General features: G+C 35.7%; 4 protein-coding genes across 4 annotated transcripts; 1 reads left to right on the top strand and 3 right to left on the bottom strand.

The window, feature by feature from the left end:
• Positions 1 to 14,194: 14,194 nt before the first annotated feature.
• On the bottom strand, positions 14,195 to 15,538 carry LOC104221726 (aspartic proteinase CDR1-like). The gene has a single exon (XM_009772846.2). The coding sequence runs from the start codon at positions 15,536 to 15,538 to the stop codon at positions 14,195 to 14,197; it is 1,344 nt and encodes a 447-aa protein (XP_009771148.1).
• Positions 15,539 to 23,721: 8,183 nt separating this feature from the next.
• On the bottom strand, positions 23,722 to 25,253 carry LOC104221728 (aspartic proteinase CDR1-like). The gene has a single exon (XM_009772847.2). The coding sequence runs from the start codon at positions 25,239 to 25,241 to the stop codon at positions 23,889 to 23,891; it is 1,353 nt and encodes a 450-aa protein (XP_009771149.1). The 5' UTR covers positions 25,242 to 25,253; the 3' UTR covers positions 23,722 to 23,888.
• A 6,268-nt stretch (positions 25,254 to 31,521) lies between these two features.
• Positions 31,522 to 32,877, top strand: LOC104221729 (aspartic proteinase CDR1-like). The gene has a single exon (XM_009772848.2). The coding sequence runs from the start codon at positions 31,522 to 31,524 to the stop codon at positions 32,875 to 32,877; it is 1,356 nt and encodes a 451-aa protein (XP_009771150.1).
• Positions 32,878 to 41,704: 8,827 nt separating this feature from the next.
• Positions 41,705 to 49,303, bottom strand: LOC104221731 (pectin acetylesterase 8-like). Its single transcript, XM_070163329.1, has 13 exons — positions 48,842 to 49,303; positions 44,536 to 44,665; positions 44,347 to 44,429; positions 44,147 to 44,276; positions 43,974 to 44,044; positions 43,791 to 43,877; positions 43,324 to 43,448; positions 43,177 to 43,237; positions 43,027 to 43,083; positions 42,627 to 42,704; positions 42,418 to 42,508; positions 42,038 to 42,186; positions 41,705 to 41,918 (listed from the first exon to the last, which is right to left on the bottom strand). The coding sequence occupies exons 1-13, from the start codon at positions 49,301 to 49,303 to the stop codon at positions 41,820 to 41,822; spliced, it is 1,623 nt and encodes a 540-aa protein (XP_070019430.1). The 3' UTR covers positions 41,705 to 41,819.
• Between the last annotated feature and the right edge of the window lie 22,786 nt (positions 49,304 to 72,089).

The raw sequence follows: 72,089 nt of genomic DNA, 5'->3' as shown, positions 1-72,089 counted from the left end.
TAATTTTCTATTCCAAATAGAAAACATCAATTTGTTCACAATATTAATTATATTCTCTGTGCTAGCAAAGAATATAATAATATTTCATTTGGACTAACAACTAAATGCATTTGACTAATTAAATTTCTTAATTTAATTATCAAATAATAAGTTAATTAATCCTTTAGCAAAGATCAGAACACTCGTTAGTGTGCGACCCCATAGGTTCAATACTAAGCCGGTATTAAATTGACCACATCAATATACTAATCAAGGGTGGCGTCTAGCAACACTCATTAACAACCGGATAATATGAAGTATACAATTTACTCTCAAGAACCAGTAGAAGAATAATGTAGTAATTCCTTCTGTCCTTATAGCTCTGGATCACCCTAGGATATGGTTCAACTGTCAAATCCTAATAGGCGACCAACTATGTGTTCACGTCAAATATAATCGACCATTGAATGACCTAAGAAACTCATTTCTTCTTTCATTCAATTGCCCTGGCCAAGGTCTTAATTTGGTCGTTTATATTTCATGACAACATGGAGCTTAAACTCATTACCAAGAGTTGACAGATTCCATCTTGATCAATCACTAATCCTACAAGCATTTAATCATACCCAATATCCTTTCAACTATCGCCCTAGGGCCATAGGTGTCTAGTATCAAAGCACAATAAATAACTTGTCAATTACTATGACGATCTCAGGTCAAAGGAAACGGTTACATCACATTCTTCAAGAGAATATCCTATTGACAGTTTATGGTAATTCTAACCATTAGGAATTATCCAATGAGTCGGTTCAATGATCATATCTCTATATGCATCATCTATCTATGTAATTTAGTTAATGAGATCAACTAATCTTTATCCCATAAAGACGATCACATAAATATTGATCTAATCGGATTACTAATGTCCAAATTAATAATCCTACGATCAAGAACAAATTTAGATTAAATTATAAGAAACTTCACTCTCATTATCATGATCTCCATCACAATGTCAAGTCTCAAAATTTAATCAAGGACCTTATCAAATTAATCAAGCAATTAATAACAATGATAAAAGAATATCAAATGCCATATATATTTTATAAAAATATGTTCAAAACATCAAATGTGATATTGGATCTAGGGCATATCTACTATATCCCTAACAATCTCCCACTTGCACTAGAGCAAATCGCTCTTGTACTTCATTCCCAATTTTCGCTTGTGCATGTCAAACTCCTTTGCGCCAAGAGCTTTAGTGAATGGGTCTGCAACATTTTCTTTTCCATCAACCTTTTGAATCTCGACGTCTCCACGTTCAATGATCTCTCTTATCAAGTGATACCTTTGCAGAACGTGTTTAGACTTTTGGTGTGATCTTGGTTCTTTTCCTTGAGCAATGGCTCCAGTATTGTCACACAACAGTGGAACCGCACCTTCTATTGAAGGAACCACACCAAGTTCAGTTAAGAACTTTTTCATCCATACAACTTCCTTAACAACTTCACTAGCTGCTATATATTCTACTTCAGTCACTGAATCAACTACTGTAGCTTATTTGGAACATTTCCAACTCACTGCACCACCATTTAAGGTGAATACATAACCAGAAATAGATTTGCTATCATCTCTATCTGAAGAGAAACTTGCATCAGTATAACCTTCAAGTTTCAACTCAGAATCTCCATAGATGAGGAATTGGTCTTTAGTCCTTCTTAAGTACTTAAGAATGGTCTTCACCACCTTCCAATGTTCCTCACCAGGATTTGCCTGATAGCGGCTAGTCACTTCAAGTGCATAAGCCACATCAGGACGTGTACATGTCATGGTATACATGATAGCTCCCACTGCACTAGCGTATGGGATCCTACTCATGCGTTCTCTCTCTTCAGGTGTATTAGGACAATCTTCCCTACTGAGAGTAATTCCAGTGCCTATCGGTAGATAGCCTCTTTTGGAATTATCTATATTGTACCTCTTTAAGATGATATCAATGTACAAAGACTGGGAAAGTCCAAACAGGTTCCTAGATCTATCTCTATAGATCTTTATTCCTAATATATAAGCTGCTTCTCCCAAGTCTTTCATGTAGAACTGTTCAGTTAGCCAAATCATGGTACTTTGCAATGACGGTATGCCATTCTCTATGAGCAATATATCATCAACATACAACACTAAGAATATAATTGTGCTCCCACTAACCTTTTTGTACACACAAGGTTCTTCTTCACATCTAACAAAATTGAACTTTTCAATTGTCTTGTTAAATCGAATATTCCAACTTCGAGAAGCTTGCTTTAGTCCATAAATAGATCTTTGTAGCTTACAAATTTTATTATGATCAGACGAAGATGTGAAACCTTCAGGTTGTGTCATGTACACTTCCTCTTCTAGCTCACCATTAAGGAAAGCTGTTTTCACATCCATTTGCCATATTTCATAATCATAGTATGCTGCTATAGCAAGCAAAATCCGAATTGATTTGAGCATTGCCACGGGAGAGAAAGTCTCGTCATAGTCGATTCCTTCTTTCTAACGATATCCCTTGGCAACAAGACGGGCTTTGTAGGTCTCCACCTTTCCGTCTGCTCCAATCTTTTTCTTAAAAACCCATTTACAACCTATAGGTTTTATATCTTTTGAAGGTTCAACTAAAGTCCATACTTTATTTTCCTTCATGGATTCTATTTCGGATTCCATGGCCTTTTGCCACTTCTCATAATCAGAACTTTGTATAGCCTCTTCATAGGTCTTAGGGTCATCATTATTATGATCAACCTCATTTGATACATCATCTTGTACTAATAAATTTAATCTAGTTGGTACATAACGTTCTCGTGTAGACCTTCTAAGAGTAACTTGTACAACATCTTCACCTTGTGCTGGATTTGGTTGTTGTTCAATTTGGTTTAGAACTGGTTCATTAACCTGTTCTTGAACTTCAGTTAGTTCTTGAACTTCAACCGTTGAAGATGGCAACTTCAAAACATCCAATAAAGGTTCTTCAACTTGGGTCTCATGATCTTTATATTGTGTTGATTCATTAGTTTCTTGAACTTCATCAAGTTCTATTTCTCCATTATAATTTCCTTCTAAAAGAAATTCTCTTTCCAAAAAGGTTGCTCCTCTGGCCACAAACACTTTATGGTCAGAAGGGTGATAGAAATAATATCCCATTGTTTCCTTGGGATACCCAATGAACCTACACTTATCTGATCTTGAGTCAAGTTTATCAGACTATAGTCTCTTAACATAAGCTGGACAACCCCAAACTTTAATATGTTTAAGGTTAGGCTTACATCCTTTCCATATCTCATATGGTGTTGTAGAGACTGACTTAGTGGGAACTTTATTAAGTAAGTATGTTGCTGCTTCCAAAGCATATCCCCATAAATTTATTGGAAGATCAGTGAACCCCATCATAGATCTCACCATATCTAAAAAGGTTCGATTTCTCCTTTCAGACACACCATTGTGTTGTGATGTTCCTAGAGGTGTCCACTGTGAGAGAATCCCATTCTCTCTGAGATATCTGGTAAAATCTTCACTAAGATATTCTCCACCTCTATCAGACCTTAGTACTTTGATACTTTTACCAGTCTGCTTCTCAACTTCACTACGGAACCTTTTGAACATTTCAAAAGATTCAGACTTGTGTTTCATAAGATACACAAATCCATATCTTGACATATCATCAGTGAAGGTGATGAAGTAAGAATATCCACCTCTAGCTTGAATTTTCATGGGCCCACAAACATCTGTATGAATTAGTCCCAATAATTCAGAAGCTCTTTCTCCACTTCCAGTAAATGGAGATTTGGTCATTTTTCCTTTGAGACAAGATTCACAAGTTGGATATGATTCAAAATTATATTTGTCAAGGTACCCTTCCTTGTACAACTTGTTAATTCTTTTCTCTCCAATATGACCAAGCCTACAATGCCAAAAGTATGCATGATTTACTTGATCATCTCTTTTCCTCTTAAGACTTGAAACATGCATAATCAAATTAGCATTCACATTAGGTAAGACATAAACGTCATGTTGGAGATAGCCATTCACATATAAATTATCACTATAATAAATAGAGCAAATACCATTGCCTATATTAATGCGAAAACCACGTTTGTCTAACATAGAGGATGAAATTATGTTCGAAACAAATTTAGGAACGTAATAACAATCATCCAACATAAGTACTTTGCCCGTAGGCATTATTAAAGAAATTGATCCTACAGCTACGGCCGCAACTTTTGCACCATTTCCAACTTGTAGATTAACTTCTCCTTTCTTTAGCCTTCTACTTATCTTAAACCCTTGTAACATATTACAGATGTTATAACCACTGCCAGTATCTAATACCCACAGTGAAGAATTAGTAGTAGCTAAAGAAACCTTGAAAATATTTTTCATTAATGTCTCACCTTGTTTCTTGTCCTTTAGAGTTGCAAAATACTCCTTGCAGTTTCTCTTCCAATGCTCTTTCTTCTTACAGTGAAAACATTCAGTATCATATACTGACTGCAAGATCATATCTTCAGAAAGCTCTTTACCAAGCTTGTACCCCAACTTCTCATGTTCTTCTGTAAGAACAATCATATAATTGACAAGGGGTCCAACTGGAGAGTTTTCAATGTCCAATTGTGTATCAACCATCTTCTTAAGATATTCAATGATTGCAATTGGATCCATATTCTGATGTTTTCTCTGGAGTTCAGAACTCATAGAAGCGAGAATGATGTGTTTAATAGCAAGGCATTCTTCCAAGTATTTCTGATAAACCTTGGTGCCTTGAACATCATTCTCTGGTGGGATTATCTTTGCAGGCTTATCGATCACATCAATGAGCTTTTTATGCATGAGAACAATTCTCAAATTTCTATACCAGTCATCAAAGTTTGGTCCTACCAACTTGTTGGTCTCAAGTATTTCGTGCAGTGATATAACAGACATATTGAGAAATCTAAAATATAGAAAAGAAAATGCAATAATATAAGAACATATTTGCATATATCATAAAGACATGGACTTTTATCTAAATGATATTTTCACTAATTATTTTAAACTATTTACCCTCATTATAGTTTACAAAATCTTTATTTCTATTAGTGGAGTAAAGAAATCCTTTAACAATGTATGAGCCCCTTAGAAGTCAAGTCGTTTCTCACATATATTTTAAAGGTAGGTACTCTTACCAATTGTATCCCCATACAATTTCCTTAAATAACTCTATGTCAAATAGCCTCCTGGTAGTCAGGTCGATTCTATTGGCATAGTTGAGTTCAACCATCATGATAGCAAAGAACTTATTAAATTTTATACTCCCCCGGGTGGTCTAGGCGTTTAGTGTAAAATTGAATAATTCTTTCAATCCATACATCTAATGCAATAAATAATTTTAACATTTTCTCGAACTATAAGTCTCCTGGTAGTCAGGCCGCTCCTTATAAACAAGAAATAAGTAAAATTATTTACCTTGATGGATAGCTCTTATAATAAAATATCTTATATTTTATTATTTAAGAACTCAAATTTTAGTAAGAGGGAATTGTTACTAAAATAATTTTTTAATAACATGAAGATCAAATCTTTTATAGCATGTGAATTTAGTTCAAGTTGTCTACATGCTTAGTCCTAAATTGATTTACATCACATGTAATAAATAATTCAAAATTATGTAATGAACAAGCACGTGACATAAAAATAAAATTCAACATTCTTCTAACATGTTTAATCTATATATCACATATATCACAAAAAAGTAATTCATGCCAGAATATCATTATTAATTAACATATCATGAACTAATAACAATAAAATCATATAACCTATTATAGATTCCCGTCGTATCTAATACAAAATTTCAAATTCAAGTTATGAACTATCTCAATAGTTATATGAATACATATTTTATCCACAATAAAATAATATCAATATTCAAACGATTTGACTATTGCACAAGACACATATATTATGGTTTGAACTCTTCAAATATAATCTTACAATACTTCGTAAATAAATTTTAGACACAATAAACCACTGCTCCGATACCACTGAAGGATTGCGTATAGGTGTTCGTAACACGCAGCGGAAGACAATAACAATCCTAGGCAGATCTTTTCATGTTTAAAATTTATTTACATATCAGTAGATCGGATCTAAGACGTACCTGGTGAAGAAAGTCTTGTTTCAAATTCTTCGATAGTGCGAAGACTCTATGTGTATCCACTCCGAGACTGATCCTTGCTATCAACTCTTTGATCGATGAAACCCGCGAACAAATTGAACAAAATATTGTGTTGAAATTTTTCTCAAAAATCTCAACTCAAATTAGAAGAACAAGAAACACTTTTCTTGCAGTTGTATTTTCTCTCTTGGCTTTGTATTGCACTCTCACTTTCACAAAGTGGGTTTTCTTCTCATGGAAAAATTATTCGGCAAATTTTCTCCATCACCCTTTATATAGCATCACCTACAAACTCTTTTCCTATTTGGTTGAGGTAATGATTTACTTAGGGTAAAAGTTTTTTCCAAAATAAACTTTATGGGATTTTGTATGAAAATTCGCAATCCCATTCTCAACGGGTAACGTGACTGCCGAGAATCATGGACTTTCCATGAAGTCCAATTCCAAACATTGGAATTTTCCTATTGTAAACAAGAAATCACGCTTGAGTTGTCAGACGTCCTTTTTATGGACTTTAATTTCCATGTTTAATGAAATCGTAGGAAAACCTTTATGGAATTTCATGTCCAATTCAAAATTGGATTGTAAGAATAAATTAATATTAAATATATAACCTTTATATATAAATAATAATTACGAGTATCAAATATATATCACATATATATTTCAACCAAGAGATATAATTTAATTTTCTATTCCAAATAGAAAACATCAATTTGTTCACAATATTAATTATATTCTCTGTGCTAGCAAAGAATATAATAATATTTTATTTGGACTAACAACTAAATGTATTTGACTAATTAAATTCCTTAATTTAATTATCACATAATAAGTTAATTAATCCTTTAGCAAAGATCAGAACACTCGTTAGTGTGCGACCCCATAGGTTCAATACTAAGCCGGTATTAAATTGACCACATCAATATACTAATCAAGGGTGGCGTCTAGCAACACTCCTTAACAACCGGATAATATGAAGTATACAATTTACTCTCAAGAACCAGTAGAAGAATAATGTAGTAATTCCTTCTGTCCTTATAGCTCTGGATCACCCTAGGATATGGTTCAACTGTCAAATCCTAATAGGCGACCAACTATGTGTTCATGTCAAATATAATCGACCATTGAATGACCTAAGAAACTCTTTTCTTCTTTCATTCAATTGCCCTGGCCAAGGTCTTAATTTGGTCGTTTATATTTCATGACAACATGGGGCTTAAACTCATTACCAAGAGTTGACAGATTCCATCTTGATCAATCACTAATCCTACAAGCATTTAATCATACCCAATATCCTTTCAACTATCGCCCTAGGGCCATAGGTGTCTAGTATCAAAGCACAATAAATAACTTGTCAATTACTATGACGATCTCAGGTCAAAGGAAACGGTTACATCACATTCTTCAAGAGAATATCCTATTGACAGTTTATGGTAATTCTAACCATTAGGAATTATCCAATGAGTCGGTTCAATGATCATATCTCTATATGCATCATCTATCTATGTAATTTAGTTAATGAGATCAACTAATCTTTATCCCATAAAGACGATCACATAAATATTGATCTTATCGGATTACTAATGTCCAGATTAATAATCCTACGATCAAGAACAAATTTAGATTAAATTATAAGAAACTTTACTCTCATTATCATGATCTCCATCACAATGTCAAGTCTCAAAATGTAATCAAGGACCTTATCAAATTAATCAAGCAATTAATAACAATGATAAAAGAATATCAAATGCCATATATATTTTATAAAAATATGTTCAAAACATCAAATGTAATATTGGATCTAGGGCATATCTACTATATCCCTAACAGTCTTACCCTATTAATAAAAATAACTCACAAAAGATAAACACTGACCGATAGATTCAACTTATTCATTTGATATCTTCTTCAATAAAAAATTGATACGTACTCTCCGATCATTTAGTCATGAAAGGGAAGTGCGTGGGCTTCTATAAATTCAATTTTGTGAGCTAGCCCTATGCTTCTCAATTGTTGGAAGACCGATCTCTTAGCTAATTTTCTCGTTAATATCCATGGCAAGGATATGAAGCAAATTCATAGAAATTTATACATACAATATACAGTCTTTTCAGTTTCCCACTATCATCATACATAATACACAATAAATTTGTTGATGTTTAAGGTAATTTAATTGTGAAAGATGTGGAAGAAACGTTAGAAGCTCACAATACTGTTATTCACAATTGATACGTTATAAATTAATAATGGCACTCTCTTTATATCCATAACTGAAATCTCCTCATAACCTGAAACCTCATTTCTTTTTCTTATTTCACTTTTGTCATTTTTTATTTTATTAATAAATAAATAAGTAAGAGGGAAAGAGTCCAAAAATAGGAGATAAAAGATAAATATGAATGGAGGCCATAGAGAGGTGCCACATCACCTTATCTATGCCTACATTTATATTATATATAGATATAGATTATTTATTTTTAAATAAAAGAGGAAGAATATTAGCTACCCGAACCAAGAAGGGAAGCTTTGGAGGAACAATAAAATTATCTCCGTATAACCTATAAGTCAAGGGTTCGAGTCGTGGAAGCAACCATTAATGCTTGCATTATGGTAGGCTATCTTCATCACGCTCTTTAAGGTGCGGCCCTACGGACTCTGAGGGAACGGAGAATAACTTGTGCACCAAGCTGCCATTTGAGCTAGCTGAGCGAAATTCATTACATTTATAACTCGTCGCCCCATCCACACTCCAAAGCCTTTACTATAAACCCTAAGCGCTTTGTGCAATCAGTAGGCAAGAAGGGAAATATGTTGGCCACAAGATCATATCCAATTAAGAAATTCATCTGTGCCAAGTTCCAAAAATAGCGAAATCCTCATTTGGCACCATTGTAAAACAAACCAAACCTTCATCCACTTGCATAAATATGTTCATTGGCGACAACTCTACATCGGCATTAGTAAAATGAACAACTATTTTAGAAGCATCATTAATCGTGTCATTCTCATACTCGTAACATACCTTAAACAACTCAAATGGATCGTCCTTCCTAGTAGCATTGATCGAAGGCACTAACGTTGATTCCAAATTTGAGTAAAAATTGTTAGGAAGATACGTCAACATTGAACCAGAATCAATTATAATGGTTCTTTGATCATAATTTAGTTTACTATAGAAGAAAAAAACTATATTTATAATATTAAAGAGAATCTATTCAAATTCATATTTGAAAAAAGGATTATCAATTATACTTGACTGATAAACCAACTAATCCACTCTCCTTTTTTTGGTCTAATTACATACAAGTCTATAGAATATAGAAAGGTGGGATGCCCGTGACGTGTATGTGTTGAATGAACCGAATCCTCATTGAATTTGATTTTTCCATTAGATGGGGCTCGCACATGTTCTGCAGTACCCCCGTGAATACTCCTCCGGTATGAAAAGTTCTTAATGTTAATTGAGTATCCAGTTCTCCAATCGATTGAAACGCAATAATAACTACAACTTCCTTCTTGGTCGTGAATATCTGAACTGATTGTTTGCTATTCAAGAATTTGATTTAGTATGGATCGTACAAGGATGGTAGTTGGAGTCGACGGCTCTGATCCCAGGGTTCCTTCATCTGAGATCTCTAGGAAGAGGATCAAGTTGGCCAAACAGCTTAGTGCAACATTGCATTCTCCGGATAATTCAAGTTGAAGCAATTGAATGTCGAACTCGGGCCTATATGACATGACCGGTCAATAGATCCACCTTTGTCAATGTGAATAAGTGATTGTCTGGTAATGAGTAAGGAATATCCATCTTTTTGCTAAACAAGATGGATTGAACTCATAATTCATTAGATTTTTTTTCATAGGCGACCGAACGGTCGCCCCCTAATTACTAGACCAACCTGCTATAATAATTCCATAAACACCTAGCGAAGATATGACAAATAAATAAAGTATCCTTATGTTCGGATCAATTAAGAAAAAAAAATGGGTCCGGATCTCCTGCGGGAATGATTTGGAAGATTCAAAACCAAAAATAGTGGTATTTGACACCAAGCACTACACTTGAATTTATTGTATTTGTTGCTAAAATATCGGTATTAAACCCGAAACTCCCGGTATGTGGCCAGTGGCCCAAAGAAACGAAAGAATCAGCTACCAATTTTGGTCCATAACGGGTACACTTGACCTCTATCACGCACAAAAAAGAATCTAACTCAAAGAAATCGGTCATAAAGCTTTTGTGGGTCAATAAGCTCTCGAAAACTTGAATATCGAGAAGTTCTTCGAACCAATCATATACTTTATTGAGATAGGCAGAACTCCCACTCTGATAACCGTATATGAGACTTTCATCTCGTACAGCTCAAGCAAAAACACCCAAATACTTGTTGCAACAGGTATGGAATAGTCTGATCCCATCTTCTCTGGAAAATTCAAAAGCTCTTCTTTGTGGCGATAATACCAAAATATCAAGTTGGCACAGTCGTCTTTATCTTTATTTTGATACTTATGGTAGGGGTGGACATCGGTCGGTTTGGTTCGGTTGTGAATATTATCGATTTGGCATATCAATTATTGGTCTTTAAATATGCTAAACCAATAACTGAAATGATAAGTTATCGGTTATCGGGTATTGGTTAGTCGGGTATCGATCCTTATTGGTTTACCAGATAAGATAAAAAAATTCCAAAAAAAATTCATATTTATAGAAATCGTGATCATACTATTAAGAGAATGGAACTGAATTTTTGTCTTACACCTTGTTTGGATGGTTGTTACCCATTGTATCGTATCGTATTGTTACTTTAAATACAATATTTGTTTTGATTGTTACTTTAATTGTATTGTATCGTATCGTTAAATCCGTAGTTACATAACGGCGAAATGTGCCACTTTATGTAACGACCGATTTGGTGTGGTCGCGTCGTTACCTTGTCTTTTTCTCTCAATCTCATCTTTTATTATTATTAAATTATTTTATTTTATCATTTACCCTACCTTTTTATATAGTATTTTATCATGTATCATAATTTCTCTTTATAATATTGCAAGTTTATTCTTCATATTGCTGGTGATAGCATGAAACGATGGCAAACGACACAATCTATCCAAACATTGTATTTATCAAATGATACAGTACAATACAATACAATACGATACAATACATTATGAAACAATGCGTAACAACCATCCAAACAAGCTGTTAAGAAAAGAGGGATTAAATTTCTACTTTAAAAAAATAAAACTTTCTTTGCATTTGAAAATCTTAATGAATGATCTGAATTTTCAAAGTTATACATTAGTAGGAGTAAGGAATAAGACATTCAACAATATAATCTTACTAACTATCTCATTGCGAGCAGGCATAATTCACATGAAAATAATAAAATCCTAATCTTATAAATACTAAAGAATCAGTACAACAAAAGAAACAAATAGAAAAACTAAAAATTTGAACAATTAATTCTTTTAAAATTTAGAACTAAAAATCTTAGTTGAAGAATTAAGATGAGAAATTCAGAAAAGTTTAAAACTTACTCTAAGGATAAAGGTCTTAAGATGAAGAGTAACTACCGAAAGATATTGAGAGAACGATAGAATGAAGCGATAAGGTGGCTTTATATACTTAGTGGGTAAAATTATAATTTCGTTAAAGCTTATTGGGCTATCGGTTAAACCGTTAATAAAATTAGGCAAACCGAAACCCGAACTGATAACCCAATAGTCAAATAACATTAAACCGTTATTGTATTATTTATCCAATAACCCGATATCGATAACCCAATAGCATTTTATTGATTCGGGCTATCGGTTATACCCGATATATGCCCATCCCTAACTTATAGGCCTCTTGAATTCTCTTTTTCCCTATTTCTTTCTAGAATTTGTTTTTGTGGAATATTGAATAGCATACATCTTTTTTTTTTTTTTTTGTATCAAGAGAGTTGAAACGATGCTTGGGCCAGGCACGACAACACTGTCACCAAAATTTATGTAACTAGTCTCATTGGAATAAATAGTTGATAATTTCAATAGGATTAAACAATAAGAGAATTTCTCATTGACTAATTGATTTATCTGATTGACAATAAAAGAATTTTTCGTTGACTAATTGATTCATCTAGTTAACAATTGACACTTCTCCACCACCTATTTAAGTCAATCACTCTAAAAGTATAGTTATCGAACGATGTGTCATTATTGATAGATTGTAAAAAAGGCGAAAGAAGAGAATCACGATGGAAGAGACAAGAGTGAAGCCATTTCCCATTTCAACTAAGTAGAGGATGGGAAGATGTGAGACCGGCCAAAGGTGGTTCTATATAGCTCTTACGCTTTTACAACGCATACTATTTTATTATAAACTTTGTGAAATCGTTCTTTACTCACCTTTTCAAATGAAAGGCTACATTCGATTCTGACAACGGGTAAAGCTACTGCCCAACCCTACCTTTATGCAGGAATTGACCAAATAAGGAAGATTGTGACCCCCAACGAAAAAGGAAAGTAAAGTCAGGTTCAGCAATCGACGTAACTGGTTCAAATACCAGAAGCTAGGTCATAGAAAGTAGATTAGATTCGACAATCTTAAGTAGTGGAGTCGGCCCTTAGCCGAGATACGATACTGTCAGCTAATCACTAGCTTTTGCTAGAATAATATCGTAAAATCGGAGAGGAAGAAGAATGCCATCATAGAGGGATCAACATGTAAACTTGAAGGGCTAGGGAATTCCTTTAGCTCAATAAACCAAAGAAGGATGGAAGAAAACTAAAAAGACTAATGTAGGGATCAGAGTGAAAGCTTTAGTATATCTCCATGGCTGGGGATTTGGAGAGTTGATTTTGGAGAAGGTTGAGAAATGATTAAGAGTAGCCTTTATAGTACATTTTATAGGTAAAAGAATTAGATTGATGGAATTAATTAGTACTACAATATTACTCGGGGCAGATCCACATTGCGACCTATGGGTTCACGTGAACCAAGTAGTTTTTGTTCAAACAGTATAAATTTGTTCAAAAAATTCACTAAAAATCTATAAATATTTGAATGTGAACCCAATTACTATTGAAAATTTATTTGAAATTGTTGCAGGAAGCCATAAATATTATATACTGGATCCTCCATATCTAAAAATTACTTTTATGTCATTAGTTACTCCTTTTTGTATTTTTCACATTTTGCCATGAGAATCAACACACTAGCAAGAGTGAAAATAGCACAGACTAGTCAGTTTTCGGACATGTAATTGAAAAATAGCCAACATTTGTAAAGTCATTGAAAAATAGCCACTATTTTACTGCAACACGGAAAGTTCCAGCATAATATATTGGAGATTGGTGCACCCGTATATGAACTTCCAGCATATTATGCTGGAACTTAAACACACAGAAAATTCCAGCATAATATACTGGAGATTGGAGCACCTGTGTATGGACTTCCAGCATATTATGCTGGACCAGTATACTATACTGGAACTCCAGTATATTATGTTGGAAGCCCAGTATATTATACTGGAACTCCAATATATTATGTTGGAAGTCCAGTATATTATACTGGAATATTTTTTGAATTTTAAACAATGTTTTCGTTCAAATATCTTTACATAAAAAGTAACTAAATTTCGGTTACTTTTGAAACTGTGACTATTTTTCAATTACTACGGGTAAATCTAGCTATTTTTGAATTTCTCCTCTAGCAAGAAGTCCAAACCAACCCAACCCATCCAAATTTGAATGAGTTGGATTGATCATATATTATTTGACTAATTTCTTCACTCATATATAATAAGATTTAAACAAGAAAAATATAAACAAAATATGGAGACAAAAAATAAGTGCTCATTGAACACATTCTCAATCTTTTAAGCACATATAAGTTTCCAAGAATTGACAATACCTGTAGTATTGCTAACAACATTAAAAGACCAGCAAACAAAGGGGGAATAAAAGAATACTAGCTAACCAAGCCAAATTCATTACATGTATAACTTGTCACCCCCTATCCACAGCTTTTACTGTAAACCCTTAATGCTTAGTACAATCAGTAGGCAAAAAGGAAACTTTTTTAGCCACAAGATCATATCCAATTAAGAAATTCCTCTGTGCCAAGTTCCCAAAAATAGCAATATCCACCTCTGGCAATATTGTAAAACAAACCAAACCTTCAGCCACTTGTGTAAATGTGTTTATTGGCGACAACTCTACATCTGCATTCGTAAAATGTGCGACAAGTTTGGGAGCATCGATAGTGCCATTCTTAGACTCGTAACATACCTTAAAAAGTCCTGATGGATCGTCCTTCCTAGTAGCATTTATCGAAGCCACCAATTGTTTTTCCAAATCAGAGTAAAACTCGAAAGGGAGAAGCGTAAGTGTCGTACCTGAATCAATTATAATGTTACCTTGATCGTTGGAACTGAGTTTAGAAGAATATTTGAATGGCAAAGTCTTATTCCCAACGGTGATACCTTCTAAAGTTAGAAAGTAGAATGTTTCTGTCTCTTCGCTTTTTATCAAGGGAGTTGAAACGACGCCAGGACCAGTTACAATAGCACTGTCGCCAAAGTTGATGTGACTAGTTGCATTGGAATTAGTTGATGATGATTCCAATGGAATTAAACAGTAAGAGAATTTCCCTTTGATTTCTTGATTCATTTGGTTGACAATTGAGACAGTGCCACCACCTAAGCCAATAATGCCAGAAGTGGTGTTTGGGAATGTGCCACCATTGTCATGTCCACAACCAAAGATGATATTAGGAATTGAGACATTTTGACTAGAATTAGAAGCAAATGTGAAAGTTTCACTAGAAAGATCACCACTAGTTTCAGAATGGTCACCATAAGTCACTTCATAACCACATATGTTATTTTTACATGCAGAAGATCCTACTTCTTGACATATTTTTTCTTTGCAACCAATTGTTTTGTAAGAAGAGCTATTTTTGGGATTAAAAATAGGTGCCATTTGCTTGAAACATTCAACACAAGGCTCACATTGTATCCATGTTAAGTCACTACCAGTGTCAGCAATGGCAAGGGTATCTATTGCTGGAGTTCCGATAGAGATTTTCATAAGGTATTCACTTGGGATTGGGACAATAGTCGATTGGATTGTATTAATGGAGTTTTTCTTGAAGAAAGAAGCTCGAGAAAATGACCGTTGGAAGGCGTTTTGGAGACGGTCATATGGAGCGTTTGACGGATTGTACAACGGTGAAAGAGGAGAATCACGATGGATGAGATCAAGAGTGAAACCATTTGCACTATGGCTGCCTATGGATTTATTGCACGAAACCAAAGAAAGATGAAACAAAGCTAAAAAGACCAATGTAGGAACAAGATTGAAAGATTTAGTATTAATCTTCATGGCTAGATATTTGGAGAGTTGACAAGATTTTGGATAATAATGAGAAATGATGGGGAGGAGACATTGTTGGTAGCATTTTATAGGTAAAATTTTGTATGTTAAGATTAATATGGAAAGTCAAAAAAATGGAAAGTGGGAGTGTATTGGTGGGGCAGTGGAAAAGGTGAGTTCTTGATACAATTATTAAATACAAGATTATGAAATGCAACATTTTGGAAAGTTGAGTTTCACTTTCCATAAATGAAATGGATATATAATTATAAAATTGAAGGAACTACTATATCTAAGAAGATTCGTGTGATATACTCCTTTTTATTCCTTTTATATTTTCCAGTAAGAATGTGTATAATATAATACACTGACTTTTTTTTGGTAAGAGGGAGAAATTCGCAGCCGTTACTATCTCTGCCACATTCTTTGTCCTTTGGATGAGCACTTTGTACACACTGGTTAAACCTCCCCATATGTAATAGCCTGCAAATCACATAGGGGATGTAAATCGCACTAGGCAAAAACCTGTACGCCAAGCTCAACCCAAAAGGCATTGAGGGGGGATTCGATCCCAGAAAAACTGGGCAACCCCGAAGGGTATAATACACTGACTTTCTAGACATTAATTATTTAACTTTCTTTGGAAATACAACTAGATACTCATAAAAAAAATGTATGATTTTAGAAAGCTTTCTCCAGATTTGATTTTATAACAATAACTTCTTTTATAATTTGCTATATTACTCTTACATTATTTTGATTTTTAGCAAAAAATAATTTAACTTATTAACCTTTAATGAAAAATAATAATAATTAAACAAATTTTCCCTTTCTTCCTCTTCTTTCCAAGAAAATACATTCAAGTTTGTCCAAGAAGTCTAACCCTTTTTCGAATGATACTTTCTTCTTCAGTAGTCTTTCAAGTCTTGGTCATCTCTTCTCTTCCTTTCCTTCTTGATTATAGCATTGAAGTCTTCACTATTTGTTACTGAAAAATCTCCACACACTAATTTCAATGCCGTTATTCCCAACAATGGCGTATAGAGAATTTTTCTTAAGCGAATTCAGAAAGAAAAAAACAGTATTATTTTTATATTTATACCAATATTTTTATTTTGCTTATTAAATTTATACACATATCTAATTAATTTTTTTGACGAAGAGGTGTCACGGCGAAAAGTAGTGCCCCTGATGTTATCATTTTTCTCAAACACCTCTTGCGTAACACTCCTAGCCGTGCAGCCTTCCTCGGATCTTGCATGAATGCGAGATACTGTATGTATCGGGCTGTCCATTTTTACCTCTTGCGCAACACTCCATTCTTCCGACGGATGCTTTCGTCAAAATAGTACGGGCTAGCCAGTTTTCGGACTGGTCATTCAAAAATAGCCAACGTGTGACAAGTCATTAAAAAATAGCCACTATTTTGCTGCAACAGAGACCGGTCCAACATAATATACTGGAGTTCGGTACACGTGTGTATGAACTTCCAGCATATTATGCTGCACCGGTATACTTTACTGTGCCAGTATAATACTGGAGTTCCAGTATATTTTGCTGGATCTCCAGTATACTGGAGTTTGGAGTTTCAGTATACTTTGCTGGAACTCCAGTATATTATACTGGATTTCCAGCAAAGTATGTTGGAACCCAGTATATTATATTAGAGTTCGAGTATATTATACTGGAATTCCAGTATATTATGCTGGAGTATTTTCCGTATTTTGAATAGTGTTTTCGTTCAGATTTATTTTTACATGAAAAGTGGCTAAATTTCGATGACTTGTGGCTATTTTTGAATAACCACTCGTAAATCTGGCTATTTTTGAATTTCTCCCGATGATTTCCGGAGTAAATTGTCAATATACTGGGGGTTTTGACTAAAACGGGCGTTGGAAATCCGAGTAATTCCAGCAATGATTGCGCTACATACTGTGCTGGTGAATATATCCAATTTCACCAATTTATAGTATCAAAGATGCCATAAATATTCTATTCCATAGGCTTAATTTTCAAATTGGTACAAAGCGAAACATGTATTTGTGATCTCATAAATAAAGAAGACTATAAATTGAATGATACCGATAAGGTATCAAATTGCGATAGACAGTGAAATGAAGGAAGAAGAAGAAGGAACAGAGAAGGGAAATAGAGGAAAAGAGGAGAGAGAGATCAGAGAGAGAAGAGAGATGGGAAATCAGTATTTTCTATTCAGAATAATCTTCCATCTATTACAATTCACGACTTATACAAATGGGAATTAAAATGAAGTTGAAAACAAGCTGAAAAATAGAGAATTGCAACTAACTACTTTTCACGCCAACTAACTTTCAAATAATCCTACTCAACTAACTTCCATATAATCCTACTCAACCGCCAAGTCAGCTGCCACGTTGGACGTTGCTGCAATGCGTGTATCAATACCCCCTTGTTGAAGATCACCCTTATCCTCAAGGGTGAAATCTGGGAAATAAGTACGAAAGGCAGAAGCCAATTCCCAGGTGGCATAAGAAGCATCTAAGTTGGATCATTTGACAAGGCACTGAGCAACAACCTTGTTTCCCCTTTTGATCAAACGACGAGCAAGAATAGCCTCAAGAACTGGACAAAGATGGTTGGAAAGGTCAAGGACAGGTGGATGAATAATTTCGGAAGGAAGAGAATGGCAGAGTTTGAGCTGGGAAATGTGAAAGGTGGGATGGATAAGAACCTCAGGAGGTAACAAGAGATTATAGGCAACAACACCATTCTTTTCAACAATGGAATAGGGGCCAAAGTAACGAGAGGTGAGCTTGTGATAAGTAGAACCAGCTAAGGAGGACTGTCGATAAGGTTGTAACTTAACAAATACCCAATCCCCAATATTGAAGCTCTTATCAGATCGATGAGCATCAGCTTGAGCTTTCATTCGTTGCTGAGCCCTATGCAAATGAAACTTGGCCATTTGAAGTTTGAATTCTCTTGCGAGTAAGACGTCCTCAACAGAAGAAGACTCAATATCACCAGGAAGGAAGGATAGGTGTAAGGGGGGAGGATAGCCATGTAAAAGTTCAAAGGGAGAGGTTTTAATGGAGGAGTGTGGAGTGGAGTTGTACCACCATTCAGCTAAGGGTAAGAAGGAAGACCAATCTGTAGGGGAGTCAGTGCAAAAACACCTCAAATAAGTTTCAAGGCACCTATTGAGCACCTCACTCTGACTATCCGTTTGAGGATGGTAAGCAGTAGAAGTCTGCAAGGTAATGCCTTGAGTTGTAAGGAACTCTTTCCAAAAGGAGATGATAAAGATGTGGTCTCGATCACTGGTAATTGAAGCAGGGAACCCATGTAGTTTAAAAATGTTATCCAAAAAGATAGGAACCAAGGTTTGGGCAGTGTATGGGTGAGTGAGAGCAATGAAGTGACCATACTTGGTTAAACGATCAACTATGACCCAAATGACTGTCTTAACTTTGGACTTTGGAAGACCCTCAATAAGTCCATGGTAATGTCAGTCCAAGGTAAGGGAGGAATAGGAAGAGGTTTAAGAAGGCCAGGAGAGGCTGATGCATCATACTTGTTCCTTTGGAAGGTAGTATAATTAAGAATAAAGTTTGCACTGTCTTTTATGATGCCCTTCCAATAAAAATAAGTGAGCACCTTCCTGGTGGTGGCATCTAACCCAGAGTGGCCACCCGTGGGGGTTGAATACCATAAGATAAGCAACTTAGTTCTCAAAGCAACATTATTACCAATCACCAACTTCCCCTTTCTTCTAAGTTGATGGTTAATCCAGGTGAAATGTTTCTGAGGGGCCTGTTGTAAGGACAAAATTAGGGAGCTTAGCTCAGGATCAGAAGACCAGATGGCTGTGATTTCTTCCCACAATTCAGTGGAAACAGAAGAAACCAACAATGACATTAGTTCAGCACCTTGAACCCTTGATAAGGAATCAACAACTATATTCTCCCTGCCCTTCTTATATTAGATTTCAAAATCAAAGGGTAAAAGCTTGGCTATCCAATTGATTTGAGAATCTGTATGAGTTTTCTACTCAAGTAGATATTTCAAAGCATTCTGGTCAGTTCGTATAATGAAATGCTATCCCATGAGGTAATGAGACCACTTGCTTACAGCAAAAACAAGTGCCAGAAGTTCCCTCTTATAAACAGAAAGAGCAGCATGTCTAGGGGCCAAACCTTTGCTGATAAAGGCCACAGGATGACCTTCCTGCATAAGAACATCCCCAATACCCATGCCACTAGCATCAGTTTCAACCAAAAATGGGGTAGAATAGTTGGTCAAGGCTAGGACAGGAGCAGTGGTTAATGCCTTCTTAAGAGCAATGAATGTCTGCTCAGCGCTGGAGGACCATTTGAAGCTATCCTTCTTGAGTAATTCAGTGAGATGTTGGCTAATAAGACCATAATTCTTGATAAACTTCCTATAATACCCAGCAAGACCAAGAAAACCTCTGAGTTACTTCAGAGTAGTAGGCACAGGCCATTGTTGAACAACCAAGATTTTCTTTGGATCAGTTGAAACACCTGCAACAGAGATAAAATGACCCAAGTATTCCACTTTTGCCACTCCAAAAACACATTTAGAGTGTTTAGCTAATAGAATGTTAGATTTCATGACTTCAAATACTTGTTGGAGATGTTGTACATGATCCTGCAGGTGCATACTATAAACCAAAATATCATCAAAGAAGACCAATACAAACTTTCTTAGAAACTGTTGGAACAAATGATTCATAAGATATTGAAATGTAGAAGGGGCATTTGTCAAACCAAATGGTATAACAATGTATTCATAATGGCCTGAGTGAGTCTTGAAAGCAATTTTTGGAATGTCCTCAGGTACCATCCTAATCTGATGGTATTCTGACCTTAGATCAATTTTAGAAAAGACCGTAGCTCCAGTAAGTTCATCTAAAAGGTCATCAATGATATGAATAGGAAATTTGTCCTTAATTGTGCATTGATTTAGCTCCCTATAATCAACACACAACCTCCATGATCCATCCTTCTTCCCCACTAGAACCATTGATGAAGAAAAAGGGCTATTGCTATATTGGATAACACCTTGTTGTAACTTTTCCAACACAAGTTTCTCAATAATATATTTCTTCATAGAAGAGTATCTGTAGGGTCTGATGTTAATTGGTTTAGTCCCTTCTTGTAGAGGAATTCTATGATCAAAAACTCCCCTCTGAGGAGGCAAAGCTGTGGGTTCTCTAAAGAGCATTTGATACTGTCCAAGCAGCTCCGGAAGGGTATCTGGCAGAGGCTCATCAACAGGCAAGTGAAGAGCATTAAGGTGGTTGTTACACTCTCTCACAGTCATAGGAGAAACCACTTGCAACATAAAGAATTGGACCTCTTCACTGCAGCTCTTATTGATAGCCTTAGAGCTTGAAAGCTTGCAGTTTTTAGTGACTCCCATCAACACATGATGTTTGCCTTGGTAGTTAAAGGACATAGTAAGCTCAATGTAATCCATAGTAACAGGACCCAATGTTTTCATCCATAGGCCCCCCAAAACCAAGTCATACTTCCCAACAGGGAAGGCAATCAAATCTGATGTATATGTAGTTCCCTGTAACATCCATTGGAAATCCCTTACTATACCAGAAGTAGCCTCCATTGTATTGTTGCCCAAACTGATATAGCCCAGCTTAGTTGGGGAAATATGACACCCCAACCTTTGTGCAGACTCAACATCAATGAAATTATGGGTACTTCCACCAGCTAACAGTATATGAATAGGTCTTTTATTATTATAACCAATGACATGGATAGTTTGAGCCCCCTTAAGACTACTTAGAGCACATAAGGAGATCAAGGGAGGGTCTCCATTTGGCACAGTCCATTCCTCAGTTAGTGAAGTCCCTTCCGACTTAACAGGATCCTACTCTATCACACCCTCAGGATATTCTAGATCCATAATGAACATCTTCTTAGGTAAGGATCACCTACGTCCAGGTGTATACTTATCATTACAGAAATAACATAACCCCTGAGCCCCTTTGGCCTACATCTCAGCTGGTGAAATCATTCTCCTATTTTTGGAGTTGGAAGTATTGGAAGGAGGCAGGATTTGTTGGTAGGTAAGGACTGTTGGATAGGACTTTTGGCAGGGTGCAATTCATAAGAAGGTTTTCTGTTGGTATATGGATAGGGTACAAGAAGATGTTTCATGGTGCGAGCATTAGTTGCTAAGGTAGCTTTAGCAAGTCTGGCTATAGGTTTTTGAGAGTGTTTTGGGTTCATGCATCATAATAGGATTAACTAGCTCCTCCTTCAATCCCCCTAAGAAGCAGGATATAGCTTGATCTACTGATAAACTACACTGTAAAACAAACCTATCAAAAGTAAATTGAAATTCCCTCACTGAACCAGTTTGTTTCAGTTGCTTCAACTCAAGCATGAGATCAACAAACTCATCCCCAAATGTTTCAACCAACACAACCAAGTATTCCTCCCATTCAGGTAAACCATATTACCTCTACATTTTAAAAAAGCTTGATGTCAAGCCAAAGCTTCATCATCTAGATTCATCGCCACTAACCTTACTCGTTCATTAAGGGGGGGTATTATCCATAGCAAAATACCGTTCAATTCGATACAACCAATTTTTTTAAGTTTTCACCATTAAAACGAGGAAATACCAGATTGTGATTGCGATTATTAGCAACATATTGAGGATTTGGGCCTAAAATGCCCTGACCTGGTGCAGCAGTGTGAATTCGATCTATGGAAGTGGAGCTACCATCCTTCGCTTGCTGATACAAATGCGTTCCTTCGAATGAGCTTCTAAGAGCACTAACCAACTGAACGAGCTCAATTTGCCCGCGGTCCATGTCTTCCTTAAGCTTCTGATGCATCTGATCCATGTAAGCTCATAGATCCAATTGCTGAGCTGCTAAATCCTCATATTGTTCCTAAAGATTAGCGGCTGGAACACCTTGAATCTCATCTATAGCTCGTCGTGGTCCCATCGGAATCGATTAGCTTTGATACCAATTGATACCAATAAGGTATCAAGTTGCGATAGACAGTGAAATGAAGGAAGAAGAAGAAGGAACAAAGAAGGGAATTAGAGGAAAAGAGGAGAGAGAGAGAGAGAGAGACCAGAGAGAGAAGAGAGATGGGAAATCAGTATTTTCTATTCAGAATAATCTTCCATCTATTACAATTCACTACTTATACAAATGGGAATTAAAATGAAGTTGAAAACAAGCTGAAAAATAGAGAATTGCAACTAACTACTTTTCACGACAACTAACTTTCAAATAATCCTACTCAGCTAACTTCCATATAATCCTACTCAACCGCCAAGTCAGCTGCCACGTTGGACGTTGCTGCAATGTGTGTATCATTGAATTATAATCGTTACTATGATTGCTAGACATACACTCAAGGCTATGTATCACTAAAATTCAAATCCAAGTAGCTTTGGACAAAACAATGCACATATCTATCTGCGGTGGTTTTGTAAGCGGTATCAATATTTTAAAAGTGAACAAATGGAAAAAATGTTGTAACGGCAAGTGGTTTCATTTTTATATTTATACTCAGTATTTTAATTTTATTTATTATTTATACATAATTACAAAAAAAAAAAATCAATGAAGCGGTATCACGTAATATCACTTGAAACAAGGTCACTTGAAACAAGGTGCCTACGTCTCTTGTCTATCTGAATGGCTGGAGTGACTGAAAATAATTCACATGAACCCAACAGTATTTGTAAAACAATAAAGTAGCAAGAATAAACTTTAATTTTTGCAGATTTTATGTACACCAGTGCTACCTGGAAGTTGGAAATAAGTAGCAAAATTAAGGGAAACCATAAATTAAGGGAAAGCATAAAACAAAAAGACACAATTCATCAGTAACGTCAGCAGAAATTATAAAAATAGTAATAGAAGCATAAAAACCATAAAATAGATGATATGCATAACAATAACCAGTAATTAAGGTCCGAGACTATGATAAACAGAAAGGATAGTGTGGACTCAACCTTAACCCCTAACCGTCTAAGATCAACCCTATCAAACCCTCAAAAAGTATGGAGTAGAAAAAGCTCGACTAGCTTGTCTAAGATCAACATTTTGACATATAAAAATGCTTTCGAAATCAGACAAGATCATTGAACATAAAGACTAATTAACAATAACTGCTCAATGAACACAATAAAAAGGTCTCCATTAGTAAGCATCAGACTGAAGTAAATATAAGTCATAAGAATTGATCAACAACATTTGAAACTGAAAATGACATTAAAAGATCGACCAACAAACGTAGAAGATATATAAAATAACACTACCTAGCCAAGCCAAATTCATTACATAATTTTTCAACCTTTAACTAAATCTTTAGTACTTAGTGCAATCTGTAGGCTTGAAAGAGACTTTGTTATCAACAAGATCATATCCAATTAGGAAATTGGCCTGTGCCAAGTTTCCAAAAATAGCAATTTGCTCTGCTGGTACTAATGTAAGACAAACCAAACCTTCCTCTACTTCTGCAAAAGTGCTCGAAGGCGCCAACACTAAATCTGCATCAGTAAAATGCGCGACAATTTTGGGAGCATCAATAGTACCATTCTTAGACTCGTAACAGATACCAAAAGTGCCCGAAGGATCATCAATCCTAGTAGCATTGATCGATTCCAACAATATCGACTCCAAATTCAAGTAAAAATCATTAGGTAAAAAAGTCAACGTCGTACCAGAATCAATTATAATGTTACCTTCATCACCATCAAAAGCATTAGAAGAAGCAAGGTTGGAAGATTTGAATTCCACCCTCTTATTCCCAACGGTGATACCTTCCAAATTTAGATAGTAGAACGTGGACGGTTCTTTTTTTATCAGGGGAGTTGAAACGACGTCACGACCAGATACAGTGGCACTATTACCAAAGTTGATGTGACTTGTGGCATTGGAAATAGATGATTGTAATTCTATTGGGATTAAACAATAAGAGAATTTCCCTTTGATTTGTTTATCCAATTGGTTGACAATTGAGACTTCACCACCACCTAAGCCAATAATACCAGAAGTATAATTATTGAATGTGCCACTATTGTCATGACCACAACCAAACACAACATTAGGAATGGAAACATTATTTCCAGAAGTAGAAGGAAATGTGAATTTTTCAAAAGCAAGATCACCAATAGTTTGTGATTGGTCACCATAACTCATTTGATATTCACAAATATTTCCTCTAACACAAGAAGAAGTCCCTAGTAATGCACATTCTTCAGCATTACACCCTATGGTTTTATATGTAGAGCTTTTTCTGGAATCAAAAATAGGGGCTGTTTGTTTGAAACAATTAGTGCAAGGCTTACATTGTGTCCATGTTAAGTCACTACCAGTATCAGCTATGGCTACAATTTCAAATGGTGGAGTTCCAATGGAAATTTTCATGAGATATTCTCCTGGGATCGGAATAATATCCGATTGGATTGTATCATTACTTTTCTTGAAAAAAGATTCCCTTGAAAATGATCGAAGGAAGGCGTTTCGTAGGCGTTTTGAATGAGTAATTGATGGGTTGTAGTAAGGCGAAAGAGGAGAATCGCGATGGATAAGATCAAGAGTGAAGCCACTTCCATCACAATTGCTTATTATTTTGCGACAAAAAACCAAAGAAAGGTGAAAAATAGCTAAGAAGACAAATGTAGGAAAGAGAGTACTAGCTTTAGTATTCATTTTCATGACTATGAGAGTAGAAATGGTATTAGAAATGATGGGAAAAAAAAGCTAAATATTATTACCAATTTATAGGTAAAATATAAGAGTGGGAAAATGCATGTAAGAATATGGAAAGTCGAGGGAAATATGGGATTTTTGGGAATGCATATCAATTAAACAAATTTGGACGAAATCTTAGAAGATATACCAAATGCAGAGCTTCATTTTCCATAGAAGAGGCGAGATTAAGAGACTATATTAAAAAAAAAAAAAAGATTCATTTAAATAATCATTTTTACCATATTTTTCCATTCACACCATGTGTAATACTAGGCATTAATTCAATTGGCATTAATAGTTTAGCTTTAGTTTGAAATAAAACACGACAATCATTTAAGATAATACATCTAATGTGAGAAATGGTTCTATTTATGAGTAGTTTGATATATTACTTTTGGTCAGCCGGTAAAAAAGATCTTGTTTTTCCATTTGAATTAAAATCACCAAGAGATGGTTGATTTTTATTGATAAAACAATAAGAACAAACAAAAATATAATCCAACAGATTTTGACCATTTATTTGAGGGAGACTAAAATGTTGTATCTATATCTATATCTATATTATATTAAAAGCACGAAGGCCCTTAGCGAAATGTCGTTCGCCTTTTTTACCCTTCAAAAATAAATTTCACACTAGGCAAAATAGTAATTTAATTATTACATATATTTAAGAGTTTGAAATCGACTAAAATATATGTTACTAAACATTTTCCTATTTTAACTATGTACGAGTCCTAATTTGTACATACATTGTATCTTTGATTTATAAAAGCTTTATTATTATTTCCTTGTATTTATTAATTAATTAATACTACATACATTGTATCTTTGATTTATAAAAGCTTTATTATTATTTCCTTGTATTTATTAATTAATTAATACTTCTAAGGTTATACAAGGAAATTGATTGATTTTTACGCAAGAAATCTCTTACTCCTAATAACTGTCTAACATAGTATAAACAAGTTATATAAAGAAAATATATTTCTGCGTAACTCATTCATTCATTAATCAATACTTTTAAGTATTAATAGATTTTTGTTATCCAACTTATGCGATTTTTCCCCCCTAATTGATTTATATCTTTTGCTTGTTTGTGGTTGTAAATGGCAGGTCTTTCAGTTGTTGCGCAATGCTAAAGTAACGTACGCACCTAAGTTCAAGATAAGGACTTGCAAGTTAAATTTACTTGATTTCCTATCTATTTTGCAGTTTTGTTTCGTTTATTGGTACCAAAAGAGAATTGTAATTCGCAGGTATGATTCTGGATTTATTTAGGTTTCCTTTCTATATATTTTTTAATTTTATTTCGGGATTTTATATGTATGATTGTAGTTAATTTCTCTATATATTTTTGTTGCGGCGTCGTTGCTTCAGGTACGATTCTCCAATTAGTTATTTTTATGTTTATTTTTTAGATATTGCTATCCTATTTTTCCAAAATCTCTAATTAATGGAGAAAAATAATTTTTGCTAAGTGCCAAATTATGAGGTTGACCAACAAGAACTTTGTTTTCCGTGTTAAGTAAATTACAATTCGTACATGTAAATATCATAATGGGATACAATCTGTATCGCCCACGAATTGTTTACATTCACGAATTGTTTACATTCAACCCTTTTTGGGGCAAACTTCTTATGTCTTTTTTTAATAATTTTTATTGTACTCTTGGATTTTAACTATAGATACATCACTATGCAGACGGTGAATTAAATCTCTTTCCTTAAATAGCACAATTCCTTCTAATTTTTAAATGTCTATAAAATATTACCGGAGCATATATTTCTCTCCTTATAAAGAAGTATGTTTGTTCATGAATTGTAAATTTTAGTACGATTTGTTGCGTAGTAAGTTTGAGTTGAGATGGGGCTACACTGATTTGATACACATGAATTTGATTGCAGCAACATTTAATTTAAAATATAGCAATCTTCTTTAATTTTCTTTTTGGTTTCTAATCGACCAAAAGCACATAGCAGAAATCGAGAAAATTTTAGGACTTTTTTGACATGTATATTGTGATGGCTTGACATCTATATAAACTAAACTCAATTATTGCCTTTTTTTAATTGGCACTAGTCATAAATATATTCCTACTTGAAAGACATAGAAGTAAAGAATTTGATAATTATAAATTTTTCAATCGTCACTCATGAAAGTCGAGAGATAACATTTATTATTTTCGATAACTTACACTTTTTAAATTTTTATTTTATAACTCATGTATATTATTCAACAATATTAACATATCTTTTTAACATTATATAGTCATTAATATGATGTAGCACAAAACTCCATTACGAAATATTGATCTTTATATAATTTTAAAATATATTTTACATTGAATAAAATTATTATTTTATTATTTTCCTAATATTTAGAACTTTAATATCAATTAAAATTTTACATATTAATTTTTTGATAGAATTATGCAGGAACTTCGAATATTTAGGATTTTTAAAGCAATTAAAATTATTTTATATAAATGCTTTCCTTATTTGACCAACATTATATCCTTTAAAAAGTAAATTTACAACCATATTATGTAACTTGTAACTATATTAATATCTTAAACTTTAGCTAAATTAATATATTCGAAACTTGGAAGTATAACTACTTTTTGGCTTTGGTATATGGACTTTCAGGATCCAAGTGACAACAAGATATTTTCCCCATTATTGGATTAATTTCATTGCCACCATAAGTAAGAACAACAGTGGTTGCTTGTTCACTGAGTATTGTTTGCACTTCTTTTGGCTAAAGACTTGTAGAAAAATAATTGATAATCTTGAGGTTGGATGCACAACTATTGAACCATAATTTTTGTAAATATTTTGTAGTTTTTTATATTTCTTTGTTATTTTTTCATTCAGGAACGATAAGCATGATTCAGGTGATAGGTTGGACTCTTCTTTTAAGATAGAAAACTTTTCTTTTCTAATTTGTTGAAAACAATTCCTAAAGTATATTTTATTGATTAATGAAATTAGAATATTGTGCATTTTGCTCACGAGAAAAAAAGACTGCTTCCATTATTAACTAACACCATTTAAGTGTTTATGCTTTCTAGAATAAAGTGCGACCATAAACTCCAAGGTGATGGGGTATTGCCTTAAGAATATGCCTTTTTCAAAAAAAAAAAAACGAAAAAAACTCTTAAATATTCAAGAGCTATGTGTTTTTTTTTTTTTTTGCCCATGATGACTTTTGAAATTGAAGTAAGCAATTATAAAACTGGACAAATTTTAAATTAAATAGATTGACTGAGATGACTAAAGATTTTTACGGGGCTTCCTATATTAAATTAGCTAAATATGATCAATAGTCATAGTTTTTGAAAACTTACACTTTTTTAAAATTTTATTTTATAACTTAACACATTATAAGTATTTTTTGAAAGTTTATACTCATCGAGACGGGATACACGCGCAACGCGCGTACCCTAAGACCCATATATATATATATATATATATATCAAAGTTTGATACATGCTAATATAAATTTTAAAAATCATATCAAGCCGATATCTTGATACCTTTCGCACTAATTGGCTAATCCAATAGATTTTGATCATTTATTTATGAATAATATAATCCCCATTTAAGATGTGATGTGTATAAAGTAAATTATAAATGTTAAAATTTCATTTGCAACATTCTTGATTGCTACGATCAAATATTTTGGGCAAAACTTCATATTTTAACCATCGACAAGCTGTAAAAAGTCGATCATTACCATAAAAGTACATCTTTTTAAACAATTACCATAAAAATATTTAACATGAAGTAAATTACAAAGTAGTAATGGATAGTTAAGGCCGGTAAATTTTGGACTTTACGATGTTTCCTTTCTTTCTTTTTTTTTTTTTTTTGGAGTGAAATTCCTCAAAACATCCACAAAATTTAAAATATGGGTAAATGCCCCTTTATGTTGAAATGTTAGAAGAAAAAGGCCCTTTGGATTATATTTGCTCAAGTTAATTTCCATTCAGTTAAATAATAAAAACTATCTATATTTTAGCCTAGTTATTTCAATTTAATATTCTTATTGTACATTTTTTATAAATTTTGTTTTTGAGTAGCACCTTATCGTATTAGTGTATTTTTATTATTTGCACCTTATGATCTTTATTTTAGTTGCAAAACTATAAAAAGTTTCTTGTTAATTTACTCATGAGGATAAAATAGGGAAATATACAACTAAAATTATGAATAATTGAAAAGGTTCAAATATATCCCTATATTTCTTTCATTGTATCAGCCAAAACAAACAAAACTTTTCACGTGAAAAACTAATAGTGGAGAAGTATATTTGAGACAAAAGATAATGGTAGACCTTTCATGGTCCAAAAGGTAACTGGATAATAAATATAAGATAAATCGAATATTTCAGGGATAAAGTTAGGACGCAAATCAGTACAATGTAAATTAAAAAAAACTATATACATCAGAGTTTAAAACGCAAATCAGTGTTTAAAAGATTGTAAATATTGTTCATACCTCATATTTGTCTTTTTTGGTCTTGTAAAAAGGAAACAGATCCTGAATTTTGGATTATATTCACGTCAGTTGGTTAATTTTCAGACTTGCAATTGGACCATTTATTCTTTAAGATATTACTACTATTTATTATTTTCAACCGTAAAGTATGTATTTTAATATACATAGTAAAGTAATATTTCTTAGATAAACGTATACTTGTCACGCGTTAAAATTTATTTAGCACCCCCCCCCCCCACACACACATATATATAAAATACTTATTTAATTTTAATTAAAATTTAAAAATTATCTTATTAAACTACTAGAAATTTGGCCAAAATCGACCGCGTTCAATTTTGTTTTTTTTAACCGACAAACTTCGGGCGTTTTTTTGGGCGCAAAAGGAAACTATTTTGGCATCCCGCAAAATTTATTTTTTAAGAACCAACCAACTTTGGTCGGTTTTTCATGTAAAATAAATTAAAATTAATATTTAAAAAACCGATCGAAATCTTTCGATTATTTTTGTCGGTCATTTTAAAAATCGACCTACTTCGATCGGTAATTTTACATTTTTAGTAAAATCAACCGAAATCGGTCAGTTATTTTCGCGCGAAAATGCAATGAAAGAGTACAAATAAAATAAAAAGTCTTAAACCAAAATATACCAATGGTTTAGTGATATAATAATATCCTGCCACAATACAAACCCCGGATCGATTTCCTTACGGTACATTTTTTAATTACATAATTAAAAATACAGATCGACATCGGTCGGTTTTTTCTTTTTTGGTCATTTATAAAATTTAATTGACCGATCGAAATCGGTCGAAAATTACGACCGACTTCGGTCGCTATTTATTACCGATTAGTCTAATTTCGACGGATTAAAGTCGGTCGAAAACCGATAAGTTTTTTTAATTTTTTGACCGATTTCGATCGGTATTTCTGGACGATTTTTCACAGTATTCTAGTAGTGCTATGTAATTACTATCATTGCCTTCATTTTATCTATTAGCAATGATAGATTGCATTCTTTTTCCTTTTAATATATCGAATCCACTTTGGATGTGTGTGTTTTCTTTTATTTGGGGGGGGGGGGGGGAGGGGTGGTAGATGAAGCTCAACCAGTCATTAATAGAAGGCAAAAGGTAAATGTATGACATGTTGCATTCAAATGGGAGTTCATTTATTTCTAAGTGAGAAAACTTCCAAAATTCATTGTTCTAAACCATACAAAAACTTTTGTTACGTGAATATTATATCGTTTATTAGAAAGTTTTTCTACAGCAGGAAGGTAATAGGTCAAAACTCGTACACATGCAGTATTAAATGTTTATATAATGATTATCATGTTATATTTCTTAACGTAAGCTAAACAATCCATGCCTAGAAAATCAATGCATGTTATTACACATGGTGTGAATGTAAATATTGGGGAAAAAAGTATATTAAATGAATCATTTTGGACATAGTCACTTAAAAATATTCTTGTCTCTTCTAAGGAAAATGAAACTCCTCATGTATTCTTCTTTAATTTAATTCTTCTTTAATTTTCAAGAAATGTTTCACATCTTATACTTTGCATTTGGTGTCTTTACCATTTCTTCCAAATTAATATGTCCTTTTGACTTTCTATATTCTTACATGCATTCCCATTCGCTTAATTATTTTCACCTATAAAATGGTATAATTACAAACTTTTCTTCATCATTCCTCAACATTCTTGAAAACCATATCTAATCTCATAAACCCTATAGTCATGAAGATGAATACTAAAGCTAGCACTCTCTTTTCTACATTAGTCTTATTAGGGTTTTTTCACCTTTCTTTGGTTTCTTGTCGCAAAATAAAAGGCAACCATGGTGGAAACGGCTTCACTCTTGATCTTATCCATCGTGATTCTCCTCTTTCGCCTTTCTACAACCCATCAAACCGCCTTCGAAACGCCTTCCATCGATCATTTTCTCGGGCTTCCTTCTTCAAGAAAAATTCCTTTGCTAGTGCTACTGACACAATCCAATCGGATATTTTTCCAATTCCAGGAGAATACCTCATGAAAATCTCTATTGGAACTCCACCAGTTGAAATTGTAGCTATAGCTGACACTGGTAGCGACTTAACATGGACACAATGTATGCCTTGCGCTAATTGTTTCCAACAATCAGCCCCTCTTTTTGATTCCAAACAAAGCTCTACTTATAAAACTGTGGGGTGTAACGCTGAAGAATGTACATCATTAGGGACTTCTTCTTGTGTTAGAGGAAATATTTGTGAATATCAAATGAGTTATGGTGACCAATCACAAACAATTGGTGATCTTGCTTTTGAGAAATTCACATTTCCTTCTACTTCTGGAAATAATGTTTCCATTCCTAATGTTGTGTTTGGTTGCGGTCATGACAATAATGGCACGTTCAATAATTATACTTCTGGTATTATTGGATTAGGTGGTGGTGAAGTCTCAATTATCAACCAATTGGATAAACAAATTAATGGGAAATTCTCTTATTGTTTAATCCCAATTCCATTGCAATCATCAAATTCCAATGCCACAAGTCACATTAACTTTGGCGATAGTGCCATTGTGTCTGGCCCTAATGTCGTTTCAACTCCCTTGATAAAAAAGGAACCGTCTACGTTCTACTATCTAAATTTGGAAGATATTAGCGTTGGAGATAAGATAGTGGATTTCAAATCTCCTAATATTACTTCTTCTGGTCCTGGTGATGACGGTCAAGGAAACATTATAATTGATTCTGGTACGACATTAACGTTGCTGCCTAGTGAATTTTACTCGAGTTTGGAATCAACGTTAGTGGATTCGATCAATGCTACTAGGAGGGATGACCCTTCTGGCACTTTTGGTCTCTGTTACGAGTCTGAGAATGGTACTATCGATGCTCCCAAGATTGTCGCGCATTTTACAGATGCAGATTTAGAGTTGTCGCCTTCGAGCACATTTGCAGAAGTGGAGGAAGGTTTGATTTGTCTTACGATAGTGCCAGCTGAGGAAGTTGCTATATTTGGAAACTTGGCTCAGGCCAATTTCCTAATTGGATATGATCTTGTGGCCAACAAAATCTCCTTCCAGCCTACAGATTGCACTAAGTACTAAAGAGATTAGCTAGGTTTGTGGAGATGGAGTTGAAAGTTAATAGTATATATAGTGAATTCAAATGTATTCAGTTCTTGACTTATAATTAATTACTTCGTTCTGATGCAAACCAATGGATCGAAGATTTTTATGTGTTTAATGAACAATTATTATTAATCTTGGTGTTTTAGTGGTTTTGATTTGTTTATACTTTTGAAAGTGTATTACCACCTTTTGTAAGAAATGGGGTGATTAAGTTTAATAAGTAAAAATTGGGAATGCATTTTATGAAGCAAAGTGGCTTAGTTGATTATTAGCGTTTACCATTCTGTTAGCTTGTGGACTGGTGGCTTAGTTTCTGGTTTTGAAAAGCCAGTCATGACCTCTCTTATTCCTTTGATTAAACTGACATCACGGAGGAACATATTAAGCTTAACATCTAAATAAATATACTGCAAAATAAAAATGAGAAAAAAAATTATATTTTGAACATTTGGAGCTCAATATGAAATCCTATTTTCTTGCACCGTTCGGATAAGGAAAACTCTAGAGATTGCTTCGAAAGATCCTTGCATTGACCCTTTCCTGAATCAGAACCGGGGAGGATGAGAGGAAAAGGGTATCAAAATGTCCCATCAATATAAAAGCGAAGGCTTTCCATTCTTCCTTCCCCTCACTCCCCCTTTTCAATTTGATAAGGAAAAAAAGGAAATAATCTCAATTTTACGATAAATTCGATCAATGGCTATTCTCCACTAACTACAAGGATATATGGACTCTTTATTTCACATTCGGTGCCATTGCTGGAGTAATGGGCTACAAGTCGAATATAGTATGAAGGCTTTCTCTTCTAAAGACAGGTGTAAGGACTCCATTGCGGCACTAAGTAAGGAGTTGGAGGAAATCAAGGCGCATCCGTGCCCTATCCGCGTAGCTTATATACTTCCGAAATGAAGGGGATTAAACGGGAACAAGAGGGATCCACCGAAGAAGATCCTTCTCCTTCCCTTTTTTCGGAAGAAAGGTGGGATCCAAACAAAATCGATGGTTTAAAACCATAATTTGGTTTTCATGGCCTATACCCACCTTTTATGAGCAAAAATTAGTTGTTCCTTCCAAATTCATCCCATGCTAACCATTCAGACCTTTTTGACAAAGTTGTGGCCTCATCTAGAGATACTTTTATGGGGGAAAACTGCCAAGTTTTTTTTATTTTTGAGAAAAGTAATTCTTTACATTAATAGTTAGCGGCTTAGCGCCAAGAGAGCAACAGTTAGTCTGAAGCCTGAAGACAAAAGTCTATAATGCTGTTCAAGTTAGTTACATCATTTAAATTACAACAAAGAGACAAAATATAGACAGGCGTTTTCAATTGATGCTCGTAAGACAGTTGCCTTATTCTCAAACTCATCTTCTCCTGTCCTGTTGTTTTCTTCCCATCTGCCCAAGCTTAGGCGGGCAAAGTTACTCAGTATCTATGTTGGTGAAAGGTAGCAGATACTTGGTGGAATTAGTCTAGTGCGCACAAGCTGGCTCAAACACCACTTTGATTAAAAAGAAAAATGGAACATTACCTCTCTTGATGTGAAATGAGACATTAATTTTCAAGGATATTTAAAGACATTGCCTATGAGTAGATTTAAATATTGACTGACGATGTAGAAAGTGTTCTCAAATCCTTCTTAGTCATGCTTAACCCTTTCTTGCTTGATTTGTCACTTAGGTCTATTAAGCCATCTCATAAAAGGTGGCTTTGTACTCGCCCTTAGTTATCTGTTACGATTAAATTAGCTCTAGGGTGAGAAGCAAATTAAAATCGCATTTCTTGAAGATACCTTTAGCTATTTGATATCTTTGTTTGCTCAAGCAGATATGGTGATTCCTCCAGCAGTCAGACCAGAAAGAGTGGCCAGGTATCTGAAACTTTACGTGCTGGGGACGCACTTTACAAACATTAGAGGCAGAACCAGGATTTGAAGTTGGCGGGGCACATGAGCAGATTGCTCAACCGGTAGCTCATCAGACATCTGATCTAAGGGTTTCAGGTAAAATATATAAATGTTTTCAACATATATATATATCTAGAAATTTGTCGATGTTAACGGGATTCGGTGACCGCTGACATATCCGCCTATGACAATCAAGCCTTATGGTTCTCACCTATTTCATTGACCATCGGATCACACCCTTGAGTGCTCACTTCTGACATGCTCTGTGCTGAAATCTTTGATCACTTGGGGTATAAAATCTTATTCATCACTTGGGTTGAAAGTTGAAGTTAAACATGTGGTGTCTGTTTCGGGTTGAAAATTTGAACTTCTAGAAATTCAGATTAATTACCAACTATTATAGTCAATAAGTCAACATTATCACACATCCATCTTAAAGTTCTATCCCAAAATAAGAGCGACACTAAAGAAATAACTCAAAAGCTCATATGCAAACCAACATTGTGATAATTAAAGGAAGCCTCTCAATATATTAAAACATGTATAACCAAATTTCTCTATAACGTTTGTTCCGATATAATAAAGTACTGTTGTAGATGACATATATTATAACATACCATAAAAATCGATTTCGAGAAAAACTTAACTTTTATAATATGAATGCCCGTTAAATAGAGATACTGTTATAGAGAGGTCGGACTATAAAAATTAATGAAATTTTCCGGGATGTAACTGCTCCTCGGGCCGCGTCCAAATGGGAAGGTTGGTTCTTTGAGATCTAGCGGACATGGAGATAATCTTTCACCCCTTTTACAAGCTTCTGCATACTCTTTCTCCTTTTCTGCAGTAAGACCCACCCAATAGAGTTGCGTATATTCATCTACACATTCTTGCTGACAAATTTTTTCCTTTTGTTCAGGTGTTAATATTGTACAATTTACCATTTCTTTAGAAAACAATATTAAGAGAAATGTGCAAATTTGCAACAACGCCATGTTTTGCTTGTCTGACATTTTTTTTGAATTAATTTCCTGCAAAAAAAAATTATTTATTGGTTAAGATAAAATAAATCTTACTTTTTGCTATCCGTCTTTTCAAATAGTTATACAACCAAAATACAAACGGGAGAACTGGTTTTGTAGTCCTTTATAAACTTGATTTTAGTTTTATATTTCTTTTGCAGAAGATCTTCATTTTTATGTATAAGAGATTTAATAATAACACAAAAGAGATTAAAAAGATCATTTTCTTCTATTTAAATTGTAAGTAGCCCCAAGAGATCATTTTCTTATGAAATTAATTTCATGTGGCAGCGACCAACTTTTTATTTATTGCACCAAGATCATACTAACTAATATTTGTAACAGAAAAAACACAACTATATCCATATAGTACAGAAAATAAAAAATATTTATAGACACAACGATAATATCATACGGAACTAATAGAAATGGAGATAGCTAGAATATTTTCAAGATGATCGAATAAAGATATCTTACAGTATTGAGAAGTCAAATTATTGTTTCATTAATGTTGACAAATACTTTGGTTTGATCGAGTTTAATTGAGACAAACGGAAAGTTCAATAAATAGGTGCTTGATATTGTAACGCATAGTCCAAGTGCATTTACTCTTTAGGGGGGTTTCGGAAAAGTTGGCAAAAATCAATTAGGAAAAGGAATTAATGAACGTACATCCCATTTACATTGAGTTAGTTGACTAGTTTACATTTATATGAACTTTGCTAGTTCTTTTTTTTTTTTCTTTTAAAATCAGAAACTACTATGGTGGTGGGGTTAGGCCACGATCCCTACCAATTTATTAATACCACAAAAAAAATAGTACATGGAGGATATAAACCTTGGCCTCCATTAGAGAGTGAAGAATGTTCTTAAACATCCTTATGGTGGACTGCTCAAAAGAGAGTTTCTGGCTAGAGGACTCCTCCTCCTTTACAATTGACCTTAGTAAGGTAACCAAAAAAGTTAAACAATGGTAGTAGCCCATACATCAATTACTAACTACTCATTCGGGCTTGTCTAACTCTGAAGTTAGTCACTTGAGCTTTCTCCATATAGAAAGAACCTCTAGCAGCTTCTGGTAGTTCTTGGACTGAGAAGAACACATCAACAATCCCTTGATACTACATTGTGCCTCCAAATTTAGCAATATCTACAACAATATTCCCCTCCCTTAAACAATGCACTACTTCAAGTTGCAGATGTTTAATGATACAATGCATCTCCATAATATCAACTGCAATCTCCCAAGCATGTTTAAAGATTCCTTTTAACATATTAATGTGAGCATGTGATTTTTGCCCTATATGAAACACTCCTATAAAATCCCAAGAAGATAGGTTTTTTTATTAATTATATGCCCCTTTAGAAATTTTTGTAGAATTTTCTTGATTATTTGCATTTCTGTGCATGTTTAATTTTTATTTAAATCATGAAAAAATACCAAAAATATCATGCATTGCATTTAGAATTTATTTTTATAATTTTTGGATTAATCAGTGATTATTCGTTTTATAGAAATTTGAAAATCACAAAAATAACTCTTTTTTTACATTTTTGTCTTTTAATTTTTAGTTTATTGATTTTTTCTCTTTTAATAAAAAACTCTCATCAGTATCTTCTCGACCTTTTCTTCTCCAGGAGTAATCCTTCCAAGAGATTTTAGCTCATTTGTTAGTGTATTGAACCTTTTGTACATTTCTTGAATGATTTCTCCTTCCTTAATAGCAAGGCTCTCATACTGAGAGTACAGTAGAGTTCCTTTGGATCTCTTCACCTAAGGTGTACCTTCATGATCCATTTGCAGTGTGTCCCAAATTTGCTTAGCAGTGGTACAACCTTGGATTCTATTGTACTCATTTGGACCAAGTCCACAAATAAGCTATTTCTTGGCTTTAGCATTCTTCTCTCACTTCCTCAAGTCCTCAGCTGTGCAATTTGATCTTGTCTTTGGCACATCTACTCCTTCAACATTCTTCTTCATGGTAGCCAATGGACCATCGATGACAATGCCTCATAGCTCACAGTCCTTTCCTACAATGTGACCTTTCATCCTGTTCTTCTACCAAGAGTAGTACTGGTCATTAAAGAGTGGTGGTCTAGCAGTGGATTACCTTTTCCAGTTTCCAGGTGGTGCACTCATGTTGAGCTTCTCTTAAGGTGTAAGTCTCTTCAAGAATAACCTGCTCTGATACCAATTGATATTTTATAATTCAATGCCACACAAGAGGGGGTGATTTTTATGGTGTCCAATTTTTGTGTGCACAAATTATAGTAGGACATGTTTCTTCTATGTGTTTATTATACTGCTGTTGCAAAAATAATAAATACAGAAAGTAAAGAACACAAGTATTTTTACGTGAAAAACACCCCGCTCAAAAGCTGAAAAAACTACGACCTACTACTCAGTAGGTTTTTTCCCAATACTTCACTAAATCACTGAGCCAAAATAGTATTTACAAAATTCTTTGTAAACCTAAGTATTACCTCTAATCCCATTGTGGCAACCAACCTCTAACTGTTGTGACAACTTCAAGTTAACTCTAACTTGAATACTTAGAGTACCTAATACAATTGCTTCTAGATAAAGCTGAAAGGTACAATTTGAAAACACCTACTACAATGAAACTAGAAAAAAAGGCAAACACTTGGAACCAGTTCTTCTATTTAGTTCATATAGCTTCAGGTTCGTACAATTGAATCACACAAGAATTGCTTGGAAAATGCCTTGCTATTTTGCTCTCAACTCACGTTTAACTTCAGCTTTTGTACGTGCATGTAAAGTGAGAACATCCTGAAATATATAAAGTTAGTAGAATAAGAAATAAATAGAGTTCCAATGTTTTACTCTTCCTTGGTGGAAGAGTTCTAGTTATCTTCAACTTCTAACCCTTCCCTTATCTTGGATAAAGTTCTCTTCGAATAAGGAGTCATTCTCCTTATCATTTATGCAACCTTTTCGATCAAGAGATATAAGTTATAACAACTTAAGCTTATCTCCTTCACGTGCACCCCTCATGCTCGAATCTGCCCGTATCTATATGCACTGTGTATGGACCTAGTTCATGCTTGAGTTCCTTTGTCAATCATCAAAACAAACTTCACTTGGGCCAACAATATGCATAGGTAAAGAGTATAGGATAGAGTTTCTCAAAACAGCCTTTCCTCCAGGGGATAATAACATGTTGTTCCATCCCTGTATCCTGTTGTTAATCTTTGACATCATATCATTGAAGTAACAAATTTTCTCCTCCCCACATAAATTTGGGCACCGAGGTATGTGAATGGGAACAACTTATGTTGAAACCTAGTATGATATCCTCAATACTATTCTGACTTGCATTAGGAGCTACCAAGAAAGCTGATTTCTCTTTGTTCACCAGTTGTTTAGAGATCTCCTCATATGTGTGTAAGCATTGCATCATAAATTTGATAGGTCCATCCCCTGATGTGAAGAGTATAGTGTCGTCAGCATAAGCCAAATGTATAATCATAGGTCCTAGTTTGTCCATTGAATATAGAACAAAGTCAGCTTGTTCAGGAAGTTGGTTCAACATACTTGAAAGTAATTCCGCACATAGAACAAACAATAAGGGCGATAGGGGATCCCCTTGCTTAAGTCCCCTGAAGGAATGGAAAAAACCCTTCCTAACTCTATTGATATTGATAGAGGGCCAGATGTTTGACAACAACCTCTATACCATATCAATCCATAGTTCACCAAATCCTAATGCTCTAAGAATCTGACAAAGAAAAGGCCAAGAGACTTTATCATAAGCTTTAGACATGTTTAGCTTAAAAACTACATTACCATCCTTATTAGACCTAGGAATGTTATGCACCAACTCCTGAACTAATATAACATTCTCACTTATTGACATATCCTTAATAGAACCAGATTGATTAGGTGAAATAAGGTTAGGTAGTAGAGGAGCAAGTCTGTTATTCAATAGTTTAGAAATAACTTTATAGGAAACACTACCAAGACTGATAGGTCCAAGGTCAGATATGATGACTGGATTATCAATTTTAGGGAGCATAATCAGATAAGTGTGAGTAAGAGATTTAGGAATAGAATCCCTGAAAGAAAGGCTCTAACCATCATAAGAAGATCCCCTTTAGTGATATTTCACAACACTAATAGAATTTGGCATTAAAGCCATCACGACCAGGACATGAATCTGTATAGAATGAAAAGACCACCTCTCTTAATTTCTTCTCAGGGGGTTATAAGATTAGCATGTTATTCTCCTCAGTAAAGATTAGTTTTGGAAGACAAGATAATTCATTGAAGTTAACCATTTGATTAGAGTGAGAAAAAAACTCTTGGTAGATTTCAGTGGCTTCGGCGGCAATTTGTTCCTCACCTGTAGCCTATGTTCCATCTCTTCACAGTCCAATTAGTTTTTTGTTGGTGTATGTGTGCGCATGCTTTTAAATGTACTAGTTTAGTGTACAAATTATGCACTGTAGGGATGAATAGTCTATTAATTACCAATTAAAATTTTCAACCAGAAATGTATGTTTTCCCGAGAACCAGGTTTTTGAATTGGTTCTTGTAATTCAGGTAGCCAATAAATGCGGAAAAATAAAGAAGACATGAATTTTACATAGAAAACCTCATCGCTCAAGGGAGTAAAAATCACGGCCTAACTCTGAAATTTTTTTCTCACAAACTTCACTAAAACAACGAGTAGTTTCAAGTTACAAAAATCTTTTACAACCTAAGAGACTAAATTTAGTCACTCAAACAGCCTACAATCTAGATGATTGTAGTTGCACACTCCAAACTAAGCTCTTAGTCTAGAACAGAAAGATTGTCACATAATATGTTCTTACAAATTTGTTCTAGAACAAAATATGTAAGATTACAACTAAAATCACCAATTACAAGATCAAGAAAAACTAAACTAGACTTAATTTAATGGCTAGATCTAGGTTCTTCAATTTGTCTTGCTCTTGTTGTTGCAATTTTACTACTCATGTGAAGGATCTCTCAGTTTTCTTTATGTAGGTGCCCTACTAGAAAGTCAGTCAAAACCGGCCGCGGCAAACGGACCGATTTTATTTTTTTAATTTTCTTTTACGAAATTGACCAACTTCAATCGGTTCTTTTGGCACAAAAATGTGGGAAACTATTTTGGCGTTCCGCGAAATTTATTTTTCAAGAAACCGACCAATTTTGGTCGATTTTTCATACAAAAAAATAAAAATTAATATTCAAAAACCCAACCGAAATCGGTGGATTATTTCAGTCGGTCATTTTAAAAAATCAACGGATTTTGGTCGGTAATTTTATTTTTAATAAAACCGACCAAAATCGATGGGTTATTTTTCGCGTGAAAATGCAATTAAAGAGTACAAATAAAATAAAAGATAGTCTTAAACCAAAATATATCAATGGTCTAGTGGTAGAATAATATATTGCCACAGTACAGACCCCGGTTCGATTTCAGATGGTGTATTACTTCGGTCGGTGTTTTCGGAAATTTTTTTCTTTTTTGGTCACTTATGAAATTTTAGTGACCGACCGAAATCGGTTGGAAATTGCAACCGACTTCGGTCACTATTTATTACCGATCAACCTACGAATTTAAGTCGATGACCACTAGACCCACGGTCTTAAACTCATGCACACAGAAATTTGTTAATCATCAAAACTTAATTTTCAACCAATAGCATCAAATGGTGTTGTGAGGAGTTTCGGATTCTTAGCTTTGGTTTTAGCATTTTTTTCTCATCTATTCGTAAATTTGAGCTCATGAATATGGAAGGAGGGAATGTAAATGTTTCTCATATTTTGAAGAAAAATACGAGAAACAATTATACCAATTTACAATAATATAATAAAGTTTAACTAACAATTTAATCAATCTCAAGTGATTTGATATACTTCCCATAATTACATGAGTAGGATTAATCATTAAAAACAAAGTAAAATTAAAGAAACAAATATCAGAAATACGCGTAAAATATGAACATCCTCTCCAAGTTCCTAGCTTTGGCAAAATTTTCCACAAGGATAAGGACAAGATATTTCTTGGAATCTAATACTCTCAACAAAAAACCACTCACCAACTGCTTGAGCAATAGCCTGTATAAATAATATAATGAGCAAGTCTCAAAATAATCTTCAAAAGAAAAAAAGGGGAATTTTTTTTAAAAATAAAAGGAAAATTAATGATTAATGGTAAAACGCAAACATAAAATGACCTTATTAACCAATGTAGGAGAGTTGGGGTAGAACCAATAGCTGGGTGTTTCAATGCCCTTGTGGGAATGGCAGGAGGTTATGAAATATCCACTTGCTGAAGTTAGTCTTATTCCATTTATAACTGCCCTTATAAATATTACCCTGAAATCTGAAAACAATAATTCAAGATCAACATATATATAGAGAGTTATAATTAAACTAACAACAACAACAACCCAGTATTCCATAAATGGGTTATGGGGAGGGTAGTGTGTACGCAAACCTTATCCCTATCCTGAGAGGTAGAGAGATTGTTTCTGATACTCCCTCGGTAAAAGAATATCACATGAATAAGTTTAAAAGAGAATAATATTAATTAACCCCATCAATTGGTACGGACCTTGGAGAGTTTGGATTTGACTCGGTGAGCATACATTTATATCTTTCTTGCAGTACGTCCACTTATTATAAGGAATCAAGCTGTTATTTATCTATATTTTTAATGATCAAGCAAAAGGGAAATTTATTTATAATCCGAAGGAAAATAAAAGAAATAAAAATAATTTAGTTATAATAAATAAATAATAGTAACGCGTATATATTTCTAACCTGCCAAGAGTCATAAGCCGAATTAATAACGAAAAGTGGTGTCCGAATATGTTGTACTACATACTCAGGGAAGAAGCACTGCCAAATTATCGTATTGTGTATTAGTTAAAATTTGTACAAAAAATAAAAATAAACCAATTTTTTTTTAAAAAGAAATAAACATCATGTAGTGAATTAATTAAGACGGGCCAGTTTTCTTCCATAAAAATTACTGGGAAAATGATAATGTATAATCGCTTTCAAAATAGTAGCCGAAAAATATAGTATATTTTTTGTATATATATATTATCTATGTTATATATAAAAGTTATATAAATTTTATGCACTTTTTTGACTATCAAATATAAGTAGTTTCTGGTGCGAATTAAAAGATAAACCCAAAAGAATTGCTTGATCTTACCAAACTTGGATCTAAGTAGGAGCTGGTGCAAGATCGTGGCAGGTTCTTGGTTGATCCCTAATTAAATCCCAAAACATAGTCAAGAAATATATACATATAATCTACAGAAAGTATATTAATAAGTGAAATTAGTAATCAAAAGCGTCTTACGTGCAATGTAACAACTCTTTCATATAGCTGCTTAATATGTGGTTCCCCTAGGATTGTTTTTCTTCATAAATTCATAAAATTAAGAATCAGTAATTAACAATAATGCTAATTATATATAACAAATCACGTTTCGTGAATAAAACTTACATATTTACAAAGAAACCAGCATCAGAAATGCATTTAACTCTAGCATTTGTGGAGAAAAAACTTCTAAACTTGTCACAATGTAGTATTGCAGTTAATCCCCCTGCTGAAGTTCCACTCAAAATGGCCTAACATGAAATTATATAACGGAAGAAGAAGTTAAGACTATGTTATTTAGTTGATTTCTATTTCTATTATAGTACCATGTGATCAGGAGGTTACGGGTTCGAGCCGTGAAAATACCCCCTTGCAGAAATGCAGGGTGAGACTACGTACAAATACAATAAACCTTTGTGGTCTGGCTCTTCCCCAAACCCCGTACGTAACAGGAGCTTATAAGCACACCGAACTGTCCTTTTTAGTACCAATTAAGTGACAGTAGACATGACTGACATGAGTTGACATTAATAGCATAATTAATTTCGGAATTAAAAAGCTACTTTTCCAAATAAATTTGTAAAGAAATATACATTTTCAGCTTTCCACATTCCTTTGTATAATAAATCCTCCATGATGGCAAGGAAAACTCTTGCTCCTCTGAAGTGCAGCCCTGTAACCTAATTAATTAATAAATGTCATTTTTCAACATAGAAAAGTTACAATTAACACAAAATTTCTAGCGATAATATGAAAAAATATATTTACTTACTAACTTCTTCAACGTCACCGGTAAAAGATGCCCCATCGCAATACTTAACCTTTACTCTATTCCAGTTTAAAAAGTCTAAACATTTTGACAAAATTAGATTTTTATTAGTTAGGAATTCTAAAAATATCTCAACGTGAAAAAAATATTATTTATTTTTGCATGTAACCTAATAACTACCTGGATTTTCGTTAGGCTTGTTGCTTAAAATTCCTTGAAAATAATATTGATCCTCCATGTGTATTGATGATCCATACCTAGTACCGGTACGTTTGATGCACTCTGATATCGTAGAACACCATCCCCCTCCCTGAATTATTTATTAAAGTTTAAATAAATAAATTTCAAAAAAAAAAAATATCGAAAAGTTTAACTCTAACCTCAATGTGAATAAGCCAATTATTAACTCCATAGCCACTTCCCCTATCAATCAGGTATGCAGGAGGACTTCCGTCCAAACAAACTGAAATTAATTATTACCATACAAAAGAGTAAAATAATATTAATTAGTACATGTTTTATTTTTCTATGATTCAAAATCAAATTTAAAAATTAAATTAAATTCTTACCGGCTCCCTTTTCAATTGCACTGTGAAGTATAGTCGTATTGACTATTAAAATTGTGCACTGACTTGAGAAATAGTCAAAAGGAGTACCATAAATATTAGGAACATTTTGCTCCGATGTGATTTTCTTCAGCTCCGTTAATAATTAGTTATATATGATATGAAGGGTTCTGAAATCTTCTTAATCTATTGTAAAAAAAAAAAAAGTTTCAGCACCTTTGGCTATATATATAAAAAAAAATGAGTTCAGTAAATGTTCTAAAACAAGCCACATGGGTTTGCTGAAAATTTATGCAATGGCCCGTAACGATATTAACTACCTATGAATACAGTAAGAAATTATTGAAGACAGAATTTTGTGACCAATAAGGATTATGGTGAAGTAGTAAGTACTTCCTCATACCTAACCAAAGATTATTAGCAAAGTTATAACTTCTCCTATTCCTTTTGAAACATGTCAAATGTGGTTGAAATCAATGCAATCACTTCTCCCATTTCTTTTGAAACATGTCAAATATGCTCGATATCAATATGGTCACAATCAATATTCCATTGATTTTGAAACATATCAAATGTGGTTGACGTGAATACATCCCTAACACGAATGGATAAAGGAAGCGCGGCCTTTAAATTAAAGATTGTGGTCAATCATGTCTAGAGTGGAAGTTGTTTCTTCTCATTTTTCATCTAAGTTTTGGCAAGTGATCACACCCAACTATGCTTTATAAAAAAGACTAAGCGTTCGCTGCAAATATAATCCGGTTTACAAGTCCAGAATCGAATCTCACAGAGAACTAAGGCTTAGCTACAGCTGTTCAATATTACTGAGAAACAAGTCCAAACAATTTCCAAATTATAAAGATTATAATGTTTATTTTTATCTAATTAACTAACAAGTACTAGAAAGTAGTAAAACTATCAATTAACAAGGATAATGTTTGGAGACATGATTAAGAAGGTCTAGAGTTATGATTTTCCCTATTATCGAAATCCTTTCTGCTACGTTGTCTATAAATTTGCCTAAGTTTTCTCTACCGATCATGAGCTCTCTGAGTGTCGTAATTCTCTCCCGAGTAACTACCACAATTTACTAGACATATTCTTCCGAATTACGCTAGTTGGCACTAAGTTACAGCTCACTCGGATCACACCAAGATTTCGTTATTCCTAATTCCACCTTTAAACCTTTCGTATTGATTCCTCATATACGTTAGGAGTGATGTTGTTTAACTACCTAAATATGCGCTCTCTTCCGAGTAATACACACTAAATAGGCACAGTCGATTGAGAGCTCTTCAACCAACTACAATATAAACGTAGTTGAACAAATAGAGAAACCCAACGACTCAATTATATAAAAACATAACAAGAATTTATCCTACAAAAGGTTCTATCAAAACTCTAGATAACAAATTAGTTATTCGTAATAGTATGCATAACTACAATAATGGAAATAGGAAGAAGGAAGTGAAAAACTCGTAGAAGAATTCTCCGCCTTGCTCCTAGTGTGCTCTTGACTCCTTAGGTCGAATACCCCGATCTCCACGGTGGCTCCGTGCTCTCCCTTGGTCTAAAGTATATCAAAGGTTTGTCCCCCGTCCTCAAAATACCATTTTTACATGTATTTATACCAAATAGGGTCGGGCCTAGACGAAACACATTTTCCTGCGCGAAATAGGACTCTGGCTCTGTAAAATTTGCACAGGCGTGTCGCATGGGGCGACGAGCAACGTAGTGTGCTTGTGGGGAAGTTCAGAGAGCTGATTCTGACAGGCTGCAGAAAATTTTCACAGGTGCGGCGCACCCCGTGCTGTGGTAGTGGGAATTCGGGAAAACGTAAAACATGAAAGTTGTAGCTCTTTTAAATAGCTTTCCAACAATATATTGTGGTGCCCAAACGGAATTCTGAGCGAAAAGTTGTGTGCATTTTACTAGACAATGTGTCGTATGCCCCCTCGATTCTTCGTTTCGCTCTTAATTATCATCCGTTGATCCCCGAATACGATCTCGGATTAATTTCTTGGGCTTTTACTCAAACTTCAAAGCTCCAAATCTTTAAATTTATTCTATAATATCTACATAGCTCGGAATCACTCCTACAAGGCATAAAATATACAATTAGTGCAAAACACTAGCAATGAAAGCTCAAACTCAATTGAAGTGCAGTAAATTAGAGTGTAATAAGCTACTAAAATACGCAACTATAGCCTATCATCAGCTCCCCACACTTAAATCATTGCTCGTCCTCGAGCAATCAATCTACACTTTCCTTGAGCACTTTGTTTTTACACAGTTGAGGCACACTACACCAATGACCATGGCTGATAGCAACAAATAGCAACAATTAAACCTTAGCAGATGCAATCACATACACTTCCCTTTTCTTATGACATACTTCAAAAATATGCAAACAAAGACAACATGCTCCTAACAATCCTAGCCTCAAAAACCAACTCAATATCACAATGTACTCATGGCTTGAACACTCAATATCGTAGAGAAGTCTAATAACGTTACATATCCCTCATGAAACCATGTGTCCTCACAACAAAAATAAGAGAGTAAATTGAATCCACATATTCAAATCAAATGCTCAAATATATTTTAAGGACTCATATATATCAAAGAATATCACTCACTTTTACAAAAGAAGTCACATGCATGCAATTGGTACCATAGGCTTTCCCTTAACGTAAATCTCTACTAATGTAAGCTCACTCGATCTAAAATCAATTAGGACTTTTTCAATGTTGTAATGTGGGCTAAGAGACGGGTAGGATATATTTAGGAATAGTGGTTCATCCTCCTAAGCGTTTTAACACATCACATAATCAACTTTAAGCACAAATTCTCTCAATACAACTTCAACTTCACAAACAATATCACCTCCAAAAAAATATTTCCTTTTTCTTTAAGCACTACTTTAATTTATACTCCACTAGCAAGAATAAGACAACAATTTATTCACTTATATTTTTTCTTCTCTTTTTTCAGATTTTTCTTCCTTTTTTCTTTTTTAATTTCCAGTAGTGGTGTATTATTTTACAAAATAAATGCACCATTCTTTCTTTAATTGGTTCCAATCAAAAGCTACCCACCACTTAGTCCCTTCGTACTTCATTTAGCGTCCATCTCACAATTAAAGTGCTTTAAGAGGTAAAAGGATCAAATCAATGTCAATTAAGAATAAAAAGGGTATAGACTTATAATGTGGGTGCCAAATAAAAGTTTATAGGCTCAAAAGGATTAAATAGGGATAGATTTTATTTGTGCTAGCGATACCGCTCGAAAAGATCAAGGAAAGCCTAAAATCATTGAGTATCACCTAAAATTTCTCTTCGATTCACATACCGGGCAAGTTCTAGACACAAGTACAATGACATGGACTACACAAAAATCTCACTTCACATATGGCACATGACTCACTAAGAATGGTCTCATTCTGACGCTCAATAAATGCAAGCGTTCACAAAGCCACAAGATGTTAAGCATTAAGCACAAAGGGAACATAAGTCAAGAAAATAAGACATAGGCGTCACAAAATATGCAGTCTAAATAACCAAGGCATCATAAGCACTTTTAGCTCATAGGGAAGATACTACACATGACAAAGTCTAAATATGCTACTATCAAACAAGTCAAGGGCACTAGGAATCTCATCTTTCTTCCTCCATTTTTCCCTAAATTCTAATCTACTCTAAAAATAAAAATAAAAGATAAAGGGAAAAAATACTACTCGGTTCAAACAAAATCCTTGGAAAAGAACCGCGACACAAAAAAAACAAGGGGGTTGCTACACTACCTATAAAGAAAATCTTTTTGTCCTTTTTCTTTAAACTTAAATCCCTCAAGAAAATTGTTTAATAGATTCATCGTCAGAAAAAGTTCAATCTTTTTAATAAAAAAAAGTATTATTCAATTAAACTAACACGGCTAAAGTAGCATAGAAAGTCAACCAGACAATCTCCTCACCCCACGCTTAAAATTGTGCATTGTCACCAATGCACATCATAACTAATAAGAGGGTAAAAGAAACTTCATGGTAGGCCAAAGCACTAGCAGCTCATGGGGTACTCAGACTTCTCTCAGGCCTGGTCCTTCGTGCAGGTACCTTACACTTAGTTCCAACCATCTGATTTTTTGTTGCATCCTTCCAATAGTTTTGCTTTCCATGCTCCTAGAAAATCAAAAATCGATACTACAAAAATAATACAATTAAAAAAATAAAAATATTAAATAAAAAAAGCGGTAAAGCGGGGTTGCCTCTCAACAAGAGCTTGATTTAATGTCGCGGCATGACGTGAATCACTTTCTGCCCCCACTTTGAACTTATGAATTTGACCCCCATTTTGGCTTCAAGTTTCCGGTTATGCTCCAGGGGTGGTGGAGCAAATCTAATTGGCCCTAGGGAACAGTGTAATCTTCTACGCTTCTTGGCCTTTACATGAGGTGTGTAATCCTGACTTTCTGGTAAGAAGAATTCCAGAATATATGCACCTTGTTCCTCATTGCTTGACTCCTCAATTGGTTCAGATGACTTTATTTCCATATCATTATCCAAACACAATGTGGAAAAAATTTTGGAGTATGGACCAATGCGCTCAACTACAAGAACTTTGGGACTGTCAGCATCCTCAACACCAATGACACTAGAGTCAACTAAATATGTATCTTCAATGTCCTTGGTTGACACTAATATCTCTTCTACAACATCGGCATTCTCAAATTCTAGTTTGATTGATTGTTGTTGTTCTACTCTGAACTCATCCATTATCACCTCAATTTCAGTCTCTAATGCACATTGTTCCTGGCTACTATTCATAATATTTTCTTGTTGATCATTTAAAGCCTCAACCAATTGCCTCACTTGTGCCTCCAGGCTAAGAATACTTACCTCTTGACGTTGGATAGTATCTCATTGTCTTTGGTTAGTATCCCCTAGCCTTTGTATTTGTAGTTATTTCTCATTACTTCGTTCCATTAGATACTTTAACATATCTTTGATCTCCTTCACGTCAGCTTCCCTAGGTTCTTTGTTCCTATTAACTTCACTAGAAAAAGTAGAACCATCATAATAAGGGGTTGGGGGAGGATAACACATATAAGCACAACCATGAAAATGACCATCTTGACCACCACACATATCACACATATTCCACACCTAAGATTGAGTTGGTGTACATAACTCGCTCTCGAAAATATTTTGAGTTGGTGCACACAACTGTTCAATATTGCTAAGAAACATAAGTCCAAATAATTTTCTAGTTATAAACATTATAATGCTTATTTTTATCTAATTAACTAACAAATACTAGAAAGTAGTAAAACTATCAATTAACAAGGATAAGAATTGGAGACATGATTAAGGAGGTCTAGAGTTATGATTTCCTATATTGTCGGAATCCTTTCTGCTACGTTTTCTATAAATTTGCCTAAGTTTTCTCTACCAATCATGAGCTCTCTGAGTGTCGTAATTCTCTCCTGAATAACTATCACAATTTACTAGACATATTCTTTCGAATTACGCTAGCTGTCACTAAGTTACGGCTCACTCGGATCACACCAAGATTTTGTTATTCCTAATTCCACCTTTAAACTCTTCGTATTGATTCCTCATATACGTTAGGAGTGATGTTGATCAACAACTACCTAAATATGTACTCTATTCCGAGTAATACACACTAAATAGGCACAGTTGATTGAGAGCTCTTCAACCAACTACAATATAAACGTAGTTGAACAAATAGAGAAATACAACGGCTCAATTATATAAAAATATAACAAGAATTTATCCTACAAAAGGTTCTATCGAAACTCGAGATAATAAATTAGTTATTCATAATAGTATGCATAACTACAATAATGGAAATAGGAAGAAGGAAGTGAAAAACTCATAGAAGAATTATCCGCCTTGCTCCTAGAGTGCTCTTGCCTCCTTAGGTCGAATTCACCGGTCTCCACGGCGGCTCCGTGCTCTCCCTAGGTCTAAAGTACGTCAATAATATGTCCTCCGTCCTCAAAATAGCGTTTTTACATGTATTTATATCAAATAGGATTGGGCCTAGACGAAACACCTTTTCCTGCTCGAAATAGGACTCTGGATCTGTAAAATTTGCACAGATGTGCCTCATGGGGCGACGAGCCATGCAGTGTGCTTGGGGGGGAAGTTCAGAGAGCTGATTCTGACAGGCTGTAAGAAATTTCTACAGGCGTGGCGCGCCCTGCGCCGCTGCATGCACCGCGGTAGTGGGAATTTTGGAAAACGTAAAATATGAAAGTTGTAGCTCTTTTAAATAGCTTTCCAACAATATATTGTGGAGAGTTCTGAGCGAAAATTTATGTGCATTTTACTAGACAATGCGTCGTATGCCCGCTCAATTCTTCGTTTCATTCTTAACTATCATCCGTTGATCCCCGAACACGATGTCGGCTTAATTCTCTGGGCTTTTACTTAGACTTCAAAGCTCCAAATCACTTGAATTCTTTCTATAATATCTACATAGCTCGGAATCACTCCTACAAGGCATAAAATACACAATTAGTGTAAAATACTAGCGATTAAAGCTCAAAGTCAACTAAAATGCAGTAAATAGAGCGTAATAAGCGACTAAAATACGCAATTATAGCCTATCATCAGCGAGAAAAATTATCTAATATCTATCCAGGTGAGAAGTAGCAAAATTCAGTATATATAATAACCAGGATGTTCTGAGCTTGCTCAAACACTACTTTTATAAAATAATAAAATAAAATACAAGTTAGAAGTGAAATTTTGAATTGAGAATTGAGATGAATCCATAGGTCTGGAAACTATTTTTGATGAATTGCTAAGAAAGAACCCTTAATTTGACACATGCCCCAGAGGAATCGACAAAGTCCAACTATATCCCTAAACAATTAAAAATATCTATCTATACCCGCACTATTAGTGCGAGAGGGCATATTTGGACCCTTTTTATTATTCAGATGTATATTTGACACTGTGGGGGCTTCTATGAACCGATTGGTTAACGAAAGACATATATAAGCCAAATCGAATAAGTTATGGGCAATTTTGGCCCTTTTCAAATTTCTTAATGTAGTAGAGAAGAGCTTCTCTTATTTTTTTTGTTGGTTATTTTACCATGAAATGTCGGAAAATATGCTTAGATATAGTAACATTTCTAATCCAAAAGAATGAAGAAAATATAAAATTACTTTTTAACACAATTTTAAAAATTCTTTTTTCAAGTTTTAACCAAATCTATGCCCAAATGCTAACTTAGAGTAATTATTTACATTAACAGTTTCACTATATTGAAGACATTACAGGATAGAAAACTTGTTTCAATTATTCACAACTTGTCAAAGAGCTAGTTGGTAAATATATCTGCTTCATGCCTTCTCTCCAGCATCGCGCAACTTGAGCATTAATTACACAGTTTGCATTCACTTAAGTGGTAATTTTATTAACTTATTAATTAGCAACACAGATAGCAATTTGAATAGCTAGCATGTGTATAATATATGCATATATATATATATATATATATATATATATATATATATATATATATATATCGTATATAAATCATAATATATGTATACCAACTAAGGGCTGTAAATATTTTTGGCGAAGCGGGCCAATGTTGTAACTTTCCCAAAAAATCATAATGGAAGGGGTTAAAGTAGCATATACATGTAAGTTAACAACATCACTATAGAGAACTAGTGTTGTAGGCCAAGTTTAAGTTTTAGTTTCAGCCCAAGTTCGTTCAGTCCAATCAGTTCAGTTTGATCTCACGGACTAGACCCGCTCCACCAGCCCAATTCTATTTAATTGACCAGAGTTATTTTTATTACTTTGTAACACGAGTAAATGTAAAAATAAATTGGAGTATCTAGAATTTTCAATTCAGATCTTGTAATTTATTTTCGATTAAATGACCTTTTAAAGAAAAAGTCTCTCTCTTTATGTGTCCTAATATTGAGGCCCATATTATGTTGTTTATATTCTAATGTAGCTCTGGGCGTTGGGCGGGGGGGGGGGGAATTAAGTAGGCGTTTGGATATAAACATTGTAATTTTTTTAAAGATATTTTTATATTCTTATACACTACATGAAACTATATTACTCTCTCTACTCAAGTTTTACTATAATTACATTTTATATACTCAATTATCATTTATGTATTTAAGGGAATTAAGTAGGCGTTTGGGTATAACATTGTAATTTTTTTAAAGAGATTTTTACATTCCTATACACTATATGAAACTATATTACCTTCCCTACTCAAATTTGACTATAATTATATTTTATATACCCAATTACCATTTATGTATATTTTAGGGGAATTAATGATAATAACTAGTATCCTAAAATTACTCTAACATATCTTCCATCCCCTCCCCCGCGTTTCTCTCTCCACATCCCACCCTCTCCCCCACGTATCTTGCACCCACCCACGATTCCACCATTGACAATCATTAAAAAAAATTGAAGTTTTAAATTCGAATTTGGATTTTCAAAAATATTATTTGTTTGAATTGGATGTTGTTGCAAAGAATTGAGAATTCTCTCTACGTCTTTCTCTATCTCTTAATCCCTAATTTCAGTAATGTAAAGCAAAGGAAAAGAGAGCAGTAATTCCATCGTTGACAGCCATTAAAAAGCTTTGAAGCTTTGAATTCGAATTTGGGTTTTCAAAAATCATTATTTGTTTGGATTGGGTGTTGTTGCAAATAATTGGGATATGGTTTGGAGTTTATATCTCAATTTTGAGGGGTTTTGGTGAAGATTAGACTTGATTTTGGCTGAATTTCAGATTGAAACTCGAAGAAGAAGAAGAAGAAGAAGAAGACATGATATACATTATATTTACGAAATTGAAGTACAATTGTAGAAAAATTGTATTCTGTTGTTTACATATTATTATTATTTTATTTAACTATTGTATGAAAGTTGAACAATATTGTATTAAAATTATATTTAAGTTGTATGATATTATAGTTGTATACAACTGAGTAAAAATATTGTATGAAAATTATAAATAAGTTGTATAATATATAATTAGTTGTATGAAATTTATTTTTACTATGTATAAATCAGATATAAAATATACAAAATACATATTGTATAAATTTTGTATAAAATTTGTATTTAAGTTGTATGTTATTGTAGTTTTATTTATGTCACGACCCTAAACCCGAACCCGGTTGTGATGGCGCCTCTCTGAAGACAGGGTCAGCCAATTAAACACAATTCACTTTTTAAAACAGTTAAATAACATAAAAGCAGTCTAAAACATGATTTAATAATTCTAAGTATCGGATAATATCAATAAAGTACGGAAGTACAACCCGACACAGCCCTAACCGGGGTGTCACAAGTCATGAGCGTCTAAAAACACTGAATACTCAAATGTAACTACAGAGTTTAATACTGAACTAAGGACATAAAGGAAAAGAGATAGGGAAGAGCTCCGGGCTGCGAACGGCAACAGCTACCTAAAGACTCCTCGAGATCCGCCTGAAGCTGGAATGAATCAACACTCGGGAGCGGGACCAGCTACGCCTAAATCTGCACACAGGGTGCAGGGAGTAAAGTGAGTACTCTAACTCAGTGAGTAACAAATTTAAATAACTACTGAAAGTAAGAAAACATGTAAGGCACAAGGCATTCTATAATGAAGCAGTAAAACCATTTAAAAGCAGTAAATCAGTGAAAAAGTTAAGTAAAAATCCTTAAGTAAACAGGTAATTGACAGGCAGTTAAGGTAAAGTAAACAAATAGAAGTTCGCCATCAGGCACAATATCAACAAATTCGCCCCACGGGCAACATCTCAGAAAAATATCAGCCTCTCAGGCTCAATCTCACATCACAATGGGTGTCCGCGCTCATTGGGGGTGTGCAGACTCCTAGAGGGGCCCCTTACGGCCCAAACGCAATAACAAGTCATTTCGTGGCATCAAAACTAGGCCATCGGCCTCATATCAATCAAGCCACCCTCGGCCTCAAATCAGTATCAGTGTTTCCTCACAACATAGGCCCTCGGCCTTACTCAGTCAAAAATCCTCACAAGCCCCTCGGGCAATAGTAAAATAATGTTTCTCAGCCCAAATATCATTTAAAATATTATTTAAGTCTTAAAATTGAGTAAACATGGTTGAGTAGTAAAACAGTGGAAAATAACATGTCTGAGTTCAAGTATAAAGTCAAAACAGTGAGGAAATATCAATAAAAAGCTCTGAAGGGTTCAAATAGTTGGCACTAGGCCCAAATATGGCATTCAGCCCAAATAATGATGATAGCAAATAGTTTTCAATCAAATATTCGGTAAAATCATCAATCGGGACGGACCAAGTCACAATCCCCATTAGTGCACGACCACACGCTCGTCATCAAGCGTGTGCCTCACCTTAATAGCACTACGATGTGAAATCCAGGGTTTCAAACCCTCAGAACATCATTTACAATTATTACTCACCTCAAACCGGCTAAATCTCTAGCTCGCGACGCCTTTGCCCCTCGAATCGGCCTCCACTCGCGTCGAATCTATCCAAAATCAGAACGAGGACGTCAAAATAGGCTAAGGGAACGAAGCCCAAGCAAAAATAATCAAAATACTACACAAATCCCGAAATCACCAAACCCCGACCCCCGGGCCCACGTCTCGAAATTCAAAAATTTTACACCAATAGATTCCTTATCTCCACACGTATTCATACATATCAAAAGTTCTCAAATCCGACCCCAAATGGTCCTCCAAATCCCCAATTAAGGTCTAAGTTTTCAAGCCCTAGTTTTCCCAAATTTCACCCATAATTTCTAGCTCTAATCCGTAGAATAATAGCATAGAAACGAGTTTTAGATCCAAATTCCTTACCTCAATGAAGTTTCCTTGAAATCTCTCTTTCAAATCGCAAGAAGCTCCAAAGCCGAAGTCAAAAATGGTGAAATAGCTCAAATTCGCGAATGAAATAACTTATATGTTTTGCCCAGACCTTTTCGCATCAGCGGCACAATACCCGCTTCTGCGGTACCGCAATTGCGGTTATTCCTCCGCTTCTGCGGAAATCACTAACCAGCCCAAAATTGTATCTGTGGTAAGCCTTCTGCATCTGCGACTTCGCAGATGCAGCAATCCTAACCTCTTCTGCGGTCCCAGTCAAACATACCTCTGGCTGCTTCTGCGGCCCCTCTATCGTATATGCGGCGCCGCACCTGCGGTTCCCAATCCACAGGTGCGAAAATACCAGTAGCAGCAATTCAGCAGCTGCAGCAACAATCCAAACTTCCCGTTAACCATCCGAAATCACCCTGAGGCCCCCGGGACCTCAACCAAAAGCACAAACACATCCTAATGCCTTATTCAAACTTGTTCCAATCATCAAATCACCTAAAACAACATCAAATCACCCAAAACACATCGGATTCAAGCCAAACTTTCTAAAATCTTCTAAATTTCGCTTTTGATAAAAAAACTCAACCAAACCACGTTCGAATGACCTGAAAATTTGCACACACATCCCAAATGAACCAACGAAACTACTGTAACTCTCGGAATTCCATTCCTACCCCTATATCAAAATCTCGCCTATCGACCGCAAATCGCCAAAATATCAATTTCGCCAACTCAAGCCTAAATCAACTCCAAAACCCATTCCGATCACACTCCTAAGTCATAAATCACCTCCCGAAGCTAACTGAACCATCAAATCTCACATCCGAGCCCTCTAACGCATAAGTCAATATCCGGTTGACTTTTTCAACTTAAACTTCCTTAAAAGAGACTAAGTGTCTCAAACCTTACCAAATTCTTTCCGAACCTTAACCAGTCAACCCAATCACATATAGAACCATTATACAAAGCAATTAGAAGCATAAATGAGGGGAAATAGAGCAGTAACTCATGAGACAACTGGTCGGGTCGTCACAATTTAACTAGGTAGAAATAATATTTGAAAGTTGTAGATAAATTATATAAAATATAATTAGTTGTATAAAATTTATTTTTATTATGTATAAATCAGATACAAAATATACAAAAGACATATTGTATGAAAGTTGAACAATATAATGAATTCCCCCAAATTCACTGTGATTTCCCAATTTATGTTATGTCTGATTTGTTGCTTTGTTTTTCTATTTTCTTTCACTTCATTTATTTTCTCCTCCTCATTTTGAGTAACTGTTCTATGTGAGATTGCTAATTCGTAAGCAACATTCCGTTGCTTTGTCATGACTTTCCCATATTGTCACGACTCAAATCTTTACTCTCGGGAGTCGTGATGACGCCTACTAGTGAAAGCTAGGCAAGCTAATTAATCTGATTGATTTACCCCTTTTTATTTTTAATCTGTTAACAATTGGAAGTTAACATATTATAAACAGCGGAAATAATAATACGGAAGAACGAAATTTAACAATTTAGCCAATACCAATACGAATCCATAAACATAAACTACCCAGGACTAGTGTCACAATCTCACGGACTATCTAAGAATACTACAAATAGAGTCTGAACAAAATAAATACATGTATGTCTCTGAAATAGAAAAGAACAGAAGAAACAAGATAGGAAGGGGACCCCAAGTCCTGCGGACGCCTGCAGGACTACCTCGGGTCTCCAATGGACTGAAGGCAGCAACCCCTAACTAAGGTCTGCATGCTCCAGTATCGGTATCTGTACAAAAAAGTATAGAGTGTAGTATCAGTACAACCAACCCCATGTACTGAGTAAGTGTCGAGCCTAACCTCGGTGAAGCAGTGACGAGGCTAGGACACAACAAACAACATAACCTACAGTTAAACAGTATCTAGCAGAATAACAGTAATAGAAGCAATTCAAAAGTAACGGGAAGGGTAACATGCTATGGGGAAATACCAACATAAAGAATCATAGTAACAATGGAATAAAACAATTAAGGTACTTGAATCGATAACAACAAGAAATCATAACAAGCAGGCAATAAGTGTATGGCATCACCCTTCGTGCTTTTACTCTCAATCCTCACCAATGCAATCAATAATAAAAATGTGCACGACATCACCCTTTGTGCTTTATCTCTCTTACTCACCATATAAATATTAGAAATGTGCACGGCATCACCGTCCGTGCTTTATCTCTCTTCCTCACCATATGCATAAGTATCAATGTAAATGTACACGGCATCACCCTTCGTGCTTTATAACTCTTTCCTCACCAAATGCATAAGTATGAATGTGCACGACATCACCCTTCGTGTTTTATCTCTCTTTCCTCACCCAAACAATAGCAACAACAACATCCAGGCAATGGAATCAACAATAAGAATAGATACATCTCGAAAAAGGAAATCAACAATAAGAATAAATACATCCCGACAAGGGAATCAACAATATGAATTATATACGTCCCGACAAGGAAATTAGCTATAACCAAACTTGTACAAACAATTAACTTCACAAAGGAACCTCAATTGGAGCCAATGCTCAATAATAAACAAATACCAAGAAGACAATCATAAGTCTTGCTCAACATAGAGAATCAACAATTTAGGCATTTGTAGTACTTATTAAGAAACACAACGATCATAATTTAAGACCCACAAGCATGTTTGACACCAACGTATAGGTACTCGTCATCACGCCTATACGTCGTACGCTACACTAGCACATAGCAAATAAGGCACAATACCTATTCCCTTAAGTTAAGGCTAGACCAAACACTTACCTCGAACTTCCCCGGCCAACTCAAGCCTCAAACACCACTTTCCCTTTAGAATTCGCCTCCAATTTACTTGTATCTAACCTAAATTAATTTAACAACATCAATAAATGCTAAAGACTTCATACCTAATGCTTAATTATAGGTTTTCTATCATTTTCTCCAAAAAGTCAAAAATCGACCCCGGGCCCGCTTAGTCAAAACTCGAGGTTCGGACCAAAATCCGATCACCCATGAGCTCGAATATGCAATTAGTTTCGAAATTCGACCCCAAAACGAAGTCTCAATTCCAATTATTCAAAAAGCTCTAACTCTACCCAAATTCCCAATCTCTACCATAAAACCCTAGATTTTTGGATGAAGATTGATGAAATGCAAAGGGAAATCGAAAGAAAAAGGTTTAGAAGCATATATCAATACTTTGTGGAAGAACTTGCTTCTTGAAAATCGCTTCAATGCTCTCTAGTTTTGAAAATATGAAAATGTGGACTAATTCGCGATTTTTCTACTGTTTTAAGAAAACTGGGCAGGCCTTCATCGCGTTCGCGATGGGCCTGCCGTGTTCGCGAAAGTCCGCCTTCCTCAGTCTTATGCGATCGCGAATTCTTCCACACGTTCGCAAAGGGTAAGCCCCCTGACCTTCGCGTTCGCGGACCAACGTACGCGTTCGCATAGAAGAATGATAAGTTCCTAGCGCACCCCTATTTACTATACGCATTCGCGGCACATAGGTCGCGTTCGCGTAGAGCAGCCCCTCAGTGCTCTGCGTTTGTGACCCTGTCATTGCATTCGCATAGAACAAATCCACCCCCAACCCTGTTTTCCTTTCGCGATCGCGAGAGTTGCTATACGATCGCGATGCATAGTGCATCAGACACCAGATACAGCAAAAACCTGCAACTTTTTCTAAGTTAAAACCACCCCGAAGCCTACCGAAACTCACTCGAGCCCTCGGGGCTCTAAACCAAACATGCACAACACCCTAAAAATATCATACGGACTTGCTCGTGTGATCAAATCGCCAAAATAATGCATCGAACTACGAGTTTAGCATCAAAATCAAAGAAAAATCTCAATAACTCTTAAGTTCAAATTTCCACAACCGAGGGTCCGATTCACATTATATGAATTCTCTTTCTTACCAAATTTTACAAGTACAACTTAAATACCATATAAGACCTGTATGGGGCACCGAAATCAAAATAGGGGCCCGATACCATCAAATTCAAACATCTTTAAATTATCAAAAACTCTTATAATTTCAGTTAAACAATTTTCTTCAAAAATTCATTTCTCGGGCTTGGGACCTCAAAATTTGATTCCAGGCATACGCCCAAGTCCCATATTTTCCTAAGGACCCACCGGGACCATCAAATCACAGGTCCGGGTCCGTTTACCCAAAACATTGACCGAAGTCAACTTAAATTCAATTTTAAAGGTAAAATTAGCATTTTTATCAAATTTTCACATAAAAGCATTCCGGATATACATCTGGACCTTACATGCAAATCGAGGTGAGAATAAAAGGAGGTTTTTAAGGCCTTAGAATACAGAATTGACTTGTAATTCAATTGATGACATCCTCCGCCTCTAAAACAATCGTTCGTTCTCGAATGGATATAGAAAAGAAGTACTTGAGTCGGGGAAACGATGGGGATATCGGCTCTACATATCGGGCTCAAACTCCTAGGTAGCTGCTTCGATAGGCTGACATCTCCACTGATCATGAACAGAAGGATAACTCTTTGATATCAATTGACGAACCTGTCGGTCCAGAATAGCCACTGGCTCCTCCTCATAGGTCAGATCCTTGTCCAACTAGACAGTGTTGAAGTCTAACACATGGGATGGATCGCTGTGATACTTCCGAAGCATGGACACATGAAACACTGGGTGCACAACTGATAAACTCGACGGCAACGCAAGTCTGTAAGCCACATCTCCCACTCGATTAAGAATCTTAGAAGGACCAATGAACCTAGGGTTTAGCTTGCCCTTCTTCCCAAATCTCATCACGCCCTTCATGGACGACACCCTAAGCAACATTCGCTCTCCGACCATGAATGCCACATCATGAACCTTACGGTCGTCATAACTCTTTTATCTAGACTAAGTTGTATGAAGCCTATCCTGAATGATCTTAACCTTATCCAAGGCATCCTGAACTAAATCTATACCCAACAACTGAGCCTCTCCTAGTTCAAACCACCCAACCGATGATCGACACCGTCTACCATATAATGCCTCATAAGGAGCCATTTGAATGCTCGACTGGTATCTGTTGTTGTAAGCAAACTCTACTAATGGATAGAACTGATCCCAAGAACCTCCAAAGTCAATAACACATGCTCGGCGCATATCCTCCAAATCTGAATAGTACGCTCGGACTGTCCATCCTTCTAAGGATGAAATATTGTGCTCAACTCAACCCGCGTACCCAACTCACGTTGTACTGCCCTCCAGAAATGCGAGATAAACTGCGTACCCCGATTAAAAATGATAGACACGGGCACACCATGAAGAGAAATAATCTCCTGTATATAAATCTCTACCAATTGCTTAAAAGAATAGGAAACCGCCACAGGTATGAAATGTGCTGACTTGGTCAGCCTATCCATAATAACACACACTGCATCGAACTTCCTCTGAGTCCGTGGGAGTCCAACAACAAAGTCCATAGTGATACGCTCCCACTTCCACTCAGGAATCTCAATCTTCCGAAACAAACCACTAGGTCTTTGATGCTCGTACTTTACTTGCTGACAATTCAAACACCAAGCTACATAGGCAACAATGTTCTTCTTCATTCTCCTCCACCAATAGTGCTGCCGCAAGTCATGGTACATCTTAGAGGCGCCCGGGTGAATAGAATACCGGGAACTGTGGGCCTCCTCTAAAATCAACTCACGAAGTCCATCCACATTAGGCACACAAATACGACCCTGCATCTTCAAAACTCCATTATCTCCAACTGTAATCTGCTTGGCACCTCCGTGCCGCACTGTATCTCTAAGGACAAGCAAATGAGGATCATCATACTGCCGATCTCGGATACGCTCAAATAATGAAGAACGAGCGAACATGCAAGCTAGAACACGACTGGGCTCAAAAATATCCAACCTTACGAACTGATTGGCTAAAGCCTGAACATCCATAGCAAGCGGCCTCTCACCGACCAGAATATACGCAAGACTGTCCATACTGGCTGACTTCCTACTCAAAGCATCAGCCACTACATTGGCCTTCCCCGGATGATACAAGATGGTGATATCATAGTCTTTCAACAGCTCCAACCACCTTTTCTGCCTCAAATTTAGCTCCTTCTGCTTGAACAAGTACTGCAAACTCTTGTGATCCGTGAACACCTCACATGACACGCCATATAAATAATGCCTCCAAATCTCCAGCGCGTGAACAATGGCTGCTAGCTCCAAATCATGAACTGGATAATTCTTCTCGTGAATCTTCAACTGCCGTGAAGCATATGCAATAACCTTGCCATTCTGCATCAACACCGCACCAAGTACAATACGAGATGCATCACAATAAATTGTATATGGCCCTGAACCTATGGGCAAAACCAACATTGACGTCGTAGTCAAAGTTGTCTTGAGCTTCTGAAAGCTCACTTCACACTCGTTCGACCACCTAAACTGGGCACCCTTCTGGGTCAACCTGGTCATCGGGGCTGCAATAGATGAGAACCCTTTTACGAACCGATGGTAATAGCCCGCCAAACCCAAGAAACTCCAGATCTCTATAGCTGATGTGGGTCTAAACCAGTCCTTAACTGCCGCAATCTTCTTAGGATCCACTTGAATACTCTCTGCTAATACAACATGACCCAAGAATGCAACCGAACTCAACCAAAACTCACACTTTGAAAACTTAGCATACATCTAACTATCCCTCAGAGTTTGAAGAATGACTCGAACATGCTGCTCGTGCTCCTCCTATCTACGGGAGTAGATCAAAATATCATCAATGAAGACAATCACGAAGGAATCCAAATAAGGCTTGAACGCTCGGTTCATCAATTCCATGAAAGCTACCGGGGCATTCGTCAAACCGAATGACATCACTAAGAACTCATAATGCTCGTACCGAGTGCGAAAAACTGTCTTAAGGATATCGGATGCCCTAATCCTTAACTGATGGTAGCCAGATCTCAAATCAATCTTCGAAAATACCTTAGCACCCTGAAACTGATCAAACAAATCATCAATCCTCGGCAATGGATACTTGTTCTTGATGGTGACTTTGTTCAACTGCCGATAATCTATACACATTCTCATCGACCCATCCTTCTTCTTAACGAACAACACCGGCGCACCCCAAGGCTAGACACTCGGTCTAATAAAGCCTTTATCCAGCAAGTCCTGCAACTGTTCATTTAATTCTTTCAACTTTGGCGAGGCCATACGATATGGCGGAATAGAAATGGGCTGAGTGCCCGGAGCTTGGCATCCTCGGCAGGTCTGAAGGAAATACCTCTGGAAACTCACGAACAACGGGCACAGAATCCATAGAAGGAATCACAACACTAGAATCACGAACATACGCCAAATAGGCCAAACATCCTTTATCAACCATACGCCGAGCCTTCATATATGAGATAGCCCTGCTTGTAGAATGACCAGGAGTCCCTCTCCACTCCAAACGAGGCAACCCTAGTAGTGCTAAGGTCACGGTCTTGGCATGACAATCCAATATAGCATGAGGGGATAACCAATCCATCCCTAGAATGACATCGAAATCCACCATATCGAGAAGTAGGAGATCTACATGGGTCTCAAGACCCCCAATAACGACCACACAAGCACGATAAACATGATCTACTACAATAGAATCACCTATCGGTATAGATACATATACAGGAGCACTCAAAGAATCACGAGGCACAATTAGATAAGGGGCAAAATAAGATGATACATAAGAATATGTGGACCCTGGATCAAATAGAACTGAGGCATCTCTCCTGCACACCGAAACCCTACTTGTGATAACTACATCGGAATCCTCAGCCTTAGGTCTAGTTGAAATAGCATAACATTAGGGCTGAGCCCCACCACTCTAAACTACATCCCTAGGGCGGCCTCCTGCTGGCTGGCCTCCACTTCTAACTGTCTGGCCTCCACCTCTAGTGGTCTGACCTCTACCTATAACACCTCTACCCCTACCTCTAGCTGGCTAAGAGGGCGGTGGAACACCCGATGCTGGAACCATAGCACGAGAACCCTGGTGTTGAGAACTGCTCGAGGCTCGAGGGAAAAACCTAGCAATGTGCGTATCGCCGCAAGTATAGCAAGACTTCAGCTGCTGAGACTGCTGACCCTGATGGCCTGGATAACCATCCTAAAAACTCTGGAGCAGAGGTGCACTGATAGGAGCTGGTGGTGCACTGTAGGGCAACTGATCAGAATACTGCATATGAGAACCATGGCCACCTGGAGCACTGTGAGAAACCTGAAGTGCTGACTGAAATGGCCTAGGAGGATGTCCTCTACCAAAAGAATCCCTGTCTCCAGACGAGGCACCACTGAATCTGCTAGAATGACGAGGCCTCTTATCAGACCCCTGACCGCTCCCTTGAGCTAAAACCATCTTAACCCGCCCGACCACATTGGTCGTATCCTGGAAAGAAATCTCGCTACCTGTCTCCTTATCCATCTGCGGTCTAATAGGCTGAGCGAGTCCCTCAATAAACCTCCTCACCTTCTCTCTCTTGGTGGGGAGTATCAGAAGAGCATGACGATCCAAATCAATAAACCTCATCTCATGTTGGGTGATAGTCATAGAACCCTGATGGGGACACTCGAACCGTCTGCGGTACTCCTCTCTCTGAGTGATGGAAAGAAACTTCTCGAGAAATACCTATGAGAACTGGTCCCAAGTGAGAGCCGGTGATCCAGCTGGTTTGGCCAAATAATAAACTCTCCACCATTTCTTGGCAGAACCTGACAGACGGAAAGTAGCAAAGTCGGCCATATTGGTCTTCACTATCCCCATGTTCCGAAGAACCTCATAAAAGTTCTCTAAATAATCCTAGGGATCCTCTGAATATGTACCGCCATAAGTAGTAGTGAACAGCTTGGTGAAGCTGTCCAACCTCCACAAAGCATCGGCAGACATAGCTGCTCGATCACCGGCCTGAGCTACTACACCCGGCTGAACTGCTCCAACTAGTTGAGCTGCTGGAGTCTGAAACTTGGGAGCCATCAGCTCCGGAGTATGGGTAGCGGGAGTTTGTGCTCCTCCCGTAGCCTGAGAGACGGCTGGTGCTACAGGAAGTAAGCCTGTCTGGGTGACACTCTCTATAAGGCCCACTAGACGGACCAGGGTATCCTGAAGTACCGGGGTAGCAATGAACCACTCTAGGATCTGAGCTGGGCCTACTAGAACTGTTTGGGCCGGAACCTCATCATCAAACTCTACTTGAGGCTCTGCCGCTGGTGCTACTGCTCTGGACTGAGCTCTAACCCTGCCTCAGCCTCTAGCACGGCCTCGACCTTATCCTCTGCCCCTCGTGGGAGCTGCTATTGGGGGCTCGGGCTGCTGATCGGCGGATGAAGAAGCACGTGTTCTCGCCATCTAAGAAAGAACAGAGTAGAAGTTCAATTAGAATTGAGAAACCAAATCGCACGACATAGAAGAATAAAAGTGAAATTGTTCCTAACTCTTGTAGCCTCTGGGGGATAAGCACAGACGTCTCCGTACCGATCCCTCAGACTCTACCAATTTTGTCCGTGAATTGTAAAACCTAAGCAACCTAGAGCTCTGATACCAACTTGTCACGATCCAAATTTCCCACCCTTAGGAGTCGTGATGGCGCCTACTAGTAAAAGCTAGGTAAGCCAACTATTCCGATTGATTTACCCTTTTCATTGTTAATCTCTTAACAATTGCAAGTTAACATATTATAAACAACGGAAATAATAATACGGAAGAACAAAATTTAACAAATTAGCTAATACCAATACGAATCCATAAACAAAAACCACCCAGGACTGGTGTCACAATCTCACGGACTATCTAAGAATACTACAAATAGTGTCTGAACAAAATAAATATATGTTTGTTTCTAAAATAGAAAAGAACAGAAGAAACAATATAGGAAGGGGATGCCAAGGCCTGCGGACGCATGCAGGACTACCTCGGGTCTCCGATGGACTGAAGGCAGCAACCCCTAGCTAAGGTCCACATGCTCCAGTATCGGGATCTGCACAAAAGAGTGCAGAGTGTAGTATCAGTACAACCGACCCCATGTACTGAGTAAGTGTCGAGCCTAACCTCGGCAAAGTAGTGGCGAGGCTAGGACACAACAAACAACATAACCTCCAGATAAACAGTATCTAGCAGAACAATAGTAATAGAAAAAATTCAAAAGTAACGGGGATGGGTAACATGCTATGGGGGAAATACCAACATAATGAATCTCAGTAACAACGGAATAAAACAATTAAGGTACTTGAACCGATAACAACAAGAAATCATAACAAGCAGGCAATAAGTGCACGACACCACCCTTCGTACTTTTACTCTCAATCCTCACCAATGCAATCAATAATGAAAATGTGCATGGCATCACCCTTCGTGCTTTATCTTTCTTCCTCACCATATAAATATTAGAAATGTGCATGGCGTCACCCTTCGTGCTTTATCTCTCTTCCTTACCATATGCATAAGTATCAATATAAATGTACACGGCATCACATTTTGTGCTTTATCACTCTTTCCTCACCAAATGCATAAGTATGAATGTGCACGACATCACCCTTCGTGCTTTATCTCTCTTTCCTCGCCCAAACAATAGCAACAACAACATCCCGACAAGGGAATCAACAATAAGAATAGATACATCCCGACAAGGGAATCAACAATAAGAATATATACATCCCGGCAAGGGAATCAACAACAAGAATTATATATGTCCCGGCAAGGGAATCAGCCATAACCAAACTTGTACAAACAATTAACTTCACAAAGGAACCTCAACTGGAGCCAATGATCAACAATAAATAAATACCAAGAAGATAATCATAAGTCTTGCTCAACATGGAGAATCAACTATTTAGGCATTTGTAGTACTTATTAAGAAACACAACGATCACAATTTAAGACCCACGAGCATGCTTGACATCAACTTATAGGTACTCGTCATCACACCTAGACATCGTACACTACACTAGCACATAGCAAATAAGGCACAATACCTATTCCCTCAAGTTAAGGTTAGACCAAACACTTACCTCGAACTTCCACGACCAACTCAACCCTCAAACACCGCTTTCCCTTTAGAATTCGCCTCCAATTTACTTGTATCTAACCCAAATTAATTTAACATCAATAAATACTAAAGAATTCATACCCAATGCTTAATTATAGGTTTTCTATCATTTTCTCCAAAAAATCAAAAATCGATCCCGGGTTCGCTTGGTCAAAACTCGAGGTTTGGACCAAAACCCGATCACTCATTCACCCACGAGCCCGATTATGCAATTAGTTTCGAAATTCGATCCAAAAAACGAGGTCTAAATTCCAATTATTCAAAAGCTCTAACTCTACCCAAATTCGCGAATTCTTCCACGCGTTCGCGAAGGGTAAGCCACCCTGAACTTCGCGTTCGCGGACCAACGTACGCGTTCGCGTTGAAGAATGATAAGTTCCCAGCCCACCCCTATTTACTATACGCGTTCGCGGGACATAGGTCGTGTTCGCGTAGTGCAGCCCCCAAGTGCTCCGCGTTCGCAACCCTGTCATTGCGTTCGCATAGAGCAAATTCACCCCCATCGCGGTTTCCCTTTCGCGATCACGAGAGTTGCTACGCGATCGCGATGTATGGTGCATCAGACACCAGATACAGCAAAAACCTGCAACTTTTTCTCAGTTAAAACCACCCTAAAGCCTACTCGAAACTCACCCGAGTCCTCGGGCCTCTAAACCAAACATGCACACAACCCTAGAAACATCATACGGACTTGCTCGTGCGATCAAATCACCAAAATAACGCCTCGAACTACGAGTTTAGCATCAAAATTAAAGAAAAATCTCAATAACTCTTAAGTTCAAATTTCCATAACCTAGGGTCCGATTCACGTCATATTAATTCCGTTTCTTACCAAATTTTACAGGCACAACTTAAATACAATATAAGACATGTACCGGGATCCGAAATTAAAATACGGGCCCAATACCATCAAATTCAAACATCTTTAAATTTTCAAAAACTCTTATAATTTTAGTTAAATAATTTTCTTCAAAAATTCATTTCTCGGGCTTGGGACCTCGGAATTAGATTTCGGGCATACGCCCAAGTCCCATATTTTCCTACGGACCCTCGGGGACCGTCAAATCATGGGTCCGGGTCGTTTTACCCAAAATATTGACCGAAGTCAACTTAAATTCAATAAGATAAAATTAGCATTTTTATTAAATTTTTACATAAAAGTGTTCCTGATATACGTCCAGACCCTGCACGAAAATTAAGGTAAGATAAAAAGAGGTTTTTAAGGGCTCAGAACACATAATTGACTTGTAATTCAAGTGATGACCTTTTGGGTCATCACACATATAGATATGTGGTTGAAGTACTGAGTAAAAACTTAGATAAAAGCAAGAAACTGAAAAATGCAGTCAAATACTCCTTTCGAAGTTGAGATTCTATATGAACATAGTTCCCATTCCTGTTTTATTATCGATGATAGTGTCATTTCTTATGGGTTACAATAAAATATTATTGAACTGCAAACAACAATTGTTGGTTTTTCCTTATAGTTGGATTAAAAAGATTAAAGAGATAAATAAAAGTAATTTCTGTAGGTTGTAGAGCAAAATTAATGACTTGAATTAGTGAAGTGCATAAAACTGCAATACTATAGCTTCTGCCGAAGATATAAACTTCCATTGTACGGATTCAACTGTTTGAGTCGATGCCCTGTCTCGACACAGCCATTTTCGTTCCAATCACAGTCTTCACACAAGCACATTTCCTCATCCATGCATCTAACAACTGCTGGTTGTGAACTGCATTTGTCACAAATGAGAGAACGAGAATGCCTTCGCGATAAAGAATTTGCTGAGTGCACATTTTCATCACAATGCAAACAAAGACTTGCTGAATCTGATTTACAATACACTACTCCCCTTACTACCCCATCCTCCAACAACGTAACTCCCTTACCTAGTATAATAAATATAATATGCTTCTCCTTATTTTTATTTCTTTTTGGCTTATCTAAGTGGATATAGTATTCAAACAAGATAAATTCACTTCTATGCAAGATCTATAGCTTCTGCCGAAGATATGAGGAGAAAGAGAGAATTTGGAGAGAAGAGGGGAGAGAGGAGAGGAAAAAAGGAAAATGGTGTAACTAAATTCCTTGATTGAAGGCACAAATAATGGATTAAGATCCTTTTAAGGTAGATTGTATATATTTCATAAACAAAACTTGTTTATACCGGGTAATTAACTAAATATGAACATTAAGGGTAATAAAGTTTCAAATAGTGTATAGGAATGAAAAAAATACTTTTTTAAAAAGAGTACTTTTTGGAGTTAAGTTGAAAAATGGTATTTAAAATTATGTTTGAACATGCATTTCAGTTAAAAAAATATTGCATTTTTGTGAGTGAGGAAAAAAAAATTCTGAAAATTTTAAAAAAGTAGTCAAAACCACTTTTTGATTTTTGAAAAACTCATATTCGTAAAATTTTCAAAAACTTACAAAATTTCTTGAACAACACGGTTTGAAAAAAAAAAAAGGACAAACGGGGCCTAAGTATCCCGAATTGTTGGAGTGATGAGTTGTGTGTCTCCTTTTATGTGTAATTATTGCCTTATAATAGAAGTTTTTGAGGTTTAATTAGGTCCAAAATTTATTTCTTATCAATTAATTGATACAAGTATTACTTTACCATATCCATTTTTATTTATATAATTTATTTATTTAATTTTATTAAGTTCATCTTCTGGTTTGGGGGAGGCGAATTATTCTCTCCTCAGTATTACAAAGAAACAAAAGCAATGATTCTTTACCCCTTTTTTTTTTTTTGGATAAAGTAAGTGATAAGTAAAAGAAAATAAAATAATATTTCTTTGAAGTACTTCACTTTAATGTCGTCGTGAAGTTTATAGTACATGCAGCTTTAGATCTCTAGTTGGTGAATGACAGCTTAGTTCAACTCTCGCTATCAACTTATATGCCTTAAAATAATCACCGGCATTCACGTATCTGCCTAAAATTCCATTTTATAAGTTTCCGTTTGGCCATAATTTTATTTTTAAAATCGGTGTTTGATTATAAAACTTTTAAATTTCTCTTTAAGTTGAATTTCGGAATTAAAAAATTCCAAAAAATTAGTTTTCAAAAATTTCAAATCAAATCACTCATAAAATTTTAAAAACAACTACAATTGTATTAATGTCCAAATACAATTTTAATTTTCAACTATCATTTTCGTTTGAAAATAAACATTCACATTTTTTTTCAAATTTTTATAATTCTTATGTCCAAACGTCCGCTTAATCATGGATATGCTTTCCTAGGAAACAACCTCATCCTTTCCATTCTCTCCTCGGTCCTACTAAGAAATTATGCTGCTCGAAGTCTTTATAAATATCCTCATGTATGTGTCGGTCTCTTAAAAAAAAAATATTTTTAGAAGATCTAATATGAATGGGAGAATATTTTTAAAAAGTTCGTGCAAACATAACTTGAAAATTGCATACGGCTAAAATTAGGGAGTTCGACTTTGGGGCTACTGTGACACTCCACGCCCGACCTCGAAAAGTTCGAAGCAGAATTTGAAGTGTAACCCCCCCGAGGTGCGTCCCTCGAGGGAGCATATCGAAGGTTTACGGTGGTCAATCTCGGGGTAGTACAAATCAATGATCGTCATGGAACGGCGGAAAAGCTCCCAAGGACACGTGGTTAGAGCTGACCAGATCTGCAATAATAGTACAAATTCATATTGAGCCATTATACAGCTGTACCAATAGCATTTTCTCGTCATTATTAGACATGTACTATGTTGGATTCCCCCTCCTATATAAATGAGACCCTTGTCATTTTGTAACATATATGAATATTCAATACAATAGAACATTCTCTGTTTTTCTTGCCTAAACGTGCTCAACAATTACTCTACATATCTATTGCTTGTTCATTTATCGTGCACTTATTGTTCTTCATTTATTTCCCATTATTAACCGCAAAAGGCTATCTTCGAGGCCTTCGATATCATTATTTCTTCATCAATTGTTCATTGCTAACTACCCTAACTAGACCTCGAGGCCCCCTGTTCTAACCAGCTCGAGGCCCAGTCTTGCGACAACATTGGTTTGCATATCTTATTCTCTTTACTTACAGTTAGCATCTATTGCCTAAGAACTAGTATTGAAATAAATCACATATTTTAGAACCACAAAAATCAAATATAATTGTTAATACCATTTTCAAGGTAAATAAAAATGTACATGAAAAAAGGCAAAAAGAAAAATGAAAAATGAAAACAAGAAATTTAGACATTCCATTTTCTACTTTAAGCATGGGTGTTGGTTTAGTAATAAAGTTATACACATTAATATATTATCTTCATTAGCTAGGCCTCCATTGCAGGACGTTACAAGAAATATAAAATATGATGCCATTTTTGCATTGTTATGATTATTTATGGAGAATTAATTGACGACTTAATTATTTCTCACGTAATTGCTAGTTAATTAATTTTCAACCCTATAATGAGTAAAGCATGGCTAAAACCAAATAACCCTTAATGAAGAGTGTAAAATAGGCAAAAATTATTAATTAGAAATTGATGATAGGCTATAATTACATATTTTAGTCGATTATTACACTCTTATTTACTGCACTTTAGTTGAGTTTGCGCTTTAATCGCTAATGTTTTGCACTAACAATGTGTTTTATGCCTTGTATGAGTGATTCCGAGGTACATAGATGTTATGGAATGAATTCAAGTGATCTGGAGCTTTGAAGTATGAGTAAAAGCCGAAGGAATTAAGTCGGGATCGTGTCAGGGGTCAACTTTGATAGTTAAGAATAAACGAAGACTCGAGAGGGCATATTGCGCATTGTCTAGTAAAATACACATAACGTTTAGCTCAGAACTCCATTGTGGCTCAACAATATATAGTTGGAAACCTAACTCAAAGGGCTACAAGTTTCATGTTCTACATTTTTCCAAATTCTAAACGAAACAGGGCGAAACGCGCAAGATTTGAGCTAACACGAACGAAACCGGGAAAAAGGGCCAGTTGGGCGCCACAGGCAGTGCCTGGCGCCACCTGTGGCGCCAAAAACAGTATGCACAAATAATGCGGCGCCGTGGAGGAGGCCTGGCGCCGGGCTGGGCGCTGGTGACGTGAAATGTGTCCTATTTTGCCCGGGACAAGTTTATTTCGGCCCTAGACTTACCCAACTGATATAAAAGCAAGACTAAACCTATTTTTGAGGGGAGAGACGCACCTTGGAGCAAAAAGACACGCAAGAAACATTGAGGAGCAAGAACATCTCAGAATTCTTCATCTTTTCTAGTATTTTCAATTAATCAAAACTTATGCAATTGTTTGATTACATCATGAGTGGCTAAACACCCATTGTTCTGGGGTTGTGATTTAGCCATGAATATTGTTGTTTAACGTTGACTTGACCTTGATTATAATTCACCAATATATGGTTGTTTCTTCAATTCTGTGTTTAATTGCTTAATTGTCTGGCCAGCAGTTAGGTTCTATTTACTATTTATGCTATGCTTGGGAAAGCCATGTTTAGATTAGAGAAGAATTGAAAAGAGCATGATCTTAACCCTTAGGGGGAGCGGATTTGTGGTTAGGATAGGAATATACCTAG

This window comes from Nicotiana sylvestris, chromosome 12 (genome assembly GCF_000393655.2).
Source record: "Nicotiana sylvestris chromosome 12, ASM39365v2, whole genome shotgun sequence".
Lineage (NCBI taxonomy): Eukaryota > Viridiplantae > Streptophyta > Magnoliopsida > Solanales > Solanaceae > Nicotiana > Nicotiana sylvestris.
Note: the sequence above shows the minus strand (reverse complement) of the source record. Positions and strands in the feature narration are given on the sequence as shown.

Excerpts from the sequence above, each read along its gene's own strand:
- LOC104221731 (XM_070163329.1), bottom strand. The coding sequence starts at position 49,303 with ATGGATGAGTTCAGAGTAGAACAACAACAATCAATCAAACTAGAATTT. Across the intron at positions 42,509-42,626 it reads CGGCTTATGACTCTTGGCAG|ATAAATAACAGCTTGATTCC; the intron begins GTTAGAAATATA and ends TTAAAAATATAG. Across the intron at positions 42,187-42,417 it reads TCAAATCCAAACTCTCCAAG|ATTTCAGGGTAATATTTATA; the intron begins GTCCGTACCAAT and ends TATTGTTTTCAG.
- LOC104221728 (XM_009772847.2), bottom strand. The coding sequence starts at position 25,241 with ATGAAAATGAATACTAAAGCTAGTACTCTCTTTCCTACATTTGTCTTC.
- LOC104221726 (XM_009772846.2), bottom strand. The coding sequence starts at position 15,538 with ATGAAGATTAATACTAAATCTTTCAATCTTGTTCCTACATTGGTCTTT.
- LOC104221729 (XM_009772848.2), top strand. The coding sequence starts at position 31,522 with ATGAAGATGAATACTAAAGCTAGCACTCTCTTTTCTACATTAGTCTTA.